The following is a 72,089-nucleotide window of genomic DNA, read 5'->3' as shown; positions in this document are numbered from 1 at the left end:
AGTTTATAGTAGATAGAGACATTATAGTTTATTGTCTTATTTGAGTTGTATGTGTGTATTTATTATACTGTTTCTCCTACGCTGACGTAGATAGTGTGGTGATTGCACTATTTTGTCGTATATGCATTATATTATTACGTCGTTGAAAAGAAAATTTTTATGCATATGACGTCACATGTTGTATGATTACGTGGCGAGGTTTGGGGAGCCACATTGGTGGTATCAGAGCATATGTTAGATGTTTGGGATGGTTAGGAGTTGGGTTTGTGATGAGGGAGTTGGATGACGATATTATCTGTGTGTGTCTGTGAATTTGACTTGTTTTTTATGATTTCTTGGTATGATTGATTGTTCTTTAGTTGCGTGTGCTTTCGTGCAAAGGTGTGATGATTATTACTCGATTGTAATTGTTAAATGTTATGATTAACAATTTGATTTCTAGTGATGACAGCTAGAGAACAGGTCCATCTGCACGAGGAAATGGAAGAGGTTGACAGTGGGTTGGGGCAGATGAATCTATTGCCACCTCCTCCTATGATACAGGCACCTGCAGATCAGCCTTTATTGCCTGGTGAATTGATTTTGGCACAGTTCAGCAGTTATCTTCCGCCGAGATTTGATAGCTCTAAGACTGGCGAGCGAGCAGAGGAGTGGATTGAGAGGATAGAGCAGATATTTGTGACTGCACCGTGTGCTAGATCTGCTTGGTTAAGATTGGCTACATTTCAGCTTTCGCTGAATGTATTATTATGGTGGCAGACGACTGAGGCCGGATTGAGAGCTCAGGGCCGTAGTGTTGATTGGGGTGTGTTCGGTCTCGTTTTCTTGATAAATATTTTCTATAGCAGCCAGGCAAAATAAAGAGAAAGAATTTGAAGATTTGAGACAGGGTAGTATGTCTGTTGCTGAGAATGAGACTCAATATTCTGCATTGCTGAAATATGTGCCACATGTTGCTACGAATGTTCATGCGAAGATGAGGCACTTCTTGAAAGGGTTGAAGTTAGAGTTATTTGATCGTGTGCAATCGAACAACCCAGTATCATTTGAGGATGCAGTGATGAGAGCTGAGATGGCTGAGTTGGTGATGCAGGCGTATGGGGCTCAGGGACGATTATCAGAGCCGACTAGGGAGTCATTGCGACCAATGGACAGTCTTTTAAATATCAGAAGGGTTCATCTTCTTCTTCAGCATCATCAAGGAAGCGCCGATTTGATTCACGACGTGTTGAGAGTCGTGGGGGCTGTTCTCAGTCTATTCAGGGACAGAGAGGGGAGTCTAGAGCAGTGAGATGTTTTCGTTGTGGGGGACCTCATCTGATTAGACAGTGTACACAGACCGAGATCACCTGTTTTGAGTGTGGCGGTGTTGGCCACATAGCGAGACAATGTCCTAGCCGTGAGGGACAGCGAGAGCCCAAGAGTGATAGAGGTAGATCCTCAGAGAGAGGAGGACGACAGCCTCAGCAGTTTACACCACGACCTTCTGGAGGACAGCCACGTAAGCAGGGAGCTGGTCCGCCTCAGGCACAGGTGTTTGCTTTGACACGAGAGCAGGCAGAGGAGGCACGAGAGGAGATGATAGCGGGGAACCTCAGTATATTCGAAGATTGGTTTGAGGTCAGGATATCATCAGATACGAGTTAGAGAGGAGGATATTCAGAAGACAACATTCAGGACCAGATATGGGCATTATGAGTTTTTAGTTATGCCGTTTGGGTTGACGAATGCTCCAGCTGTGTTTATGAGTTTGATTAATAGGGTATTTCAGCCTTATCTCGATCAGTTTGTTATTGTGTTTATTAATGATATATTGATATATTCCAGGAGTGAGGCTGAGCATGTTGGGCATATACGTTCAGTATTACAGGTACTGCGAGATAGACAGTTGTATGCCAAACTCAGTAAATGTGAGTTTTTGTTGGATCGAGTAGTCTTCTTGGGTCATGTTATATCGAGAGATGGGATTTCTAATGATCTAACGAAGGTCGAAGCCGTGTTACAGTGGTCTGCACCTACATCTGTACCAGAGATTCGTAGTTTATTGGGTTTAGCAGGTACAGTTGACTCAGAAAGGTGTGCGATTTCAGTGGTCTGAAGCATGTGAGAGGAGTTTTTAGGAGTTGAAGCACCGACTGATGACCGCACCGGTGTTATCAATCCCAACAGAAAATGAAAGGTTTGTTGTTTATATTGATGCATCACTACATGGTTTGGGATGTGTTTTGATGCAGGATCGACAGGTTGTGGCATACGCCTCGAGACATCTGAAACCACACAAAACTAGGTACCCTGTGCATGATTTGGAGTTGGCAGCCATTATCTTTGCTTTGAAGATATGGCGACACTATTTATATGGTACCTCGTTTACGATTTATACAGATCATAAGAGTTTGAGATTTTTGTTTACTCAGACAGAGTTGAATATGAGGCAGAGACGGTGGTTAGACTTGTTGAAAGATTATGATTGTGAAATTGAGTATCATCCTGGTCTAGCCAATCTTACAGCTGATGCATTGAGTCGTAAAGTTAGTTGTACTGCAGAGGATGTGAGTCGTTTATCAGCTATGATGATGACTTGTTGTTTCTTGGTATATGATTTTGATATCTCGACGACTCCTATCCAGGTATCGACCTTATTAGCTGAACCTGATATATATGGTTGTATTCGTGAGGCACAAATGACAGATGAGAGAGTTCAGCGATGGAAAGAGTTGGTTTCTCAGAAACAAGATACTCGGTTTAGATTTGCTGATGATGGCAGTTTGAGGATGAATGATAGATGGGAAGTTCCTGATACTTCGGAGTTGCGCCAGGGCCTGTTGCGGCGTGCACATTGTTGTCGATATTCTATCCACCAGGTGGCAAGAAGATGAATAAGGATCTACGCTCTCAGTTTTTGTGGAAGGGAATGAAACGTGATGTGATTGATTTTGTACGTCGATGTCTCAATTGTCAACAGATCAAAGCTGAGAGGAAAAGGCCAGGAGGTGAATTGAGGAGTTTAGAAGTACCGACTTGGAAATGGGAGCACATATCGATGGATTTTGTGACACATTTGCCAAGAAGCACTGGGACTATTGATGCTATTTGGGTGATTGTTGATCGATTGATGAAATTTGCACATTTTATACCCTATAACATGAATAGTACATATTTGACGATGGCACAGTTGTATATACGAGAGATCGTACGGTTGCATGGGATTCAAGTGTTTATTATATCTGATAGAGATCCTCGATTTACTTCTCATTTTTGGGAAGGAGTGCAGACTGCGATGGGGACAGAGTTGAGATTGAGTACAGCTTATCATCCTCAGACAGATGGTCAGACTGAGCGTACTATTCAGACGCTGGAGGATATGTTGCGTGCTTATGTTATGGATTTTAAATATGTTTGGCATTTATCTATTCCATTGGTGGAGTTTGCGTATAAAAATAGTTATCAGAGTAATATTCAGATGGCTCCGTTTGAAGCATTGTATGAGAGACGTTGTAGATCTCCTTTATAGTGGGATGATGTTGATCGAGCTGTAGTCACAGGTCATGAGATGATTCTTGAGATGGAACAGAAAGTAAAGTTGGTACAGCAGCGATTGAAAGCAGCTCAAGATAGACAGGCCGCCTATGCAAATAAAAGACGAAGACCCTTGGAGTTTCAGAAGAGCGATCGAGTATTTTTGAAAGTGTCTTTTTTTTGTGGTACAGTACGATTTGGTATGAAAGGAAAGTTGGCACCGAGATATGTTGGCCCGTATGAGATATTGTAGCGGATAGGCACTTTGGATTATCGATTGGCTCTACCTCCATCTTTATCAAGTAATCATGATGTGTTTCATGTGTCGATGTTGCGGAAGTACGAGCCAGATCCTTCACATGTGTTGGTTATTTCTGAGGTTCAGTTAGATCCTGATGTGTCTTATGTTGAGAGACCAGTTTGTATTTTGTATCGATTTGAATGGAAGCTTCGTAGTAAGCTTATACCGATGGTGAAGGTTCAGTGAGAACATAAAGGTGTCGAAGAGGCCACTTGGGTGACAGAGCGGCATATGAGGGAGCTCTACCCCTACTTATTCTAATGGTATGACATATCTTTATTTATGCATGTTATTACTGTCGTTGATTAATTTCGGAGTCGAAATTCATTTAAGGGGGTAGAAATGTAATGCCTGAAGTGAATATTACAACTATAAAATAGTATCGATGACATTTTTGTAAAGAAGTTGAAAAATATTCAATTTATTTTGATGGCATTTTCGTAAATAAGTTGAAAAATAATGAATTAATTTTAAGGGCAAAATGGTAATTAGTGACATATGTTGCTCATATGAATTTCAAATGATTTGAGATTTAGATATAACGTAGAAAACTCAAAGATATAGAAGCTCCATGTTTTGAGTTTTGAAAAATTTGATCGTTTGAGTGGTCCAAAAGGATATATCGGTGTTAAATTGTTAAATATTATATATTATATTATATTATTTTATTATAATCTAATATAATATTAAAAGATAACAATGAAAAGGAACCATAACTCAGAATTCATTCGAAGGAAATTTTAGAACAGAGAGAAGAAAATGAGAATAGAGTTTTGAGATTTTCATTTCGATCTTGTGACTTATCGGTTTATCCAATCGACGAACCGACTTCAGTTCTGGGATCGCTGACACGACGTCTTCGATTTGAGGTATAAATTTTTTAGTTTTGGTGATGTTTGAAATTCGTCGATTTTTTGTATAAATCTGATAAATTGTTAAATCAAACAAAAATTGAAGATTGTTGAATAGTGTATGATTTTAACGAAGAAGATATGATTATAGTGATGTAATTTTGAATTTTTCCCAATTTATTATAATTAGGGATTTTTAATCGTTGGATTGAGCTTAGAGAGTTGTTTGTCAGTTGTTATTAATTCTGATTATATATTCGAAGTCTACGAAGTATAGGCTACACGTTGATATAACGTTTTCGTAATTTGACGGATGTTATAAAATAGCCTATTATTTGAGGTTAATTAATTAGGGTGTATTTGATGGTAGTATTGTGAATTAAATACTCTAGAATATTAAACTGATGAACGATAATATTTAATAATCGAGTTTATATGTTGTGAATGAATTATTGTTGGGCTATTTGATGTTGTATATTGAAGATGTTATGATTGTATTGATACAGTGATAACGATCTGATAATTGTTGTTGAATTATTTAGATACAACACAAGCCTCGGGATCAAAGAAATAGCCAGATTTTATATATAATCGATTATCAGGTACGTGTTGACGTACGAGCATATGTTGTTATTGTTTAGTATTGATGAATACTATTGCGTTGAACGATGATAAATCACTGGTATTGGGTGATTTAATATTATATCTGTTGTTGTTAATTATCGTTGATATTGTTGGCTGTCGTTGTTGAGAGACGTCACGTGGATGTTGTTCGTTCGAAGATATTGCTGTCGCCGGTGTTGGGGTGCGACGTATCGTCGATGTTATTCGTTCAACGATATTGCTGTCGCCGGAGTAGGGGTGCGACGTATCGTTGATGTTTTTCTTTCGACGATATTGCTGTTGCCGATGTTGGGGTGCGACGTATCGTCGATGTTGTTGTTGCAGTAGTATGGGAGTGATGACGTTGATATCGTTGGTGGTTTGATTGTCCAGAGACAGCAAAGGGAGTATTTCTATTATCACTCCAGTTATATTTTATATTGTTGATAATATAACTGTTATGTATTACGATGATGATTGTTGTGTATGCTCACCCTTTGGGGGCTGTTTCTGTTGGACAGGTTACAGGACTCTGCTGTGTGACAGGATAGTGGTGAAGGATTAGGTGTGTCTAGTCAAACAGTCCTTTAGTTTATAGTAGATAGAGACAGTGTAGTTTATTGTCTTATTTGAGTTGTATGTGTGTATTCATAATACTGTTTCTGCTACACTGACGTAGATAGTGTGGTGATTGCACTATTTTGTCGTATATGTATTATATTATTACGTCGTTGAAAAGAAAATTTTTATGCATATGACGTCACATGTTGTATGATTACGTGGCGAGGTTTGGGGCGCCACAATTAGTTCATAACAAAATCTAAATAAAAATAGAACATGTTCGAAGATTTAGATATCGCAACACAAGAAATTAAAAAAGCGAAAGATTAGATGACAAATCAGAAGTGGCGTCTCTGTCCCCACATTCGTCCTTCTTCGTTTTCATGATCGATCTTTGCACTTCAGATTGTCTCCAAGTGTGAGAGCCCAAAAGCCCAAACAAAAAAAAAACAAAGAAAGAAACAGAAATTTCTCTCTCCCCGTAGCCACCGAAGCTCCTTTATTTCTTCTTCCATTTTGAAATTTTTTTCATCGATTGTGGCCGTTTCGATCATCCAAAAATTAAAGTAAGCATAGTTTCGGAATCTTCTCGACAAGGGCTGTCCCGTGATACCACTTTTTGCTAGGAAAACTCGACAAGAGGAAATCTTGATTTAGGGTGTTTGAAACTTGAATTCAAAGCTTTGAACAATTTTCGAAAGAGGTAATAATTCAGACTTTAGGGTTTCGAATTTTGGGTATTTTAATTCATTTGTTTTCCAACAATTGATATATATTGTATTATTGATTGTAGGTGCTATATCGGAGCTAATTGGAGGTATTAACAAAATTTCAGAATTTATTTTGGACTAATTTTGAAAATTTAGAATTTATAATTGGGTTTTCGAATTTTAGTGTTCAATAATTAGATGTTTAGATACTATAGAATTGTCATATATTAATTTTAGAAATTGTAAAGCCTAAATTATGAATTTATGGATTTTTAGAATTTTAGGCTAAATTGTCAAATATTAGACAAATAAATAGAACTTGATATGAAATGTATTATTTGCCACAAGATTGGATTCTGCGAGAAATCCTTAAGTTATTTCGGTGGTAAATTAGTTAACAGTTGAGGTACGTATGAACCGTTTTCTTATGACGTCTATAGTGATGTGGAATGACGTTAAGTATTTTGTAATGAGTTGTGGCGTGCTTTATGTGCTTATGTGAATAACGTGATTGTATTCATGCATTTATTTGAGTTGATACTAAGTGCATAGCATTTCGAGCATTGACTCTGTTGATTGCTATCATTATTGATCTGTTATGAGGTTGCGTCATCTATAGAGCAAGTGATAGGACTAGATCACTCCTGACATATTATCGATGGAACGAGCGATAGGATTAGCACACTCCTGATGACTGCTCGAGGACTGACCGGGTCGCTACCGGACCCTCGATGCTACGTGCATGGATGAGCGGCGGCATGATATTACGTTGCTGCATTCTTGGCACGGGTGGCCACTGTTCCTGTTTCTGATGCGGTTAATTTGGACTCGGTTTTGGTATCCGTTATTTCGTTGTTACCGACACGCATTGCATTGCATTTCATTGCATTTTACTTGATTTTATTTCACGTCAGTTATAATTGTCATAATTTATTGGTTCGTCGTACTGGGGCCTGACCCTCTTTTCTGTTTATGTTGTGGTTGTTTTGATGCCATAGCAGATTATCCAGGAGGATTTGACGCGTATGGTGGAGCGTCAGGTAGCGGTGCCCAGTAGTTGGATTTTTGGTGATAGTTCCCAGCTATATAAGTACATATATGTATGTATTATCTTATCGAGTTATATATTTGACAGGGGATGCCCTTTGTAGTTGTAGTGATATTTTTACGATGTTTTGGATTGTTGTTGTGTGATTGAGCCTTGCCGGCTCTGCATGTGTTAGTCCTGGTCAGTGCGGCTGTAGGTTTGTGAAATTGATGTTATGACTTTATTTCGAGTATATAAATGATGTTTGTGTCGTTTGGAAATTTTTGGGATGCCCTACTTACGGGAAGGTCATGCCGAAATTTTTGTTGACCCAAAAGGAAATTTTTAATCGCTTTCGCTGTTTACATTATTGAGTCCTGTTTGTTTGGTCATTAAACGTTAATCAGGAGCACAGGCCCCCACACCAAGTGTGTGCACTTGTTCACTCCTTGCGTTTTTCTTCAAAACGGCCGTCGTTTTTTTCTGCAACCCTATTTTCCTTTTATTGTTGTGTACGGGCCATAAACGAAAACCCAATTGTTTGATTCTCGCCTCAACTAGCACCGCGGAGCTGCACCGTCTCTCTCGAAGTAGCGCTGCGGCGCTGCCCAAGGCGCTTGTCTCTCGTGTATGTAGGCGCTGCGGCACCTCTCGTCAGCGCCAAGGCGCCGATACCTCGGCATGATAGCGTTGCGGCGCTAGTTCACAGCTCCTCGATGCTTGATCTTCGAAATTATGGCGCTGCGGCACTGTTCCTTGGTGCTGCGGCGCCATCTTCTCAATAAATCAACATTCCAAAAATGCCCCTATTTGTCATTACTCAACCAATAGTTTTTTACCTCCTGCACGACACAAAAGCAACGAATACCAAGAGTAATTCTCTTCGAAACTAACATAATTTAAATGGATTAACCTATAAATTAAGTGCAATTCTTGCACTTATCAAACCACTCAAACTTGAACTTTTGCTAGTCCCGAGAAAAATAAAAGTAAGAACTCAAACAAAACTTTAATTCTAACAACTATAAGTCATGGATATGCAAGCATTGACATTGGCCTCCGACTTATCCATTTTCATGTAATTTATAATTAATCAAGAGTCACGTGTGTGTATGATATGTCAATGTTTAGTTACCCAATCGAATGCTAAAATAAATCTACAGTACCCACTTGCCTTATAAACTCGAGAACTCTTCAGCTCTGTTCGACTCACACTTTATTAAAGTACAAATTTACTTACGCAGATCACAAAGGACATTATTGGTGATTATTTGGCTCATAAGATATTCAACACAATTACACCCGAAAATGATGTCACACAATGAGATTATGGCATTCAAATGATTAAAGTTTATACTTGATAACCGTGTTTCTCAGGTATCTATAAGTTTGACTTGAACAACTTTTCTCCACTAGTATATTGGATAGATGTGACGATGTTAATAGGTCTTGTAGGCTTGTAACGTTAGGCTACGGCTCATGGCTACAATAAAAAGTATGGAAATCAAAATTTGAGAGAAATATTTGAATTTTTGTCATTTTCACTCTCATTTCATTCACCATCACTTTTTGTTTTTTTCTCATTCATATCCTCCATTTCCCATATTTTTTCTTTTTCACCATTTTTTGATTCATTATTATTTTTTCTTCTTCTTTTCTTTCTCAACTCCTTTATACACATTTTTTTTCTAGTCAAGTAGTTTTTGAATTATTTCACGCCAATGAACTTATTTCTCTCAAAGTTAAGTAGGATAATAAGTGTATAAGCTTCATTTGGTAGTTGTTGTGGGATATATAATAGATATATGTGGGGGCTAATTTTATGTCATTGACACTTGGTTTTTAGTAGGCTCAAAATGGGATACTAGGGATATTTCATGTTCATTTGGTAGGCTCGAAGGCTCAAACTATTCCAAAGATTGCCTAAATCATTCCTATGTCACATATTATCTGCATTTCTCCTCGAAAAATGTTCAAACAAGCTCTAGATTATAGTCAATCCATTAGTCCACTCATACAAACCGATCACATGCATTGTTTAACCAAAATGATATATGAGATAGGTGCACAAAGAAAAGTCAAGCATGTCAATCAACTTGAGGCTCAATGGGCTAACAATCGACAATAAAAATTTAAAACAGGCCCAAAGATGTTGAGAAAAATTGCCTAGATCATCTCTGTACTTGCAAAATTATCAGTCAATGTCATGTGAGAATTACTAAAAATCAGAATTCCATTGTCAATTTAGTCTCACAGGTATGTAAATTGTCTCTAAGAAACGATATTATTAACAAACATGACAGTGCAAAAAAATTGTGACTCTCAAGCTATCATGAACACATGTATTCAGATCCACAACTTCATTCTGATCATCGGTCACAATGACTTATCTACGACTCTTTTCCAACGACTCTATAATGCAGTAATCAAAATGACACTTTTTTTAAAAAAAAACCAAAAGAAAAACGACTAGACTAGACTAAACTGTGCATGGAGTAACTAAACATGCAGTGCAGTCCTCAAAACGAATTAACAACTCAAACTTAAATAAGCGAAGATAAATAAATAAGCAAAGCAAAAAAGCAAAATTAACGACAACCCCCCAAACTTAAGTACATGCATTGTCTCCAATGTACAGTAATAAACTAAGAAATGCATGGGATCACGTACCTCGTACTACGAGCATCGGGACTCGCTATCCTCGCCTGAGTCATCTTTCTCGTCCTCATCATACTCAACATCATCCTTTATGGGTCGGTGTGAAAATGCTGTTAGGGATATAAATGGCTCGTCGGAAGCGTTCGCAAGGAAGCGCTGCGCAAGCACACGAGTAAAATCGTACATGTAATCCATGTGCTCGCGTGTGATTTGCCACTGTCTCCTCATCATGCTCTCTAAGTCATCGAGACTCTCATGTGCGGTCTGTCCTCTCCCTGCACGTGCCTGTGGGGTAGGCTGTGGCTACGCACCACTCCCTGAAGGCTCGTCCGGACAACTCTCAATCTGCCTCCATCTTTTATTCCTCGGGAGCTTCCCAACCAGTAAGATATCACCTTTTTTGTGCAACATTGGCTCACTATCATTCCATGTAACCCCCGCTAGGTGACAGAGATCCGTGATGGTCAAAGAATGGGGCATGCTAACTGTGAAGGTGCCCCATGCAGCCTGCAAAATCGAAGTCATGATCACCCGTCCTGCATCCACTGTCTTGCTGGTGACGATATAGTAAACCAATGCTGCTTTCATTTTCGTCACATATGAAACATGCCCAGAAGGCATCAACCGCAAGGCTACAAAATGATACAAAATATATGCCTCCTTGATCATGGGTGTCGCTGGAAACGTGACCGGGGCTCGCTGATTATTGAGCTTCCAAACCGTTCCCGGCTCACAAATTGCGGTAATGATAGCCTCATAAGGATAAGCCTCTCTCATAAACATCGTGTACTCTACGGTGTCATAGTTAGACATTGAATACAACGAGTTGATAGTCTTACAGTCGAAAGCAACCATCAGCCCCCTGATTTTCACATGATAGTCCTCATGCTTAACTTTTAAATTAGCATAGAATTCCCGAACAAGGGACATCACAACACCTGTAGGCGGCTTCACAACCTCATTCCACTGCAAATACTGAGCAAGAACTAATGTCTTACAACCCGAGATGCTCTGATCCATCCCCTTTCCCGCTGCAAGTTTTTCTCTTGTAGTTTTGTAAAATTTTCAGCGACAACAACATCCCAAAATCGTCGTCTATCAAAACTAGCAGCTGACGACTCACCATCCCCAGATTTCACCTTCTTACTTTTCTTCTTCGACGGCACGCTTCAACTCAAATAATAAACCTCGCTTGATAGCACTTATCCTTGCAACAACGCCTCGCAACAACGATATTCCAACAATATATCCACCACAATATCAACACAATATACCGATCACCACTTCCCTATAACATGCAATGCTCTATCCTACAATCCTTAATAACAAACTCACTTAAGAAATTTATCGAACAGGTTATATGCATAAACCCAAAACTCCATTCCTTCAAATTCCAAGCATTAAAATGGAGAATCACTACACCAAAGATGATTACCTTGCGATAGGAGACCCAAAATATGCCGTAAATTGCCTGGTATATAAAGTCTTTGGAGAACTCTTGTTGAAACCCACAAGTCAAAGGATACATAGGAAGTGAGATGTGAAGATAGATTCGGCTTAGGGGTGATTTGTGATGATGTTTGTAGTGTTTTGAAGGAGAAATTATGTGTAGGAGGGCGATTTTCGTTGGTTTAGGAGGAGAGGCGCACGACTGCTGTTATGGTTGAGGCGAAATGAATCTCTAGAGGCATCTTTTATATATATACATATATATATTTATATATATATATCACAAACTAGCTCCTCGGCGCTTGATAAGTAGCGCTGCGGCGCTATTTCTTCTGTAGGCTAGCGCCGCAGCGCTTGTTGATTAGCGCCACAGAGCTTACTCATCGGGTGCTTGGCGCTGCGTCGTTTAAAGTATAGCACCTAGGCACTTATCTTGCGCAAATCTGGCACTGCGGCGCCCACTGCATGGCGCATAGGCGCTGAATCTGCTGAAATTTTATCCCTTTAAGCTCCTTTACACGCCCGTTTCAACTTGTACCGACATGATAACTCACGTATCAATGTCTAATCTTCACATGTAAAATTTAATAAAATAAAAACGCAAAAGTAAATATACTACTGAAAATAAAATAATATAAAAATAAAGAAAACAAAAGCAGTAAAAGATACTGATTGGGTTACCTCCCAACAAGCGCTTGGTTTAACGTCGTCAACCAGACTGTCACCAGTTCTGTTCAAGGTGGGTCCTGTGATCTCTTGGATGCCTTAATCTCCACCCTCTGACTTTCGACCTCCATGGTCAACTTTCCTCATTTCACGTCAATTACGGCTCCAGCAGTAGCCATGAATGGTCGTCCTAGAATGACATGAACATTATGATTGTTCTCCATGTAGAGCACAACGAAATCTGATGAAATCATCAGTTTATCGATCTGAATTTCAACATCTTCCACACAACCCAATGGTGCCTTGACCGATTTATCTACCAGCTATAAGATTATTTTTTTGGGCTTCATCCTGATCAGTCCAAGTTTCTCGTAAAGAGAACTTGGCATTACATTCACGCTCGTTCCTGAATAAAAAATAGCTTTTTCCATCATTTGACCATTTATTGCACACGGTACAACGAATTCCCCGAGGTATAAGTTTTATTTGTATCTTCTCATCGCTTCCTTCGGTAATTATTACTTCCTCCTGATCTGCATACTGAATGTTGTTGTGTAGGTTCTTGAGACCTTCAAGACCTTTTTTATTTTGAAACTCAGCATTCAATTTATAAATCTTTGGGGGTACGAAAGTAAAAAAATATCAAAGCAATGATCTAAATCGTAACTCTGACCTTTCTTACCTCGGATTCCTTTGCTTGGTGGTGGCTTATCTTCCCGGATAGGTGTGGGATCAACATTTTCCACTTTTCTGTCTACAATACCAATTTCTTCATGCTATATGAAAACGACGTTCACTTCTCTCAGATTTGGTCTGCAGTCTTTGGTACTATGCCTGATGGTGGAGACGTGAGTTGTTTCGTTATCTGCCCCACTTGCGACTCAAGGATTTCCAAGGAAGCACCAATATTCGCCATGTAGGTCTCTAGGTTATCAATCCTATTCTCAGTCCTAGCCATCCTCTTACCAGATTCAGCAACAAATGTCCCAACTAGATCCTCAAATGATGGCTTTCGTTCCCCATTTGATGTATTGAACCCCGGTGGAGGATTCAACACATTTTTATTTTTTGCATAAGAGAAATTCTCTTGATTTCTCAAATCAGGGTGGTAAGTATTAGGGGAAATGTTACCTCGATATCCTCTATAGCCTCCAAAATTCTTGTTGTTGATGTATTGAACTTACTCAGGAAAATGTGATTCTTCAACAACAACTGTTGGTTCCTCAGTGTTTGATGTACTCAATTTATTCATGGCTGCTATTTGCGTAGTCAATGCTGATACTTGCATAGTGAGTGATGTAATAGGATCCACAGCATGAACTCCAGCAATCTTCTTTACTCCTGACATCTCAGATGGCCACTGGTAGCTATTAATAGTCATCTACTCAAGTAAGTAATAGGCTTGAGCAGGAGATTAGGCAAAGATCGTGCCACCAACCGCTGCATGCACTATTGTCCGTATCTGGTCATTCAACCCGTTATAGAATAATTCAATTTGCACTCAGTCTTCAAAACCATGATTCGGGAACCTCCTCAGCAACTTCTTGTATCATTCGCATGCCTCATACAACTGCTCAAAATCGGTCTTCCTGAAAGTGCTGATCTCGAACTTCAACTGTGCAGACTTTGCAGGGGGAAAATATTTACCAAGAAACTTCGTTGCTAATTCCTACCATATTGTGTTACTCCCTAGCGACAGTGATTGGAGCCATTCTCTTGCTTGGTCCCTAGGAGAAAACGGAAACAAACGCAGTCTAATAATATCATCAGGAACATTATTAATCTTTACCGTGTCAATAATCTCCAGGAAAGTCCTCAGTTGCACGTGAGGGTCTGATGTGGCGGTTCCAAAAAACTGGTTCTGATGAACCATATTTATGAGAGCAGGCTTTAGCTCGAAATAATTGACGTTCATAGTCCCCGAGCAATGCTAGAATAATGTGTGTTGATCACTGGTTGGGGTTGGAAGTGGTCTCTGATAGGTATAGCCTCTGGATGGTTATGTCTGTCATTATCTTTGTTTTCGGCCATAGCTTGGATCTCTTCTTTTCTCGCTTTTCTTAGACTTAGCGCAGTTCTTTCGATCTCCGGATCAAAGATAAGCAAGTCAGGGCTTTGCGATCTTTGCATGCACTGTCAAACAGAGAAAAAGAACAAATCAGTAATTATTATAATAACACAAAAATAACTCTAAAGTAAAATCTAGACTAATTTGTAACAATACTAATATAAATTTAAATTTTGACACTCCCCCGCAATGGCCCCAAAAAACTTGTCGAGTATTTTCCGCTCGCAAGCGCACGATTGTCATGTTTAATTATATGAAAGTAAAGTATCGTTCCCACGAGGAGTGTATAACTAAAAATATATCAGTGCTTGTAACATAAATAGTCATGACTTTATCTAGAAATATCAATAAACAGTTTGTTTTGCTTAAAAAAAATTAATCGCAAATAAATATTAATCTAATCACCGAAATCGAGAAAATATCAATGAGAAAAAATATCTAAAGGAGTGATTTCACTAAGTTTCCACGATAATTATTTCCGATTGAATTTATATTCATGAATTCCAATTATTTAATTGCCAAGAACACTTATTTGTTTTATTATCCCTTTCCCAAGTTACGAATAAATTGTACCATTCAAACTTCGATACAAACATTCCTAATAAGAATTTAGGTTTAAATGATAAATGCAAACGACATTCTTACCTAGTCCTCGCTAAAGTTGTACGCCTTCAGAACGATACAAACGTTCAACGATGTATATCTAACGATCTATAATCCTAGTCCCTCTCCTGAGTTGTAGAATCAATCAGGCAACAAACAATTTATGGCTAGTAAATTTCAGTTTAATAAAAACAAAGAAACACAATTAAACCAAAATAGAATTCAATCATATAAAGAAACGAGTCAAATTATCGTATCCACAAAGCTACATCATCCTCTAGAGTGGAAAATTAGTTCATAACGAAATCTAAACAAAAAAATAACATGTTCGAAGATTTTGACATCGTAACACAAGAAATTAAAGAAGCGAAAGATTAGATGACAAATCAGAAGTAGCGTCGATGTCCCCAGATTCATCGTTCTTCGTCTTCGTGATTGATCTTCGCACTTTAGATTGTCTCCAAGTGCGCGCTCTCGTTCTCTCCTTGCGTTTTTCTTCAAAATGGCCATCGCTTTCTTCTGCAACCCTATTTTCCTTTTATTGTTGTGTACGGGCCCTAAACAAAAGCCCAATTGTTTGATTCTCGCCACTATTAGCTCCATGGCGCTATGCAAGTCTCTCGAAGGATTGGCCTGCGGCGTTGTTCTAGGCGCTTGTCTCTCATGTGTGTAGGCGCTGCGGCCCATCTTGTCAGCGCCTAGGCGCTGATAGCTCAACATGATAGCGTTGCGACGCTAGTTCACAGTGCCTAGGCGCATGATCTTCGCAATTCTTGCGCTGCGGCGTCATCTTCTCAATAAATCAACATCCCAAAAATGCCCCTGTTTGTCATCACTCAACCAATAGCTGTTTACCTCCTGCACAACACAAAAACAACGAATACCAAGTGTAATTCTATTCGAAACTAACATAATTTAAATTGATTAACATATAAATTAAGTGCAATTCTTGCACTTATAATCGAGTCTTTAACCAACCTAACCAGACCCTAGCTAACCCCCTTAGAACCATGACCGAGCTCATAACATACTGCTGGATAGAACCTAACATCCCTAGGTGCCAACCCCCCTCAAGCAGTCACTTCCTAAGGTTTGTGCGACTCCCATGGCGCGGCTCATGCCTAGCCTTTTCTCCAGCCCTCTTGTGATCAGCCTAGGACTTTGGCTAGCCTCTCTTAGGATCCTCAAACACATCCCTACAGCAGCAAAGTGCCACGCCCCTCTAAGAAGCCATGGCCAAAACCCTAGTCCCCATAAAATTGAATTTTCTTTCTTATTTCTTCCCTATCCTTTCCAGCCTTCAAGCATGCTCCTAAGGGTCTTTAATCAAGTGTAAAAAATTCCTTCAATTTCCCATACCATGGCAGTCCCTTTGTGCATCATTAGGAAGAGTTTCAAATCATGAAAACACATGTTTTGGTTGCATAAAACCTCAAAAGCAAAAATAAAAAATGGTAACACATTTTTCATGCAACCACGCATCAAACATATAATATGGTTTGATAGATCAGAAAAAAAAAGATTAAGATGTGTCTTTGTGTTTATTACACACGAAAACGAGTTAAGATTCTAAGAACGTCGACGTAGAAGGAGACTGGCTGATTTTTTTTCTTCAAACCGTGGCTTCCTCTAACAAATTACGTGTGGTGTGTGCTTGAATGCTGAAGGAAAAGTCCTAGAAGGTTTAGAGAGGGGTGGGACATGTGATTATGGGGTTTGGGTAGGGTTTCCGGCTTTTATTTTTAATATATAATAGCATGGCAAGGTTTAGGCCCATTAACCTAGTATATTAGGCCCATTAGGCCAAATAGTTAATATTTAAAATATTTTGTTTGGAAAAAGTTGTGAATATATTGGCCGAGTTCTCGAAAAGTTCATATTTTTGACGAAAATCGAAAACCGTTTAAAAATACGTCTCGGCGTGTAAAAACAAATAAAAACACTTCATTTTTAAAAATTCCATTTAAATTACACCACCAATTATACAATAAAAAAAATATTTAATAAAATATTTTGTCTCCTATGGTCCCCAGTCTCTGTTCTTCGATCGCGTTTCATGTAGAAAGTTTCATTTTTAACATGTAATCATGCATATCATAATTAATTAATGACATTTAAAACTATTTAATTAGTCATTCACTATTTTCCTTATATTTCATGCAGTTAGGTTACGTTATCGTATTTTTGGACCTTACAATTTCTCGCTCCCTTAAATGATATTTTGTCCTCGAAATTAGAACTTATCAAATAAATCTTGGTAGCGACTCCTTATGTCCCTCTCAGTTTCCCAAGTAGCATCTCCATCCAAGTGATTTAGTCACTTGACTTTGACCATTGGTATAACTTTGTTTCAGAGTCTTCTACATAGGATTTGTATAGGTCTTTCCTCGTATGACATATTTGGAGTCAACTGCAGAGGCTCATATTTTAGTACATGTGAAGAGTTCGACATGTACTTTCACAACATCGAGATGGGGAACACATTATGTACTCCGGATAGCATCGGTGGCAACGCCACTCTGTAGGCTAGTGTTCCAACCCTCTTCAAAATCTCAAATGGTCCTATGAATCTCGGACTGGGCTTGATTTTCTTGCCAAATCTCATAACACCCTTAATAGGTGCAATTTTCACAAATACGTGGTCGCCTACGACAAACTTTAGTTCTATTCGTCGTTTGTCAGCGTAGCACTTTTGTCGGCTTTGTGCAGTCTTCATCCTATCCCGGATTTTGACTACTAGCTTTGCTGTTTGCTTGATCAAGTCCGGACCAAATTCCCCTTTCACCTATCTCGTCCCAATGTATAGGTGATCTACACTTCCTTACATATAGTGCCTCGTAAGGAGCCATTCCTATAGAAGATTGGTAGCTATTGTTATAGGTGAACTCCACTATAGGTAACTTCGGTTCCCAACTACCTTGGAAATCAATCACACAGGCTCGGAGTAGATCCTCTCAAATTTGAGTCACCCTTTATGTCTGACCATCAATTTGAGGATGGAATGTTGTACTGAATAACAACTTTGTGTCCATAGCTGCATGTGATCCTCGGATCTCTATCAGAATCAATAGATACTGGAATCCCATACAGTCGAACTATCTCTTGAATATACATTTCGGAATACTGTTTCATGGTGAAGGTCGTCTTAATAGGTAGAAAATGCGCTGATTTCGTAAGATGATCAACTATCACTCATATAACATTAAACCCCTTGATAGTCTTCGGCAATCCCACAACAAAATCCATGATAAAATTTTTCCATTTCCACTATGGAATAGGAAGTTGCTTAAGTTTCCATGCTGGTCTTTGATACTCTTCTTTAACTTGTTTACATGTTAAAAATTCTCGCAGGATGTCTCGCTTCATGCCCAACCACCAATACAATAACTGAAGATCCTTGTACATCTTTGTGCTTCCAGGATGAATGGAGTACGGCGTGTCGTGAGCTTCCATAATAATAACCTATCGCAGTGAATCACCCCTAGGAACCCATAGTTTATCTCGGTAACGAACTATACCATCCACCTCAGAGTACATATTCCAGCCCTTAGCTTCATCTCTCAATCTCCAGTTTTGCAATTGCTCATCAGTAGACTATCTATCACTCACGAATTCTATCCCTCAAAGTCGACTGTACTGTCATAGAGGCAAGATTCCCCTAGCATATACTGCAAGCTCTAATAGCTGTATCTCGGACTGTAATGGTCTTTGAAGTGAAAATTGAGTAATAACTGCAGTATTCCTACTCAGTGTGTCCGAGACTACATTGGCTTTACTCGGGTGGTAGCTAATATTGCAGTCATAATCCTTAACCAACTCTAGCCATCTACGTTGCCTCATGTTCAATTATTTCTATGTGAAGAATATTTGAAACTATTATGATCCGTGTGAATCTTGCACTTCTCCCCATACAAATAATGTAATGCCCGGTTATTCGTACAAATGATAGTAATGTGTTTATGTCGTTTATTATGTAATTATTTAGCTCATTAGATTTCACGTGATGATTGAGGTATCAATATTGAGATTGAACATGATTTTTATATTTTCTGTGTTGTATTGAGAATCAATATGTGTCTAAATAATGATTGTAAGATGTGTAGATAAAGTAGAGTAATGAAAGTTGGTATGAGACCGCAGGAAATGAGATGAAAATATGGTAGTTCTTGCGGGTTTTAGCATAATTATTTGAATATTGATCCAAATTGAGTGAGGCCATAACCATTAAAAAGCTAAGATATAATGTTACAACTTTCATGTTTTGGGATTTGTTCAAATCATTGTGGAAGATAAGCCAAAAGCGCCCCAAAATGTGTCGTATATACCGTCATTCCTTCACTGACACATGTCGGGGGAACGGGCATAACTTTTTACTCAGACGTATAAATGACCTCAAACTAAATGGAGATTCAAGCAAAGACATAGGGCTACAACTTTCAAGTTTACCACTTTTTCAGATTATGAATAGAAGATACATTTCTGGAGCGATCTTTGATGAAGTAGTGCGCAGAACAGGTGGCGCTCAAGCGGTAGAAAATGACCGCCCAAGCACCGGTGCATTACAAGACCAGCGTTTGTACAGAAAATTCCGCGCCCGGGCGGTAGAAAATGACCGCCCAAACACCACCTTAAATATAAGAAGATAAGGTTTGACTTTTCTAAGCACTTCCATCAGTTTTTCAACCCTTTTCATAGCAAAGCTCGAGTGGAAACCAAGAAGTTTTCTTCCAAAAGCCCCTTTCTTCATTTCCTCCATAATTTTGAGGTTAGAACTTAGTTCTCCATCCCAAGAATTTCCTAAGGGTGTAAGTTTTCTTCTGTTTTAGTTGTTCTACATGTAAAGGGGTAACTTTCACCTAGTATAAGCAATAGTGACTGAATTATTGATATATTTGACAGTATAGGAGCGAGAAACATCGGCTCAAACAAGTATTCGTACGCTTGGATGGTAAGTCGGCATGTTCTTGAAGTAATACATGAGTAATATTATGATTTCAAATACTTCCCATTGATTATTTCTATATGCACATTGTTAGTATCTTATTGATGAAAATATAGCACCATATTCCATTGTTATGTAGTAAATATGTAAGAAACTCATGAATATTGATGATGGGTGCGATGTTATGAACATGAACATGAACATGAAAAGAAAAGGATTGATTTTTACATGATATAGAGCTTGCTGACATCATGGGTGGTTTTAAGTCAACCAAACCTATTGGCCAATATAAGTTCATGGGGCGTGAAGTTGCCGAATGTTGCTCCCTGACGTCCAATACAGTAGTTGCTATATAATAAAACAAGCACGGTAGTACAGGTCAACTATTGAGGCTCAAGTACAAAAATGAACATGAATATATGCTATGATATGACATGGTTTAAAGATTCATTGTTGATCACGACTTGATATGTATATTCCTTCTACGCATATTGATACGTATAAGTGCCAACTTATTGAGTTTTATAAACTCACGTAGCTCATGTATTACAGGATCAGGTAGTGAAGAAACATAGGTTGCCGGTTCGCCAATGGATGCTTGTGACGTGCCTCACCTCAACAAGAACCGGTACTTATTATTGTATAGCTTCCGCATATGTATTGTGCTAAAATATGTTAGGGTTTGAACAAGTTTTATGAGGTTTATGATGATACAAAGTATGCTTGTATATAAGAATATGTATTTGTATAACCATATGATGCTTGGTTGTGTATGAAAATACAGTTGATGTTGTTGTATATATGGCATTGCTTGAGTTTTTGGTATAAACAAAATGTAGGGACACCATGTCAAAAATTTTATAAACCGTCAAATTGATACCCCTTGTTTGATTTGCTTCATACTATAGTTATATCATTCAAACCCTATTTTGATTATGGTAATTATGTTAAGTATAGAGAAAGGGTGTGACATTTTAGAGTGGTATCAGAGCCCACGGTTTTTCGACCGGGAAGACACTACACTTTTTCCATACATGGGGAACTCGGAAAGTAAGTACCTTTGTATTCCATAGTTTATGCTAAGTTATGTGTTTTTACAGGACCTATATGTAGGTTAAGACAAAAGACGATGCCACTTAAACGTAAAGTACATGAAGGAGAGTCATCTAAGGGCAAGGCCGCAGCAGTCGAAGGTGAGGGCAGTGTACCACGACCTATAGATGATTTTGTTCAACTGCTCCAACAATAAGCGAAAGTCCATGGGGAGCAGATACAACAATCACTTGAAATGCAACAGACTACTCATGAGCAGGCACACGCACAAGCCATGATACCCAGACAAGGGCCTGTTCAAACAGATGTATATGATCGCTTTCGACGTCTGAATCCTCCTAAATTCATGGGAAGCACTAATCTGGCAGTAGTAGAAGAATGGATTAAATCATTGAAGTCCATCTTCTCCTACCTTCATATGGATGATGCTGACAAAGTAACTTGTGCCATCTTTTTGTTAACAAAACATTCAAGGATATCTTGGGAGAGTGCAAGGGTGGCATTACCTGCGATACTATTGACATGGGAAACTTTCAAAACCGTGTTTTTCAACAAATACTTTAGTAAAGATGTACGAGCTAAGAAAGCCAACGATTTTCTTAACCTGAAGCAAGGAACTTTGTCAATGACTGAATACCTACAACAATTCGAGGCTAGAGTCCAATATGTACCATATATTGCACATGATGACACAAGTAAGGGTGAACATTTCATGCGGGGTCTTCGCTCTGAAATTTAAAGAGATGTACGAATGTCGAAAGTTGTTACATATGAAGAGATAGTGGAAAGAGCACTTATCGCAGAACATGATGAACATGACATTGACAGAGACAGGCAACAACGAAGGCAGAAGTACTTTAAGAAGAGCCAAGGAACAGGACAAGGCTAAAAGACCGATAGCAGGAGTACTAGACCAGAGGAACAACGTGACAAGGGTCCCCCTCCACGTAAAGAACAGGACAGACCACCTTGTCCTAAATGTGGCAAACTCCATGGTGGGGAATGCATGCGAGGTTCCAATGTTTGTTATCGTTGCAAAAAGCCAGGAATTGTCCAGGAAGTACTGAGAAAGTATAGGGAAGCCTTTTCTCCATGACTAAAGAGGAAGTGGATGCGGATACATCGATGATCACTCGTACGTTCTTGATTTCTGGTATCATGGATATTGTTTTACTAGATTCAGGTGCCATGCATTCCTTTATTTCGGAATCGTTTGTAAGGAGACTGGGCATTACAGCAAGTACAACAGAGTCACAACTCGCGATAGCCTTACCTTCCGGGCAAAAATTAGAGACAGATCAAATTGTGCGAGGGTGTCCAATATATGTCCAAGGCTATCAGATGTATTCTGATTTGATAGTTATGAGGATGACGGATTTCGATGTGATATTGGGAATGGATTGGCTCTCGAAGTATAGAGTTACTATTGAATGTGGCATAAAGATGATCAAGTTTGCACCAGTAGGAGCTAAACCATTCACAGTAGCAAGTGCAGGTATATCCTCACCTCTTTGGATAATCTCTTTTATGAAGGCTTGTAAATTATTACAGAAGGGGTGTCAAGGATATTTAGCATCTATCTTAACAATTGACCCACCTGTTCATGAATTAAGAGATACAGATGTTTGTGAATTCCCAGAGGTATTTCCAGAAGATGTAACAGACTTACCCCCAGATAGAGAGATCGAATTTGTAATTGATGTTGTGGCAGGAACTCATCCGATCTCAAAAGCTTCTTATCGATTAGATCCTACAGAAATGAAAGAATTGAAAGAACAGTTACAGAAGTTACATGATAAAGGGTTTATTAGACCTAGTTTTTCACCGTGGGGTGCACCTGTTTTATTTGTGAAGAAGAAAGACGGTACCTTTTGTCTATGTATTGATTATAGGGAGTTGAATAAAGTGACAATCAAAAACAGATATCCACTCCCCAGAATTGATGATTTGTTTGATCAATTACAAGGAGCTGCCATCTTTTCGAAGATTGAGTTACGATCAGGCTATCATCAACTAAAAGTGAAATCAGATGATATCTCAAAGACTGCTTTCTGAACCAGATACGAGCATTATGAATTTCTTGTAATGCCATTTGGACTAACAAATGCACCAGCAGCTTTTATGGATTTAATGAACAGAATTTTCAAGCCATTTCTAGACAAGTTCATGATTGTGTTCATAGATGATATTCTCATCTACTCACGAACTGTAAAGGAGCATCGAGAACATTTGAAATTAGTTTTGCAAACTTTGAAAGATCAACATTTGTATTCCAAATGGAAGAAATGCGAATTTTGGATTGAACAAGTAGCATTCTTGGGTCATATCATTTCAAAAGAAGGCATATCAGTGGATCCAAGCAAGATTGAAGCTATTAATAATTGGCTAGGACCAACTACTGTTACTGAGGTATGTAGTTTTTTTGGTTTAGCTGGTTATCACCGTCGGTTTATAGCAAGATTTTCCAAGATAGCATTGCCTTTGACTGCTTTGACACGAAAGAATGTGAAATTTGTGTTGAACGAAGAATGTGATCATAGTTTCCAAGAGTTAAAGGCAAAATTGACATCAACACCAGTCCTTGCTATTCGAGAAGGACCAGAATGTTTTGTGGTATACAGTGATGCTTCGAAACAAGGTTTAGGAGCAATTTTAATGCAGCATGGGAAGGTGATTGCTTATGCCTCAAGACAATTGAAAGAATATGAAAAGAACTATCCCACACATGACTTATAACTGGCAGCAGTGGTATTTGCGTTGAAATATGGCGCCATTACCTGTATGGTGAGCGGTGTGCAATTTACACAGACCACGAGAGTTTGAAATATTTATTCACGCAAAAAGAACTGAATATGAGACAACGACGTTGGTTGGAATTGGTGAAGGATTATGATTGTGTTGTTAATTATCATCCAGGTAAAGCAAATGTTGTTGCAGATGCGTTTAGTCAAAAATCCAGTTCTATTGCTGCAATGCAAGTACAAGAACAAATCTTATGGGATTTACAGAATTTGAAGATTGACATTATGCCAAAGGGAGCTGCAATCCAGTTATCATCCCTCATAATTCGACCAACACTTGCAGACAGGATTAAGGTCGAACAAAGTACAAATAATGAAATACAGCAATTGAGACAACGAGATGAGGATAAAGGACATTCGAGCTTTGAATTGAATGGGGAAGGAATATGGTCATATCGAGGTAGATTGTGCGTACCGAAATAAGAAACAATCAGGACCGACATTCTTATTGATGCTCATGCTACTCCTTACTCAATCCATCCAGGAGGCACCAAAATGTACAAAGATTTGAAACCATTATTTTGGTGGTCAGGTATGAGAAAAGACATTGCTCAATTTGTTGCACAATGTCTAACGTGTCAACAGTTCAAAACTGAACATCAAAGACCAGCAGGACGCCTGAAACCATTGCCTATTCCTGAGTGGAAATGGGAACACATCACGATGGATTTCATTCTTGATTTGCCAAGAACACAAAGAGGGTTTAATGCTATATGGGTTATTGTGGATCGACTTACGAAATCAGCTCACATTCTTCCAGTGAAGACCACATACTCGATGAATCAAAATGCTGAAGAATACATCAAAGAGATAGTGAGACTTCATGGCATCCAGTGTCCATTGTATCTGATAGAGATCCCAAATTTACGTCTGCATTTTGGAAGAGTTTACATCATGCTATGGGAACTCGATTGTCATTTAGTACGTCGTTTCATCCTCAAACTGATGGACAATCAGAACGAGTGAATCAGATATTGTAAGATATGTTGAGGGCCTGTACTATTGATTTTCCATGCAGTTGGGACATTAACTACCGCTGGCTGAGTTTACATATAACAACAGCTATTAGTCAAGCATTGGAATGGCACAATATACTGCATTATATGGTAGGAAATGTCGATCTCTAGTACATTGGAATGAAATAGGAGAATGAAAGTTATTAGGCCCTGAATTGGTACAACAGACAACTGAATTTGTAACCAAGATCAGAGAAATAATGCACACTGCCCAGAGCCGACAGAAAAGTTATGCTGATGTGGGACGTCTTCAATTGGAATTTCAGGTCGGTGACCATGTATTTGTAAAAATATCACCATTGAAGGGCATTTACGTTTCGGAAAGAAGGGAAAATTAAGTCCAAGATATATCGGTCCATTTGAAATATTAGAAAAAATAGGAGACAGAGCCTACCAAGTTGCATTACCACCGATTTTATCAAACGTTCATAATGTTTTTCACGTTTCCTTGCTACAAAAGTATTTGGCTAATCCTTCTCACATTCTTCATTACGAACCATTAGAGCTTGCATCAAATTTCTCGTATGAAGAACGATCGGTCCAAATCCTTGACAGAAAATCAAAAGTTTTACGAGGCAAGGAAATACCCTTGGTGAAACTATTATGGCGCAATCATGATATTGAAGAAGCAACTTGGGAACGAGAAGACGAGATTCAACAGAGATATCCTGAACTATATGGTACGTCAAATTTCAAGGACAAAATTATTCGATGGAGGGAAGAATTGTAATGCCCGGTTATTCATACAAATGATAGTAATGCTTTTATGTCGTTTATTATGTAGTTATTTAGCTCATTAGATTTCACGTGATGATTGAGGTATCAATATTGAGATTGAACATGATTTTTATATTGTCTATGGTGTATTGAGAATCAATATGTGTCTAAATAATGATAGTAAGATGTGTAGATAAAGTAGTGTAATGAGAGTTGGTATGAGACTGCAGGAAATGAGATGAAATTATGGTAGTTCTTACGGGTTTTAGCATAATGATTTGAATATTGATCCAAATTGTGTGAGGCCATAACCATTAGAAATTTAAGATATAAAGTTACAACTTTCATGTTTTGGGTTTTGTTCAAATCATTGTGGAAGATAAGCCAAAAGCGCCCCGAAGTGTGTCGTATATACTGTCATTCCTTCACTTACACATTTTGGGAGAATAGGCATAACTTTTTACTCAGACGTTTAAATGGCCTGACACTAATTGGAGATTCACTCCTAGACATAGGGCTACAACTTTCATGTTTACCACTGTTTCAGATTATGAACGGAAGATACGTTTCTAAAACAATCTTTGATAAAGTAGTGCGCAGAGGCAGAACAATTGGCGCTCGAGCGGTAGAAAATGACCGCCCGAGTGACGGTGCATTACAAGACCAGCGTTTTTACAGAACATTCAATGCTCGCGCGGTAGAAAATGACCGCCCGAGCACCGCCTTATATATAAGAAGATAAGTTTCGACTTTTCTAAGAACTTACATCAGTTTTTCAACCGTTTTCACAGCAAAGCTCGAGAGGAAACCAAGAAGTTTTCTTCAAAAAACCCCTTTCTTCATTTCTTTCATAATTTTGAGGTTAGAACTTAGTTCTCCATCCCAAGAACTTTCTAAGGGTGCAAGTTGTCTTCTCTTTTAGTTGTTCTACATGTAAAGGGTAAACTTTCACCTAGTATAAGTAATAGTGACTGAATTATTGATATATTTGACAGTATAGGAGCGAGAAAGATTGGCTCAAACAAGTATTCGTAAGCTTGGACTGTAAGTTGGCATGTTCTTGAAGTAATACGTGAGTAATATTATGATTTCAAATACTTACCATTGATTATTGCTATATGTACATTGTTAGTATCTTATTGATGAAAATATAGCACCATATTCCATTGTTATTTATTAAATATGTAAGAAACTCATGAATATTGATGATGGGTGCTATGTTATTAAAATGAACATGAACATGAAAAGAAAAAGATTAATTTTTACATGATATAGAGCTTGTTGACATCATGAGTGGTTTTAAGTCCACCAAACCTATTGGCCAATATATGTTCATGGGGCGTGGGGTTGCCAAAGGTTGCTCCATGACGTCCAACACAGTAGAAGCTATATAATAAATCAAGCACGGTAGTACAGGTCAACTAATGAGCCTCAAGTACAAAAATGAACATGAATATATGCTATGATAAGACATGGTTTAAAGATTCACTGTTGATCACGACTTGATATGTATGTTCATTCTACGCATATTGATACGTATAAGTGCCAACTTATTGAGTTTTATAAACTCACGTAGCTCATGTATTACAGGATCAGGTAGTGAAGAAACATAGGATGCCGGTTCGCCAATGGATGCTTGTGACGAGCCTCACCTCGACAAGAACCGGGACTTATTATTGTATAGCTTCCGCATATGTATTGTACTAAAATATGTCAGGGTTTGAACAAGTTTTACGAGGTTTATGATGATACAAAGTATGATTGTATATAAGAATATGTATTTGAACCGTCAAATTGATGCTGTAACGCCCCAGATTCGACGACTGTCCTCACTGCACCAAGACGAGTCTTTCCACCGTGCTTATGTCCTCACTCACACGCACCCTGGGAAACTTTCCAGGAGGTCACCCATCCCAAAATTTTCCCAAGTCAAGCACGCTTAACTTTGGAGTTCTTTTGTGATGAGCTACCGAAAAGAAGATGCACCTTCATTATATGAGTAGTACAAATCAAATCTTTTTAAGCCCTCTTCAACTGTACAGTCCATTACATTGAACAGTCTCGGAATCCCTTTCATTCCCGTGTGGGATCGGTTCATTCATGTTCTCTCTACCTAGAAGCCTGCCAGGAGCCGCTCATTGTCCGTGCAACTGATGGCACCGGCGATCACCCCCCGCCCTCTTCGGCCCCGGGCCTTACATGCCCACCAGCTTCCGCTTGGTTCGTCCCCGAACCACACCGTACTAAGAGAGGCCGGCTCTGATACCAACTGTAATGCCCCAGATTCAACGACTGTCCTCACTGTACCAAGACGAGTCTTTCCAGCATGCTTATGTCCTCACTCACACGCCCCCTGGGAAACTTCCCAAGAGGTATGTGAGGCCCGGGGCCGAAGAGGGCGGGGGGTGATCGCCGGTGCCATCAGTAGCACGGACAATGAGCAGCTCCTGGCAGGCTTCTAGGTGGAGGGAACATGAATGAACCGATCCCACACGGGAATGAGAGGGATTCCGAGACTGTTCAATGTAATGGACTGTATAGTTGAAGAGGGCTTAAAAATATTTGATTTGCACTACTCATTTCATGAAGGTGCATCTTCTTTTCGGTAGCTCATCACATAAGAACTCCAAAGTTAAGCGTGCTTCACTTGGGAAAATTTTGGCATGAGGGTGCGTGTGAGTGAGGACATAAATACGCTGGAAAGACTCGTCTTGGTACAGTGAGGACAGTCGTCGAATTTGGGGCGTTACAGTTGGTATCAGATCCGACCTCTCTAAGTACGGTGTGGTTCGGGGACGAACCAAGCAGAAGCTGGTGGGCATGTGAGGCCCGGGGCCGAAGAGGGCGGGGGCTGATTGCCGGTGCCATCAGCTGCACGGACAATGAGAGGCTCCTGGCAGGCTTCTAGGTGGAGGGAACATGAATGAACCAATCCCACACGGGAATGAGAGGGATTTCGAGACTGTTCAATGTGATGGACTGTACAGTTGAAGAAGGCTTAAAAAGATTTGATTTGTACTACTCATATCACGAATGTGCGTCTTCTTTTCGGTAGCTCATCACATAAGAACTCCAAAGTTAAGCGTGCTTGACTTAGGGCAATTTTGGGATAGGTGACCTTCTAGGATGTTTCCCAGGGTGCGTGTGAGTGTGGACATAAGCACGCTGGAAAGACTCGTCTTGGTGCAGTGAGGACATTCGTCGAATCTGGGGCGCTACAGATGCCCCTAGTTTGATTTGCTTCATACTATAGTTATATCATTCAACCCTATTTTGATTATGGTAATTATGTTAAGTATAGAGAAAGGGTAGGACAAATAATGTCTCCAAATCTTTAATGCGAATATCACTGCGGCTAGCTCAAGATCATGTGTGGGGTAATTTTCCTCATGTACTTTCAACTGTCTTGAAGCATATGCTATCACTCGGTCGTCATGCATCAGAACTGCGCCTTACTTATGTTTTGAAGCGTCCTTATAAAGAACGTTCTCTCCTTGCCTCAATGGCATCGATAATATTGGCGCTGAAATCAAAGCTTGCTTCAACTTGTCAAAACTTTCTTGGCATTTGGATCCACATATAAACTTTGCATTCTTCTTTGTCAAGGTAGTAAAGGGTACTGCAATAGAAGAGAATCCTTGTATGAACTTTCGGTAATGGCCAGCTAGTCCCAAGAAACTAAGGATCTCGGTTACGATCTTAGGTACGGGCCATTCTTTCACTGCCTTGACTTTACTCGGATCAACCTCAACTTCATCTCTAGAAATAACATGGCCTAAGAACGCCACTCTATCAAGACAAAACTCGCACTTGTTGAACTTAGCATATAATTTCCGATCTTGCAGTATTTTCAGTGATGTCCTCAAATGCTGACTACGCTCGTCTATAATCCTCGAATAGATCAAAATATCATCGATGAAGACTATAAAATATGATCCAGATACGGCTGAAATACACGATTAATGAGATCCATGAAGATCACAGGCGCATTGGTCAGCCCAAATGGCATGACCATAAACTCATAATCCCCATATCGTGTCCTAAACACTGTCTTATGGACATCCGACTCCTTAACCTTTAACTGATGGTATCCAGAATGAAGATCTATTTTTGAGAATATCGATGCTCATTGTAATTGATCAAATAAGTCTTCGATTTCTTTAAGGGATACTTATTCTTAATGGTGACCCTATTATGCTCTCTATAATCGATGGAAAGTCGCATACTACCGTCCATTTTCTTCACAAATAATACAGGTGCGCTCCAGAAAAACAACTATGGTGAATAAAACACTTGTCCAATAATTCTTAAATTTGATTCTTTAGCTCTTTCATCTCAGCGGGTGCTGGACGATAGGGTGCCTTAGAAATTGGCACAGTGCCCCGCTTCAACTCAGTAGAAAATTCCACCACACAGTCCGGTGGAATGCTAGAAACGTCCTCAAAAAAGACGCTAGGAAAGTCTTTGACGACCTCAACCACTTCTAGCTTCTGAATGTCGGGAATGGGTGATGACGTAACACACACTAGAAAAGTTTGGCAGCCTCGCTTCATAAGTTTCCTTGCACACATGCAAGAGATAATGTGCGTCATTTGCTTGTTCCTCGCTGCCTAAAAGACAAAATATTTCCCACTGGACGGTCGAATAGACACTGACCTCTGCCGAAATTCTATCGAAACTCCATTCAATGATATCCAATCCATGCCAAGTATGATGTCAAATTCAAGCATTGGAAGTACCATAATATCTGCTCGAACCTCATGTTTTTGCAAATGCAGCTCTCGATTCTTCACAATGCTCGAAGTAACTATTTGATCACCGGAAGGAATATAAACTTTGAAGCCCAATCCAATATCCTCGGGTATAATATTTAGTCGCTTGACGAATGTCTCGGATATGAATGAGTGTGTTGTTCCCGAATCCAGCAATGCGTAGGTAGCTACTCATAGAATGAATATCCTTACTGCGACGAATACACAATCAAATCTATTCGTGTTGAAACTTAAGGAATTTCTATCATTATTTTTCCCATGATTCTCAAAAATTAAATGCTTGGACCCAAATAATTCTCAAAAAATTGCACTTTAACCCATTAAATTATTGAAATTAGCATTTTCTTCCCTAAAAGTTTCAAATTTTTGCCAATTAGGCCCCAAAATTTTCGAAAATTCGTATCATGCCCCATAAATTTTGAAGTTGATCAATTTGAGCCCTAGACTTTAAAAAATCATTGTTTTAACCCTCAAGAATGCAGAAATTATGAAACAACCTCTAATTAGCTAGGATTTACAAAACAACCCCTGAACTTTTTGAAATTTTCAATTTAGTCTCGAATTTCGAAAATTCCATTTTCATCCTAGAATTTTTTATTTATCTTAATTTCAGTCCTCTGACTCTTTAAAATTCTGATTAGCGCTGAAAATTTTGAATTTGCATTTTATCCCCTATACTTTTGGTTTTTTACAATTTGGTCCCTTGGTTTTCGATTCTTCTCAATTTTAAGCCATAAAATTCTTATTCAATTTGAGTAACCCCTTCGCATTAATAAGGCTCATATTTCATGCCAAATTTTCTATAATTCTTAATGACATTCCTTAAATCCAACTAAGGTAGAGCATACAACCTATTTTACACTAGGTTCTTCGTGATCCCCATTTGATTCAACTACCCATTTAACATTTCATGTAATAAAAACAATATAAAAATGCTAAATTGTTAGGTTACCAGTGATCAAAGTCGTGTCTGGCTCATCCCCAGACTCCTCCACATGCATCACATAAGCTCTGCCAACGGTTGGTGCTTTCTTCTTTGGGCAGTCGACAGCTTTGTGTCCTTCCTCCTTGCATATAAAGCAATGGTATGTTCCCCACATACACTTTCCATAGTGTGGGCGATTGCATTCCTTACACAGTTCATTCTCCTCGGCTTTCTGTGCTCGAGATTGTGGTGACTTTTGCTGTCCCGACTTTTTTCACTGTCCTTGAGCTTTCGGAGGTCCCACAAATGGCTTCTTATTCGGCTGAGAACTCCGATTGTGTTGCAGCCTCTTGTCCTGCATCTCAAAATTAATGTCCTTCAAGGCTTGCTCAGCTTTGAATTCACAGGTAGTGGTAGCCGCCTAATCCGCCGGTCGCTTCAACATCACATCACGACGTATAGTAGGTCGTAAGCCATTCAGAAAGTGTCTAAGCTTCTCAGAAGCATCCCAAGCAATAAGAGGTACAAAGTGACAACCCTATCAAACTTCCTAACAAACCCGGCCACAGTCATGTCTCCCTGACGGAGAGTCATAAATTCCCTCTTCAAGCGTACTTGGACGTCGGCAGTGAAGTATTTCTCATAGAATATTTCCTTGAATCGTACCTAGGTAAGTGTAGCCAAATCAATCTCATGTTCCGCCTCTTCCCACCAAAGGGAAGCATCATCTCTAAGCATATACGTGGCACACCTAACACAATCTACATCCCCCATATTCATATAGTGGAAGTGAACCTCAAGAGATCGACTCCAACCTTCAGCAGCAAATGAGTCGGTAGTGCCAGAAATTTCGTTTGGACTGAGCCTCCAAAACTGATCATACATATCAAGTTGTGGTCTCAGGGCCTGTTGAGCATGTTGCTCGAAGAAACGTGGCATACCCTCTATAACACGAGTAGCATCATCCCCATTAGGAGGTGGGGGTGCATTCCCTTAACGATGCTCCTCATTATTTTCATATTGCCTATCGGTACTTGGTGGGCGTCTAGGAGAAATTATATCTGAACGTTTTCTAAATTCTAAACGTAACCAACATGCATCTAAATCTAAGATTTCTAACCATGCAACCTATAAATTTCATTTATCGTTCGACTTAAACATGAATACCATGAAATTTCAATAAGCATATAACTTAAACATATGAATAATGTGATCATGCAGGTGCTAACCATAAAATCATATAAAACATTTAAACTTACAAATTTGAGGTTTGACAACTGAGCTTTCCGGACTGACGGTGACACAATACTTTCCAGGAATGTTGATCTGATATCAATTGAAACGTCCACTACTAGTTTTTCTTTAAAATATACTAGAAATTTTTTTTCCCCAAAGCCTCAACCGAACACTATACATATATGTATAAATTTTTAAAATAATTTTGCACTATTTAAAATAAACCAACCAACTATTATTTGAAAATCCAAAAGAAATTAATGCAAAGCATTAAGAAACGTGAACCAAGCTAAACTAACATTATTTCAAAAATAAACTTAACTCGAGCATCCTCTCAAAACCTCTAAAAAGCATCATAAGTCATAAAATCTTTAAAGTAAACATAAATCATAAACTTAATTTATTTGCGGAAAACTAGCGACGGTTCGCAGGTTGTGTGCACCTTCAGTCCAGCTAGTTCGACCATCAAGACCTCCATTATTATCAAGCTCACATGCGATCACACCTAGTGAGTCTATTGACTCAGCAAACCATAACCACGATAACAACTAATACATATACAATCACATGCAATACTTAAAATACCTTTAATAAAATAGTTTTTCATGAATATGCATAAACATAACATTTTCCTTTCAACATATCATATCATATCATATCATATTTTCTTTCATCATATATGTATATGTGTCCCTTTCAATGAATTCAGATCCTTAATTGTGACTTTCGTATCAGCTGTTAGTCGATGGATCCATTTACGTAAAACCATGGCACCAGGCGACGGGGACATCAGCGACACTCTCACCCGTCAACTGAGCCTTGGCCTTACATATCATCATATCATTGTGTCATCGTATTAATTACAATCAATTCACCTCCTTCAACCTTTCGCATTTTCATCATTTATAAAAATTCAAGCATATATAAATCGTTTTATTTTAAACCAAGAATGCATACAACTTTTAGCGTTAACGTTTCATCATAAAATTACATAAACATATAAAATAAATGATTTAATATGTATTACAACATTCATGGTACTGCCAGGACGTCAAATATTTTTCATGTGTAAAATGACCGTTTTGCCCCCGAAACCCTAACTTTCCGTATTTGTCCTTAGACCTTAAAACGACGACCCAAATAGTTCCAAACTTATCATAACACCTCAAATATACCCATAAATATTTCTTAGACGTAAACTTAAACTTCTCGACTAATTTCCGGATTTGTTTTTTTAACTTAGACGTACATCTCGGTTTTGACTCGTATTTACTCGAAATTTAAAAAAACTTTGACCAAAGCTTTTTAACACCTACTTATACCATATACAATCAAAATCAAGCCAACTAAAACCCATGATCAAGCCTAGGAAGCTACTGAATTTTTTTGGACTTATATTTCAAAACCCTAGCTTGAAAAACTTGCACCCTTCGGCCCCAGCCCTAAACCAACCTAACCAGACCCTAGCTAACTCCCTTAGGACCATGATCGATCTCATAACATACTTCTAGACAGAACCTAACATCCCTAGGTGCCAACCCCCCTTCAAGAAGTCACTTCCTAAGGTTTGTGCGACTCCCATGGCGCGGCCAGTGCCTATGAAACGTCTGCCTTCTTTATTGCTTTAAAAGTAATAGAAATTTTTTTTTTCCGACCACTCACTTAAACTCAATGAAAATATTTTATTAAAATATTTTACCTTTTAAAAATAAAACATCAACCAACTAGAATTTTAAAAATGAAGTGAAATAGTAATAAAACGAAGTCGTCAAATGTTTTACCAAGCCTAAAAAGCAATAGTTTGAAAAGTAAAGCCCATACTAAACCTCTCAAAAATCTCTCAAAACATAAATAAATAGTCATAAAAATATTTATTCATAAATCATGAGTCAAAAGTCATAATGTGGAATAATAGAAGCGTTGGTCCTCGGGTTGTGTGCGCCTTCAGTCCAGTCAGATCATCCGTCAAGACCTCCCTCAAACTCACCTGCATCCATCACACCTAGTGAGTCTAAAGACTCAACACACCATAATCTTTATAGCAAATAATATATATAAAACCACATGCAACAGTGAAAATACTTTTACGTAAAATAACTTTTCATGACATGCAAACATAACTTTAACTTTTTTCTTTTTCTCAACATGACATGACATAAACCTTTAACATGATCATGAACATTTTTCCTTTTCCATTTCCTTTTTCTATGTTGAATTCAGATAGATAATTGTGATTTTCCTGACATGACATGACATGATCGATGGATCCATCTACATATAACCACAGTACTGGGCGGCGGGGACATCAGCGACGCTCTCACCGATCAACTAAGCCTTGGCCTAACATGATCGAATAGAAATACGATCGTCAGGGCTCCCTCTGGGGCCTTCTCCCATAAATGGGCTCCCTCTGGGGCCTTCTCCCCTCACGATATTCCAATTCTTCCTCAAACCTCATAACCTCATATTCGCAATAATGGAAACACGATCGTCGGGCTCCCACTGGGACCAACACCCTCACGACATCGCCATTATTAACGAATTAGTCACAATCACTTCACCTCCTTCAACATTTTTCATTCACATCATTTTATAAAAATCATGAATACCATAACATTTTTTTCATTTTTGAAACCAAGCATGCAACATGTATTTTAAATGTCTTCATTAAATCATAAAAATCAAATAGACATTTAAAAATCATAATTTAATCATGAACATTTCATAAACATTTAAAATCTGTCATAATATCATGAAAATAGCATTTAGGGCACTGCCATGACGCTTACAAATTTTCAGGTGTAAAAAGACCGTTTTACCCCTGGACTCGACATTTTTTTATTTTGACTTTTTTCTTGATTTCATGACTCTAACATGTCCCAAATAATTATTTAAGCCTAAATTAATTTTCCCATAATTTTATTTAGCTTAAATATTAGACTTTTTTATTTATCATTAATTAATTGTTTTGACGGTGTTTTAATCACGAAAAATCCCAAACTTTAATATAAAATTCCTAAATTCTAAATTTAGTCTTTTAATATCATTTTAGCCCTTATGGACCATGACTCGACCCCCGTGAGCCGTTTTCCAATTTTTCTTTATTTAAAAACCCTAATTGACACCTAAACTTCGACCCCGAGCCAACTTTCGATTTTCACGAGTTACCCCCAAACCGTGTCAAACCAAAACCTGACCAACATCCTAAATTAGCCTACTGGACCCTTACTTCATCAAGGAACCTAGCCAAGGGCCAAAAACAAAGGTCCCCAATACAACCCTATGCTGGCCGAGAGTTTCCATGTGCTTGGACTCTATGTTTTGGTGTCTAGACCCTAAGCCGACGCTCCAGACCCTGAACCATCCTCTAGGACACCTACCTAGGACCCTAAGGACTCACCCCAGCCCAGCCCCTGAGCCCTGGACCGAACCCTCACGCCTGCACAAGCTGCGCAAGTCTGCGCATGCATGTGTCCTAGTGTAGAGGCTTCTAAATTCGTACTTTAAAATTTGCGGAAAAATTTAAAATTTTCTCTTTAACTAATTAAAATGCCTCATTCCTAAATAAACTAATAAATAAAGTTTGATATTCAAAATAGCAGCGGAAGTAAATGTTTGTTTGCAAAATAATAATTAAAAATAATCCAATCAACGGGAAAATGTTTGAGCCGAAAAATAGTAAGTGCTGAAAATGAGGTCCTCGGATTCCACTACTGCCGACCCTCGATGGCTTACTGGTCTNTGTTTTGGTGTCTAGACCCTAAGCCGACGCTCCAGACCCTGAACCATCCTCTAGGACACCTACCTAGGACCCTAAGGACTCACCCCAGCCCAGCCCCTGAGCCCTGGACCGAACCCTCACGCCTGCACAAGCTGCGCAAGTCTGCGCATGCATGTGTCCTAGTGTAGAGGCTTCTAAATTCGTACTTTAAAATTTGCGGAAAAATTTAAAATTTTCTCTTTAACTAATTAAAATGCCTCATTCCTAAATAAACTAATAAATAAAGTTTGATATTCAAAATAGCAGCGGAAGTAAATGTTTGTTTGCAAAATAATAATTAAAAATAATCCAATCAACGGGAAAATGTTTGAGCCGAAAAATAGTAAGNTGGAATAATAGAAGCGTTGGTCCTCGGGTTGTGTGCGCCTTCAGTCCAGTCAGATCATCCGTCAAGACCTCCCTCAAACTCACCTGCATCCATCACACCTAGTGAGTCTAAAGACTCAACACACCATAATCTTTATAGCAAATAATATATATAAAACCACATGCAACAGTGAAAATACTTTTACGTAAAATAACTTTTCATGACATGCAAACATAACTTTAACTTTTTTCTTTTTCTCAACATGACATGACATAAACCTTTAACATGATCATGAACATTTTTCCTTTTCCATTTCCTTTTTCTATGTTGAATTCAGATAGATAATTGTGATTTTCCTGACATGACATGACATGATCGATGGATCCATCTACATATAACCACAGTACTGGGCGGCGGGGACATCAGCGACGCTCTCACCGATCAACTAAGCCTTGGCCTAACATGATCGAATAGAAATACGATCGTCAGGGCTCCCTCTGGGGCCTTCTCCCATAAATGGGCTCCCTCTGGGGCCTTCTCCCATAAATGGGCTCCCTCTGGGGCCTTCTCCCCTCACGATATTCCAATTCTTCCTCAAACCTCATAACCTCATATTCGCAATAATGGAAACACGATCGTCGGGCTCCCACTGGGACCAACACCCTCACGACATCGCCATTATTAACGAATTAGTCACAATCACTTCACCTCCTTCAACATTTTTCATTCACATCATTTTATAAAAATCATGAATACCATAACATTTTTTTCATTTTTGAAACCAAGCATGCAACATGTATTTTAAATGTCTTCATTAAATCATAAAAATCAAATAGACATTTAAAAATCATAATTTAATCATGAACATTTCATAAACATTTAAAATCTGTCATAATATCATGAAAATAGCATTTAGGGCACTGCCATGACGCTTACAAATTTTCAGGTGTAAAAAGACCGTTTTACCCCTGGACTCGACATTTTTTTATTTTGACTTTTTTCTTGATTTCATGACTCTAACATGTTCTAAATTACAGGTAGTTGCTCGATTCCAGGATTCCATGGCTGCTTCTAGGAATGATTTAGAGTGTGTTAGGGTGTTATTAGTCCATTGGTTTACACCCATAACCTCACAAATACAGAAATGACAGCAACTTAGTTCCAAAGATACAGATTTGAGCCACGGTTACGTTCTTGTTATTGGTTGGTTAAGGAGTGTCTTCTAATCTTGGCTGTCCTAAGGAATGTAGCCATGGTTAGAACCCTTCCATACCATGTCTAGGACGTGACCAAGGTGTCCTTTCAAGTTTTGGTTCATGGTTCCCTCAAAATTTTTAAAACAACAACACAAGTACATAATTCGAATTTTCCATTTCCTGTGTTAGTGTATTTTCGGTTTTGGGGTGTGGTTTTGATTATGGTTGGCTCCTAGCCCATATCCATGGTTCATACAACACTCCATCATGTCTAGATCGAGCCATGGTTGATCAAATGACCATTGGAACGACCCAAGACAGTAAAACAAGTCATTACACCACACTACACAACAAGGGTGCTCTCGGGTGGGAGCTATGATTGCATCAGGAAATGGCTTGGGTTGTGGTTGGCTTTTAGCCTATGGCCTCGGACTGGACACTACCTTAATGAGTTAGGAAAGTCGTGTTTTTGGCCGTTCGTGATTTGGCCGATTTTAGAGGTCGTACGAGAATTTACGGTGAAAGGTGCTAAAATGACTCTCGAAAGAGCGTTTCATGTTTTGGCCTCCATTCACCAAGATTTCGACTTGTACCATTTTAGGAGCATTATTTCATCATTTTAGACGTATTTTAATCATGACTAAATGATGGTTCAGTGATGGTTCGGGTTGGCACGGAGTCATGATTAAATACTAAGTTAGTTGGGCGTAAATGTCTCAATTTTGGAGTCAATTACATAGTTTGGTCAAATAAATCATTTGCATATTTTCATGTTAGATTTTAGTCGCAGCGAGCCTGGGATTGATCCAACCCAATCAGTAAAATTTTTACAGGATATTTAATGATGTTCTTTAATTATATTACGTGCATAAAAATATAAAATGTTTATTTTTGAGATATATGCTATATGTCTTGTGGCCACCTTATGCTTATGGGTTTGGTAGTCGGTAGGCGCAACCGAGGACCTCTCCACCCGGTGACTTACGACCGGCTTTTGATTATGTATGGGTACGGACATCCAGTCCAAGGGCTGTGATTGATCTCTACCGCCAAGTATACTGTGGTTTAGTCTGATCAGGCGCTTGCGTTACGTTATGGGCCACTTGCTTAGAAACATTATCTCTACCAGAAAATTATGATATGACATGACAGAGCTCTATTGAGCAAAGCTTTTACGTATGATTTTCAGATATGCACGTAGTTATAATTATTCATGATACGATTTTCACCATGCGCTTTACGATACTATATTTTTACGTTGCATGCGATTTTATGATATATTTACTTGTTATTCACGATATATACATGTTGAGTCTTTAGACTCACTAGACTTGATTGTTGTAGGTACTGATGAGGTCGAGACGGAGAGCGTAGACCAGTGAGCGATCTTGTGGTAGCAGTAGTAAACCCGAGGACCTCATGTTTTAATTTATGCACCTTTTATTATTCAAACTCAGTTTTAAGACGTTGGATTATTTTTAAATTGTTGTTTGAAAATAATATTTGCTTCCGCTGTTATTTTAAAATTAAAATTATTTACATGTTTATTTTATAAATTGGGCAAGTTATTTATTTATTTAGAAAATTTTTAATAATTCCGCAAAATTATAAATACGAAATACGGGCCTCTACAATTAATATTACGTGCATAACTGAACTCNCAGTTACCGATCCCGGTCGTCAGTTAACGGTCAGTTTAGTTCAGGGGCCACTTGCGTAGACCATAATCTCACCAGAAAATTATTACTAGCANTGTTTGCCCCGTAGAGCCCTGTAATGAAATTGCTAGTAATAATTTTCTGGTGAGATTATGGTCTACGCAAGTGGCCCCTGAACTAAACTGACCGTTAACTGACGACCGGGATCGGTAACTGACGACCGGGGGAAATACTAATCGTCTGATCAGACTAATGCCACAGTATACTGGGTGGTACAAAACTGAACTGACGACCGGGTGAAGTAATAATCCTATGATAGTAAAGTGACCACAAGCAATATCGCATAAATCTCAAAATGAATATTTTGCACGTAATATAATTAAAGAACATCATTAAATATCCTGTAAAAATTTTACTGATTGGGTTGGATCACTCCCAGGCTCGCTGCGACTAAAATCTAACATGAAAATATGCAAATGATTTATTTGACCAAACTATGTAATTGACTCCAAAATTGAGACATTTACGCCCAACTAACTTAGTATTTAATCATGACTCCGTGCCAACCCGAACCATCACTGAACCATCATTTAGTCATGATTAAAATACGTCTAAAATGATGAAATAATGCTCCTAAAATGGTACAAGTCGAAATCTTGGTGAATGGAGGCCAAAACATGAAACGCTCTTTCGAGAGTCACTTTGGCACATTGCACCGTAAATTCTCGTACGACCTCTAAAATGATCCGAATCACAAACGGCCAAAAACATGACCTTACTAACTTGATGAGGCACTGTCCAGTCCAAGACCATAGGCTAAAATCAAACCAAGAACTCAAACAATCCTCTGAACAAAAGCACCAACTTGCTGTCAAAACATACAGCAGCAGTGCTTTCGTTTCCTTGCGTCGTTTTCGAGGCTAATTGCCATTAGGGCTTGAACCACCAACCAGAGCCTCTTCCCAAAATCCTAAGGGATGGTTTGAAGCATGGCTAAGAGCCCTAGGTCAGCCACAATTCGCACCTCACCATAATGCGCCGCACGTCCCACCCGAGACCACCAAATCTTGCTCGTGGGGTGTTGCAATTGTTCTTGCTGTCATGGACCCTTCGAGTGGCCATTTGATTGACCACGATATGATCTAGACATCAAGAGGTATTGTGTGAATCAGGGCTAAGGGCCAGAGGCCAACCAAGATCCACCCAACACCATAGAAGTCGAAACTCACTCACACAAACAGAAAAATGAAGCCGAGGGACATTTGTGGTGTTTGTTTTAAAAACCGATTGGGACGTGAACCAAGCCATGAAAGGGCATCTTGGTCACGTCCTAGACATGCCAAGGAGAGGGTCTAATCATTGCTATAGCCCCTAGGGCAGCCAAGATCTGAAAACATCTCCTTTGACAGCAAGACCAAAAATCGAATGCAAAAGAGACATGCTTGGGAAAGTTGCTGTCATTTCTGCTTTCCAGCATGCATGGGGCTTGAACTAATGGACCAACATGGTCTTAATACATCCTAGTACATGACTAGATGCAGCCTTGGGAGCCTGGACACGAGCCAACACCTGAAATAACAGAAACAAGCCCAAACCCGCGAAGCATGAAAGAAACCAGAAAATTCTGTACATGCATTTTCGAATGGTGCTGAAAAGATTTTCGGTTTTGGTGATTAATATCATGAACATGTGATGTAAAAATTTCAGTATATGGCTTGATTGAGGAGTGAATGAAAATATAAACACGCCTTGGTTTGTTTTGAACGAAAAACAAACGGAACGACGACGCGGCGCAACAGAGACGGAGTGGCTTCTCTTGTTTTCTATTTTTTTTGTCTCTTATTTCTCTCAGATTTCTCACGGTTTTTACACTGAAATTTCCTCTGATTTTCTCTCAGGTTTCGGTGAAGAGGAGGGGGAGGGAATGGCTAGATGAAAGGTGGGAATTTGCAAGATCAAAGGAAGAATAAACCTTGCTATCTATGAGTTTGTTAAAAGATATCATCAAAAGATTTTTGGGGTGGATGAGGATGCATTTGTCGATCATAATGTCTAGGTACAAGGGAGAAATAGTGCTTAATTAATTATTTGATAGTGATTTAAAAGTGTGGAGAATATTTTCCTAGAAAAAGATTAAGGAAGTGAATCAAGGAATGAGTTGCCAAATCTTTTGAGTCTATCAAGGGTGATGGCCGAAAATTTCAGTCAAAATAAGGTAGGAAAAAAAAGTGCTTAATTATTTAATTGTTGGTGATTTAAAAGTTGAGGGATTATCTACCTAGAAAAAGTTATGGTAAGATAATTAGAAGATAAATTGTCCAACTAATGAAATCTTTTAAAATTAGAGGAGGGCCGATTTTATTAAGAAAAATAGAGTAGGGAAATTGTTTAAATATTAATTATTGATGCTTAAATGTGATAGAATTATCTCCCAAGAAAATGGATAAGGAAAGATATAAAATAATCGGATTGACAACTATTCTTAAATTAAATAGAGAGGGGGCCGAAAATCTTAAGTAAAATAAGGGAAAATATTTCTTAATTATTGAATTTTAAATCTCTAGTGTTTTATCTACCCATTAAATATTTTAAGAAATTAAGAAATTAATTATTGAACCTTATTTACTACTTATCTCAACTTATTTAAATAATTCCTTAAACCTTCATTTACATTAATTTCCCTTATTATTTAACTTAAATAAATTCTAGGAATATTTTCTAAATAATAAAATTTATCTCTTTCCTTCAACTCCAGTCCGGCTTCACTTAATTAACTGAAAAACTAATAATTAAACTACCACATGAAATAAATAAATTTAAAGAAAAGTATTTAAATATTCATGCAATAAAATCATTTTAATTTAAATACTAGAATTATGCATTGTTTAGACGTAGTCTAATTTACGGGTTCTGCACCTAGCTTGGCTAGGTCTCTCCCCTAGACGTAAACAGACCCTAGGCCAGCCCTGAACCCAAGCCCAGGCCTAGCCAGCCCCTTATCCCATGAACCCGATCGCCCCAAGCCCTTGACAGCAAGGAATCGGCTTTTTCCTCGTTTCCTTGTTTCTGTTGTGAGTTTGTTGATTGGTTAGGACTCTAGTTCATATAAAAGCTTTGCTTAAACATAACATGACATCATGGCAGCCCCTTAACATGCCTAGAACAAGTTTTTGGATCAAACCTCATAAATTTAATACATGCAAGTGAAATAATTCAAAAATACAGAAAAATGGCTTTATGTTCTTCATGCATACAGTATTTAAACAATATTATGATATGATAGACGAGAAAAGGAGATGTATGGCGTGTCTTTGCGTTACATACGCTCGAATATTCGTTGACGACGAAGAACGGGATGAAACCTAGGCTAACTTCTCCTTGAGCCCCTTCGAATTTCTTCCCACAGCTAGGATATGTAGTGTCGTGTGTGTGTGGTGTCTTGGGAGAATTTTCAGAATTTAAAACTAGGTGGCCGATGGTTTATGCTAGAAGAGTAGAGTTTTTTTTGTGTGGTTTTTTAATACTTTAAATATTAGTTAATGGCCTTCAAGGTTTATTAAGCCTAATAAGCCATCTAATTGGGCCCATTAGTCTATTGAGGACATAATTAAAATGTTAACAAAGTTTTTCTTTTATTAAACATGTGAATTTATTAGCCGGGTTGCCAAAAAGTTCTTGTTTTAGTTGAAAAATCAACACCGATAAAATTTATGTCCCGGCGTATAAAATCACCTCAAAACCCTATATTTCCAAAAATAATAAAAAGCAACACTCATATTTTAAATAATTAAAAATAATTATTTAATAAAAACATTTTTTCGTTTTTCAGCCTTCGGTCCCCGTTCCTCGATCGTCGCTTGAATAATCCTTAAAAATACAGTTTTATGCAGGATGACGATAAAAATCTCATTTAGCATATAAACAAGTATGTCACATAATTAAATGGCAATTAAAATCAGTCATTTACTTATTTTTCATTATTTCCTAGATTCGCATGTAGTTGGATTACGTCGACTTAATTTTGGACCTTACAATTTCTCCCCCCTTAAATAAAATTTCGCACTCGAAATTAGAACATACCGAATATATCTGGATAGCGACTCTTCAAGTCCCTCTCGGTTTCCCAAGTAGCTTCTTCTTCCGAGTGATTCAGCCACTTGACCTTGACCATTGGAATGACTTTGTTTCGCAATCTTTTTTCTTGCCTTGCTAAGATCTGGACAGGTCTTTCCTCATATGTCATATTTGGAGTTAATTGGAGAGGTTCATAATTAAGCACATGTGACGGATTCGACATGTACTTCCGCAGCATCGAAATATGGAACACATTATGAACTCCAGAAAGTGATGGTGGCAATGCCACTCTATAAGCTAGTGTCCCAATCCTTTCCAAAATCTCAAACGGACCTATAAATCTTGGACTAAGTTTGCCTTTCTTGCCAAAATGCATAACACCCTTCATAGGTGCTATTTCAACTAATACATGGTCGCCCACTGCAAACTCTAAGTCTCTTCGTCTTTTGTCCGCATAACTCTTTTGTCGGCTTTGCGCAGTCTTCATTCTATCGTGGATTTTGACTGTAAGCTCGGTAGTCTCTTCAATCACGTCCGGACCAATTTTTCTTCTTTCCCCAACTTCATCCCAATGTATAGGAGATCTACATTTTCTTCCATAAAGTGCCTCAAAAGGAGCCATCCTGATTGATGATTGATAGCTATTATTGTAGGTGAACTCCACTAGAGGTAATTTTGGTTCCCAACTGCCTTGGAAATCAATAACACATGCTCGCAGTAGATCTTCCAAAATCTGTATAACTCTTTCTGACTGTCCATCGGTTTGAGGATGAAATGCTGTACTGAACAATAATTTGGTTCCCATCACTGCATGCAGACTCTTCCAAAAAGAAGATGTGAATCTCGGGTCTCTGTCAGAAATAATAGACACTGGAATCCCATGCAGACGAACTATCTTCCGAATATATAACTCCGCATACTGAGTCATGGTGAATGTCATCTTAATCGGTAGAAAATGCGCTGATTTCGTAAGACGATCAACTATCACCCAGATGGCATTTGATCTTTTGACGGTTTTTGGCAATCCTACTACAAAGTCCATAGTGATGTTCTCCCATTTCCATTCGGGAATAGGGAGTGGCTTCAATTTTCCCGCTGGTCTTTGATGCTCTGCTTTGACTTGCTGACAAGTCAAACACTCGGATACGTATCTCAGAATGTCCCTCTTCATGCCTGGCCACCAATATAATAACTGCAGATCTCTATACATTTTTGTGCTGCCCGGGTGAATGGAATATGGTGAGTCATGGGCTTCCTTCATAATAAGATTTCTCAAGAAATCGTCACTAGGAACTCATAGACGGTCTCGATAACGGACCAAACCGTCCAATACTGAATATAAATTCCGGCCCTTGGCTTCAACTCTAGCTCTCCACTTTTGCAACTGCTCATCTGTAGACTGCCCGTCACGAATTCTGTCTATCAAAGTCGGCTGTACTGATAATGTGGCAAGATTAGGGGCCTTGCCCCTAGCATAAACTGTAAGCTCAAACCGCTGTATCTTGGACTGCAACGGTCCTTGGAGTGATAAATGAGTGATAACTGCTGCTTTTCTACTCAGTGCGTCTGCCACTAAATTAGCTTTTCCCGGATAGTAGCTAATGTCACAATCATAATCTTTTACTAGCTCAAGCCATCTGCGCTGTCTCATATTCACCTCTTTTTGGGTGAAGAAGTATTTCAAACTCTTATGATCGGTGAATATCTTGCACTTCTCCACGTAAAGATAATGTCTCAAAATTTTTAGTGCAAAGACTACTGCTGCAAGCTCAAGGTCGTGAGTAGGGTAGTTCTTTTCATGAATTTTCAACTGTCTTGACGCATAGGCGATAACCCGGTCGTTTTGCATCCGAACTGTGCCCAAACCAAGTTTAGAAGTGTCGGTATAAAGAACATACTCTCCTTGCTCTGATGGCATAGATAACACTGGTGCTGATATCAAGACTTGCTTCAACTTGTCAAAATTATCTTGACACTCGGGTCCCCAAATAAACTTTGCATTCTTCTTAGTCAAGGATGTTGGTGGTACTGCAATGGATGAGAATCCCTTGATGAATTTGCGATAATAGCCTGCAAGTCCCAAGAAACTGCGAATCTCGGTGACACTCTTCGGTACTGGCCACTCTTTCACGGCCTCGACTTTGCTTGGATCAACTTCAACGCCACTACTGGAAACGATGTGGCCTAAAAATGCCACTCTATCAAGCCAAAACTCGCACTTACTGAATTTTTCATAAAGTTTTCTGTCTTGCAGTACTTGCAGTGCTGTCCTCAAATGGCGACTATGCTCCTCTCTGTTCTTAGAATAGATCAATATGTCATCAATGAAGACAATAATAAACTGATCCAGATACGGCTGAAATACGCGATTCATGAGATCCATGAAGATCGCTGGTGCATTAGTCAGACCGAATGGCATGACCATAAACTCGTAGTGCCCATATCTGGTACGGAATGCTGTCTTGTGAACATCAGACTCTTTGACTTTCAACTGATGGTACCCAGATCGAAGATCAATCTTAGAAAATATTGATGCTCCTTGCAACTGATCAAATAAATCTTCTATTCTTGGCAGTGGATACTTGTTCTTGATGGTGACCCTATTAAGCTCTCGATAATCGATGCAAAGACGCATACTACCATCTTTCTTCTTCACAAATAATACCGGTGCGCCCCATGGAGAATAGCTAGGGCGAATGAAACCCTTGTCTAGTAACTTTTGGATTTGATTTTTCAATTCCTTTCATTTCAGCGGGTGCTAAACGATAAGGCGCTTTAGATATAAGGACGGTGCCCGGCATAAGATCAATAGAGAATTCCACTTCACGATCAGGTGAAATACGAGAAACGTCCTCGGGAAAGACGTTAGGAAAATCTCTCACAACATCAACATCTTCTAACTTCTGACTGGTAGATGCATGTGTAGTAGTGACACATGCTAGATAAGCTTGGTGCTTCCTCGCACATAGACAAGAGATGATGTGCGGCATTTGTTTGTTTCTCGCCGCCTCAAAGACAAAAGATTTACCACGAGGTGGGCTAATAGTTACTGATCGCTGATGAAAATCAATCGAAGCTCCATTCGCTGATAACCAATCCATCCCAAGTATAATATCAAATTCGGGCATAGGAAGGACAATAAGATCTTCTCGGACAACATCTTTGAATAAACGAAGCTTCAGATTCTTGACAATCTTAGACGTGAGCATTTGATCACCGGATGGAATTGAAACTTTGAAATCCAAACCCATATCTTGAGGAGTAATTTTCAGCCTTTAATGAAGATTTCAGATATAAAAGAATGTGTAGCTCCTGAATCTAGCAAAGCATAGGTAGCTACACCCAGAATGATGATCCTTCCTGCGGTGAAAATGTCTTTTAAATCTTTTCGTGTTGAATCTTAAGGATTTACTATCATTAATTCCCAAAGTTATATGAAGAATTTGTGTTGAACTTAAACATATCTTGCAAAAATTGCACTTTATTCCCTCAACTATTGAAATTTGCATTATTGACCCAAAGTTTTCGAATTATTGCAATTAAGTCCTTAAATTTTTCGAACTTGTTCATTTTATCCCTTGAAGTTCTCGTGAATTACATTTATGGCCCTTAAGATTTCGGTAATTGCATTTTGGTCCTTCAATTATCGAAAATTGTATTTTAGACCTTAAAATTTTGAAATTTACACATTTAACCCTCAATGATTCGAATTCCTCTAAAAATCCTTTAGTTATGATCTTCTTTAATTTTGGCCCTAAACTTTTTATTTGAAAGCATTACATCCATCACATAAAATAAGGCACAAAATTCAAGTCATTTTCCAAGGTTTCTAAAATCATAACTTAAATCTAACTAAGGTAGATCATGCAACCTAATTTCTTCTAGGTTAAATCTTGTTCCCAAATAAATTTTAATAACCAATTTAACATTTCATGCAATAGTAAGCAGTATAAAAATGTTAAATGACTAGGTTACCCGTGATGAGTGTAGTGTCTGCCTCTTCCTCAGCTTCCTCGGCATTCATAACATAAGCTCGGGCCGTAGTGGCTGCTTTCCTCTTTGGGCAGTCGTTGGCTTTGTGTCCATCCTCCGTGCAGTAGAAGCATTTAAATGATCCCCATTCACACTTGCCAAGATGTGGGCGGTTGCACTGTTTTCATAGTTGCCTCTCAGTAGGCTTTGGTGCTCCAGGATTTTGTGTCTTTGGTGGTGCTGGATTCTTGACTTGACCTTGGGGCTTTTGGGGACCTTGAGGTCTAGGAGGACCAGTATTCGGCTTCTTGTTGGGTTGATTGTTATTCTGATAGTGCTGCCTCTTGCGCTGAATCTCAAAGTCAATGTCCTTCAAGGACTGCTCAGCCTGATATGCATAAGTAACTGCCATAGCATAATTCTCCGAACGCATCATCATAACTTTATCCCGAATTGTAGGTCGTAGGCAATCCATGAAATGTCTAAGATTTTCATCAGCATCCCTAGCAATAAGGGGCACAAAATGGCAACCCCTATCAAACTTCTTCACAAATTCAGCAACAGTTGCATCTCCCTAGCGAAGAGCCATAAATTCCCTCTTTATTCGGCTCCTAGCATCCGAAGTGAAATATTTCTCATAGAACTTCGTCTTGAACTGTGCCCAAGTGGGTGTAGTAAGGTCAACACCATGCTCGGCTCCTTCCCACCATCAAGAAGTGTCGTCCCTAAGAAGATAAGTAGTACACCTCACCCGGTCCGCATTTCCCATATCAAGATAGCGAAAATGTACCTCAAGTGAACGAATCCAACCTTCTGCAGCAAAAGGATCGGTAGTGCCAGAAAATTCCTTCGGCCCCAGCCTCCGGAACTGCTCATAAACATCCTGCTGTGGCCTAGTCGCCTGCTACTGCTGCATCTGCTGTAATTGCAGCTGTAACTGTTGCTGTTGTAACTGCTGTTGCTGTAATTGTTGCTCGAAGAGACGAGCCATCCCCTCTAATGCACGAGTAGCGGGATCCCCGGGTGGTGGTGGTGGTGGTGCATTTCCTTGTTGATTCACACTGTTCTCTGCTTGGTTTCCATTAACGGGGGCACGTCTAGGAGGCATTTTTTTTATCTGAATGTTTTCCAAATTCTAACGTAACCAACATGCATTTAAATCTAAGTTCTCTAATCATGTGACATACCCTAACTTAATTAGCATTTTAAGAATGAAAAGCAATAATACTCAAAAAGCTAATAAACATGTAACGTAAACACCTTATTCATGACATAATGCAGGTAACGTCATATAATCATATAAAACATGTATACTTACAATTTGAGGCTTGACGACTGATCTTTCCGGCGCTGATGGTGGCACGACCCTTTACAGGAACTTTGCTTTGATACCAACTGAAACGTCTGCCTTCTTTATTTCTTTAAAAGTACTAGAAATTTTTTTTTTCCGACCACTCACTTAAACTCCATGAAAATAATTTAATAAAATATTTTACCCTTTTAAAATAAAACATCAACGAACTAGCATTTTAAAAATCAAGTGAAATAGTCATAAAACGAAGTCGTCAAATGTTTTACCAAACCTAAAAAGCAATAGTTTGAAAAGTAAAGCCTATACTAAACCTCTCAAAAATCTCTCAAAACATAAATAAATAGTCTTAAAAATCTTTAATCATAAATCATGAGTCAAAAGTCATAATGCGGAATAATAGAAGCGCTGGTCCTCGGGTTGTGTGCGCCTTCAGTCTTGTCAGATCATCCGTCAAGACCTCCCTCAAACTCACCAGCATCCATCACACCTAGTGAGTCTAAAGACTCAACACACCATAATCTTTATAGCAAATAATATATATAAAACCACATGCAACAATGACAATACTTTTACGTAAAATAACTTTTCATGACATGCAAACATAACTTTAACTTTTTCCTTTTTTTCAACATGACATGACATAAAACCTTTAACATGATCACGAACATTTTTCCTTTTCCATTTCCTTTTTCTTTGTTGAATTCAGATCGTTAATTGTGACTTTCCTGACATGACATGACATGATCGATGGATCCATTTACATATAACCACAGTACTGGGCGGCGGGGACTTCAGCGACGCTCTCACTGGTCAACTGAGCCTTGGCCTGACATGATCGAATAGAAATACGATCATCGGGGCTCCCTCTGGGGCCTTCTCCCCTCACGATATTCCAATTCTTCCTCAAACCTCATAACCTCATATTCGCAATAATGGAAACACGATCGTCGGGCTCCCACTGGGACCATCACCCTCACGACATCGCCATTAGTAACGAATTAGTCACAATCACTTCACCTCCTTCAACATTTTTCATTCACATAACTTTATAAAAATCATGAATACCATAACATTTTTTTCATTTTTGAAACCAAGCATTCAACATTTATTTTAAATGTCTTCTTTAAATCATAAAAATCAAATAGACATTTAAAAATCATAATTTAATCATGAACATTTCATAAACATTTAAAATCTGTCATAATATCATGAGAGTAGCATTTAGGGCACTGCCATGACGCTTACAAATTTTCAGGTGTAAAAAGACCGTTTTACCCATGGACTCGACATTTTACGATTTTGACTTTTTTCTTTATTTCATGACTCTAACATTTCCCAAATAATTATTTAAGCCTGAAATAATTTTCTCATAATTTTATTTAGCTTAAATATTAGACTTTTTCATTTATCATTAATTAATTGTTTTGACGGTGTTTTAATCACGAAAAATCCCAAACTTTAATATAAAATTCCTAAATTCTAAATTTAGTCTTTTTATATTATTTTAGCCCTTATGGACCATGACTCGACCCCCGTTAGCCGTTTTCCAATTTTTATTTATTTAAAAACCCTAATTGACATCTAAACTTCGACCCCGAGCCAACTTTCGATTTTCACGAGTTACGCCCAAACCGTGTCAAACCAAAACCTGACCAACATCCTAAATTAGCCTACTGGACCCTTACTTCATCAAGGAACCCAGCCAAAAGCCTAAAATGAAGGTCCCCAATACAACCCTATGCTGGCCGAGAGTTTCCATGTGCTTGGACTCTATGTTTTGGTGTCTAGACCCTAAGCCGACGCTCCAAACCCTAAACCATCCTCTAGGACACCTACCTAGGACCCTAAGGACTCACCCCAGCCCAGCCCTTGAGCCCTGGACCGAACCCTCACCCCTGCACAAGCTGCGCAAGTCTGCGCATGAATGTGTCCTTCCTCGGGTAGGAGTCCTTGCTTGCAAGGACTCCTCCCAGCCCTCTTAATCCGAGTCCTAGCTTGGCTAGGTCTCTCCCCTAGACATAAATAGACCCTAGGCCAGCCCTGAACCCAAGCCCAGGCCTAGCCAGCCCCTTATCCCATGAACCCGATCGCCCCAAGCCCTTGACAACAAGGAATCGGCTTTTTCCTCGTTTCCTTGTTTTTGTTGTGAGTTTGTTGATTGGTTAGGACTCTAGTTCATATAAAAGCTTTGCTTAAACATAACATGACATCATGGCAGCCCCTTAACATGCCTAGAACAAGTTTTTGGATCAAACCTCATAAATTTAATACATGCAAGTGAAATAATTCAAAAATACATAAAAGTGGCTTTATGTTCTTCATGCATACAGTATTTAAACAATATTATAATATGATGGACGAGAAAAGGAGATGTATGGCGTGCTTTTGCGTTAAATACGCTCGAATATCCGTTGACGACGAAGAACGGGACGAAACCTAGGCTAAATTCTCCTTGAGCCCCTTTGAATTTCTTCCCACAGCTAGGATATGTAGTGCCGTGTGTGTGTGCTGTCTTGGGAGAATTTTCAGAATTTAAAACTAGGTGGCCGATGGTTTATGCTAGAAGAGTAGGGTTTTTTTTGTGTGGTTTTTTAATACTTTAAATATTAGTTAATGGCCTTCAAGGTTTATTAGGCCTAATAAGCAATCTATTTGGGCCCATTAGTCTAATGAGGACATAATTAAATTATTAACAAAGTTTTGATTTTATTAAACATGTGAATTTACTAGCCAGGTTGCCAAAAAGTTCGTATTTTAGTTGAAAAACCAACACCAATAAAATTTATGTCACGGCGTATAAAATAACCTCAAAACCCTATATTTCCAAAAATAATAAAAAGCAACACTCATATTTTAAATAATTAAAAACAATTATTTAATAAAAACATTTTTCGTTTTTCAGCCTTCGGTCCCCGTTCCTCGATCGTCATTTGAATAATCCTTAAAAATACAGTTTTATGCATGATGACAATAAAAATCTCATTTAGCATATAAACAAGTATGTCACATAATTAAATGGCAATTAAAATCAGTCATTACTTATTTTTCATTATTTCCTAGATTCGCATGCAGTTGGATTACGTCGACTTAATTTTGGACCTTACAGCCTAGCCTTCGCTCTAGCTCTCTCGTGATCAACCTAGGACCTTGGCTAGCCTCTCTTAGGATCCTCGAACACGTCCCTACAGCAGCAAAGTGCCACGCCCCTCTAAGAAGCAATGGCCAAAACCCTAGTCCCCATGAAATTGAATTTTCGTTCTTATTACTTCCATATCTTGTTCAGCCTTCAAGCATGTTTCTAAGGGTCTTTAATCATGTGGAAAAACATCCCTTCAATTTTCCCTACCATGGAAGCCCCTTTATGCATCATTAGGAAGATTTTCAAATCATGAAAACACAAGTTTTGGTTGTATAAAACTTCAAAAACGAAAATAAACAAAGGGTAATATATTTTTCATGCAACCATGCATCAAACATATAATATGGCATGATATATGAGAAAAAAAAAGATTAAGACGTGCCTTTGCATTTATTAAGCAAGAAAACGAGTTGAGATGCGAAGAACGTCGACGTAGAAAGTGACTTGATGATATTTTTCTTCAAACCGTGGCTTCCTCTCACATATTTTGTGTGGTGTGTGTGCTTGAATACTGAAGGAAGAGTCCTAGTAGGTTTAGAGAGGGGTGGGGCGTGTGGGTATGGGGTTGGGGCAGGGTTTTAGGCTTTTATTTTTAATATAAAATAACATGGCAAGGTTTAGGCCCCTTAACCTAGTATATTAGGCCTATTAGGTCCAATAGTTAATATTTAAAATATTTTGTTCAGAAAATATTGTTAAAATATTAGCCGACGAAAATCGAATACCGTTTGAATATAAGACTCGACGCGTAAAAACACCTCAAAACACTTCATTTTCAAAAATTCCATTTAAATTACACCACACATTAAACAATTAAAAATTATTATTTAATAAAATATTTTATCTCTTATGGTCCACGGTATTCGTTCCTCGATCGCGTCTCGAATAACCTTTTAAAACTCAGTTTTATGCTTTCATATAGAAAGGTACATTTTAAACATGTATTCATGCATATCATAATTAATTCATGCCATTTAAAACCATTTAATTAGTCATTTTCCATTTTCCATATATTTGCATGAAGTTAGATTATCTTATCGTATTTTTGGACCTTACAAAATTAATATCAATAACACCTGGTATTTATAGGAAAGAAATCAATGATGACTTTGCTTTCAGTGCCCAACTTCAATTCATGGTGAGATGGTTGCCCATGCTAAGTTCACTAACACTGCAAAGCCTGACAACCCATACTTACTTCAGCCTAGTCACATCACCCCTACGTGCCCCGAAAGACCTCTCAATGATGACCAAAACATGGCACCCTGTACCTGTGAGCTCAAGGATGAAAACTGTGTCGAGTTGCTTGGATGGAGATCCGCGACGGGGAACACTGCCTACTAGTTATACTGAAACGTCTACTGCTAAACTACTGAAATTATTTTTTTTCAAACTAAGGTCGAAAATCCACACATACTCTTATACATATATTTAAGTCAACCATGAATTTTATAAAGTCATCCAACTACTGAATAAATTGCTGCAGTTAATCAAATCTTAAAAATGTCATCAATCTCCTAGTCTACTGTTTTTTAAAGAAAAAATCAAACATGTTTCCAAAAATCTGTCAAGTCAACAGTGTATTAAAATTCATAAACATTTAAAAATATTGTCTAAACTCATGTCTCAAAAATCGTAATGTGCATAAGAAACGCAAGGTCCTCGTAATGTGCAGAAGAATTGCACCCCTAGCTCAGCCTACTCAATCATCAGCGCCTCCATTCTCCTCATCCACACGATCACATGTATCAATCACACCTAGTTAGTTTAAAAACTCAACACACCTGAACCATTATAACAAGTACATATACATATGATGCAACAGTGAAAAATACTATAAACAAAGTAATTTTCATGATCTTCAAAATGATGAACACAAAAATATTCATATAAAATCATTTAATATCATATCATCATATACGTATTCATTTCCTTTATTGAAATCAGATCATTAGTTGTCACTTTTGTATCAGCTCTAGGTCGATGGATCCATCTACGTATAACTGCGATACCCGACAGGGGGGGACATCAGTGACAATTTCACTCGTCAACTGAGCCTTGGCCTTACATGTTCGTGTTCGTGTTCGTGTTCATGTTCGTCTTCGTATTGGTCACAAACAACTCACCTCCTTCCAAAACATGTCATCGTATTCATCACTTGTAAAATTCATGCATATACATACATTTTCTTAAAACCAAGTATGCAACGTGTTTTCCATCATTAACATAAAAATTCATGTTCATAATCAACATAGACATTTTAAATATGCATTATCAGTTGTCAGGACACGGCCAAGACTTCTAAGTTAACTTAGGTGCAAAATTACCATTTTCCGACCAAACTTATCAGACGCCTTAAAAACATATTTTAATCATTTCTTAGACGTAAACTCGAGCTCACGCTTTAACATCTATAATTCATTTTAAAACTTAGACTGGAGTCCCGGTTTTAACCTGAATATACCCGAAACTTAACCATCGTTCAGAGATTCCTAACTAAACCCCGTATGATCCAATTTAAACAATCAATAACCTCGGACACATCGACATATCAACAACCAAAACAAGATATGCTCACTAAAATCATTAACCCTCATGTACTGGACTAGCGCCTAGGCGCAGGTTTTATAGCGGTGCGGCGCTACAAGCGACGAAGCTCAAGCGCTGCGATGCCAAATGGGTGGCGCCGTGCGAGAATATTCCCAAATCAACTTCGAAGCAAAACTCAACCCTAAGCCCGATCCGTACGGACCAGGCTCGAACCAACTTCTTCAAGGTCACCACTGGACCTTCCTAGACTGAACTATTTGTGACCAACCAGCCCATGCACAGCCATGTCCTTGCTCCCTCTAGATCTAGCCCTAAATCTACCCAAACGAGACCAACTCGTCGGCCACCCCTTGCTGCACTAGACCAGAAGAGTTTTAACCCATCTAGGGCCCTGACATGAGTCTCCTTAACCCTCTGTACACAGCCCATAAGCCGCATGCACAGTCTTTTGATCACCAAAGCCATACGCGCCATAAAACCGCAAACAACCCAAATCATGAAGAATTCGTTCGGCCCCTTTGTGCTGTCACACCAGACCTGTTTGAACCACTCTTAGGCCACATATATACTCATGGATTGAGCCCCTTCAAGACTGGAACCTGGCAGCCCCTTCGAACCGTGAATAAACCGTGAGCCACATGCATGTTTTTCAAAATAATTTTATGTAAAAACCACGTATAATCCATTCATATCAGTAGAGATTCTACCTCGAACCAAACATGAACCAAGCCCTAGACTCAACCCCTAGACATATATGAAGCCTCTGTTCCAGCCCCTAACATGCACCGTAGCCCCTTGAATCCCCACAAAACCGTGCATCCTAGTCGCTTCTCTCCATAAGCTCGCAAGCTAATGTTCTCGATTCCAGCAGCTATCTCAACCCAATCGGACCCTATCCAACCATTATCAGACGTACCTTGGGACCCTAATGCCCTGCCTAGACCCTGGTTATGCACCCTGGTCCAGCCTAACCACCAACCCGGAGCAAACCTGCGGCCATCACCTTATGCGCGTTGCTGCACTTGTTCCATCTTCCGTCGCACCAATGGCCTATCGGCCCATACCGGACCACCTAAAGACATATAATCACATATTAAAACATAACCATAAATGTCAACAAGCCATAGGTACAGCCCAACGAAGGCGGCGATCAAAACTCGAAGAAAACTTTTAAGTTCATGCAATATGTATATCGAAACGAGTTTTAATCAAGTTCTAGCATATTTATAATTAAACCAATGAGTTTTCATGCATATTTTATATAAAAATACAGTATTTAACATGATCTATGCATAAAGAAAATGTTTAGACATGTCTTTGCTTTAAAACACACAAAATATCGACAAACGAACGCGTGGGGAAATGGAGGCCGAACGGAGACGGATTGCTGCGTTTAATGGCTTGAAAAGTGACTAATTTAACTACGTATTGTAGTATGGTGGTTGGCTTAAGCTTGCTTATTGAAGGAAATTGACAAAAATCCAAATCCTAGGCGTTGAAAGTCACGGCCAAGTCTGTGTTTTTTATGTGTGTTAATGTGTGTTTTTAGTGTTTGTGTGTGTGTCGTGTGATGTGTTTTGAATAAATTTATAGTCAGGACTCTTTTATAGATTGCTTAGAATGTTTATTAGGTGTTTATTTTAATTAAAACACCAATAAAATTACTAAATAAGTCCTTACAATTTAAATTACTAATTAAGCTCTCCAACTTTTGAAATTAAAGATCCTACAACTTTTAAATTCTACCCTTAATGAAATACCACCTAGTTTAATTAATTAAGTCTTTAAAATAATTATTAAAATATTTTATTTCGAGTGGACGTATTCAAATCCCTTATTTACGAATTTTCTAATTAAAATGCTTAACATGTTTTTATTTCACTTGATAAATTAAATTTTGCCCTAAAATGCTAAAATTTTAAAATATTTTAAAATACTTAATTTCTCGGCTTAAGTAAAATATAACTTAAATTTTTAACATATTAATCATCTCCGGTCCTTTTCGAGTTCGGCATCAGATATTTGTCTGATTAATAAAACTTGAGAAAACACTTTAAATTGAATAAATAAATAAATAAATATTTAAAATAATTTAACACATAGCATGCATTACTTAGACTATTAATTAAATAATTAAATTATTTCAATCATGGATGGTTTACGTGTACTAATTTTTGGGTACTACATTTGGATACACAACCTGTCGAAGTATGTAATGCAATTCCTGTAATTTTGGGTCGTCTACTTTTAGTAACTTCTTATACTTTGATAAATTGCTGGAACGGAATAATGAAGTTAACATTTAGAAACATGACTTTGGAGCTTAATGTTTTTAATCTTTGTAAGCAACCACATTAAAAAAAGATGAAAGTGAAAATGAAAATCTTATTGAAAGTATTGTGGAAGAAAACATTAAAGAAGGGAGTACTCCTGGAAAATTGATTATTTGTTCAATTGTTACTCTTAAACAAATTATTGAAATTAATTTTGATGATTTTGTTAGAATCATAATTTCAGAGTTTGAAAAATTGAGCGTGAAAAGATTGAAGAACTGATAAAGACAACTGAACTGAAGATATGTAACTAATAGTTGCCCGAACTGAAGATTAATGCGCAAATTATTAAATGCAACTGAAATTTTTAAAGCTAATTGAAGCCTTGTAGTCGACTGGACGATCAGTTACACAACAATCAGTTAATTCTATCGGCTATAAAGAGTCAACTGATAAATCAACTTGACACGTCATCAATTAAGGAACATAGCTATCAAGCGACAATTTGTACAAGAGCAGACTGCAACTTATAGTGGGAACACCGCATATCAAAAAAGCTACAGTGTATGATTGTCCGAAGAATGTTGACGTGTCTAACGGATATAATTATTTGAACCCATTTATTATTACTTTTGAAAGCAAAGCCTATAAATAGCCAAGAAGATCAGCTGAGAAAAAATCCAACCATTGCGCGCACATTCATTCTTGAGTTAAAAGCTTTCAAAAATCAGTTACAAGAAGCTCACGCTTATCACTTTTATTCATAACTTTAAGACTATACTTAGAACTTAAGTACACACATTCATTGTTGTAATATTCGATCTTTTAGAGATCAGTAGTGCTTAGAAATTACATCAGTTGAGTATTGATAAAAGTCTTTTAGTAAATATCATATCCTCGAGATAGAATGTATGACGTAGGAGCTTTTGAAGTCTCCGAACATCCACAAATCTCGCGTTCTTTATTCTCAGTTTTATTCTATCTATCATTCAGTTTATTTCAGCACTTTCATTAGTTAACTGTTTAACATTGACAACCAGATTCGCGAATTTAGTTTATCACTAAACTGATTCACCCATCGAAAGGTTGTGAAAATTTTCAAGTGTTTATTTAACCCCCCCTAACACTTTATCACACCCAACCGATCCTAACAACTGGTATCAGAGCAGTTGAATCTTGATTCTGAATATTTACATCTTTATATCTGAATACCATGTCTTCCTTCAATAAGATTCCAATATTCTCTATAGAATATTTTCATGACTGGAAGTTAAGAAAGCAGGCTCACTTAGATGCACAAGACGATGATATGTGGTACGTAATAACTGACGGACCAATGAGAATAGTGAAAGCAAATATTGTTGTTGCCATAACTGATGGTGCACCACATCGCATCGACAAACCACGTGAAGAGTGGACAACAGAAGATAAAAGAAAAGCTAATTTGGATAATGTTGCCAAATATATTTTGTACAAAACACTGGATAAAATTAATTTCAGTAAAATAAAGATTTGCAAAATAGCGAAAGAGATTTGGGAGAAACCGATCCTGCTGTGCGAAGAAAATGAGCAGACAAAAGAAAATAAACTCTCACTTGCTGTTCAGAAGTTTGAAAATAATAAAATGAAAATTGGAGAGTCCATGAACGAGTGCGATGAATGAGTCAGCAGCATTATAAATGAACTGAATGCACTTGAAAAAGTGTATTCAAACAAAGAAGTTGCGTTGAAGGTGATTCGAGGTCTTCCCAAGGAGTAGGATGTCAAGACCATGGCTATGAGAGAGTCATAGGACCTGAATAAGGTTGAGTTACATGATTTGTTTGTTGATATCAAAGCTTATGAGTTTGAATTGCAGACAAAAGAAGGAGAGCCATCTACTCCACAAATTACAACTGCTCTTAGTGCTATCAAACTGGAACCAACTGGTTCAGGTTAAAAAAGTGAAGAACAACTGATAAATGACATCATGTCATTATTTGTCAAGAAATTTGGAAATTCATCAAGAAAATCAAGATTCTTTTCAAAGNAAAAAAAAAAAAAAAAAAAAAAAAAAAAAAAAAAAAAACAAAGGAAGAACCAAACGCTTGCCACAATTGTGTGAAATCAGGACACTTCATTGGTAAATACCCAAAGCCAAAGAAGGACAGTTGGAATTCAACTGAAAAAAGGGAAGAAATCAGTTGAATACAAAAGAAGAGATAGGAATGATAAAAGATCATTCAAGAAGAAACATGAAGTCCTGCTAGCTGAACAAAGCAAATCAAAATTTGTAGAGACTGACAGTGAAGAGTTAGAGCCTGAGAGCTCGAGCAGCTCCAGTGATGATGAAGAAGAAGTTATGTGCTTAATGGAAAATGATGCAGAACTGGAGTCAACAAGTGAACATGTATTTGGCTTTAGTTCTACTGACTTCACACGAGAACAACTTGTAACTTCCCGTACTTTTTACTACTTAAAATTTGCGGAAGAATTAAAAATTTTCTTGCATAAATAATGAACTTTCAAAATTTGGTAAAATAAACAGTACGTCTCAACATAATGTCTGCCAAACGTATTTGCTTGAAGCACAAAAAAAATCATAACATAAAAACCAAAGTATTTTCAACATTTCAAAAACTTCAAAACATGGCGGTCCTCGGGTTTAGCTGTGGGGCCCCGGGTCCGATATCTAATACTAATAATTATAATTTTCACACACCAAATGATTGAGTAAAATACATAATTTGTGATTCACAAATCCACATAAACATCGTCAAAAAAATTTAATTGTCTCAAATGTTTGAAATACAATTTTCAACATGCCAACATGAAGTAGTGAACCAAAGAAATCCAAACATCATCACATAGCTCATAAGACCCGAGAATCCCACTCTAACTCGTATCTTCTCGCCTAGAGCTGGTCTCTGGCATCCCAAGCCTCGCCTCACCTACCGTCAAGCACATGAAAACAAGAAGTACCGGACATGCCGGTGAGTATAAACCCAGTATGATACAATCAATCACAAATGAGAGTTAAATTTTCAAATATTTCATATAAATTCATAAAGATGCAATATAATGCAATGCATGATCAGAAGCTGTGGGCTATCAATAAATCTCAAGATCAAGTGAATCATCTGGTCATAGGGTACCCAAGGGAATAGAATCACCCAGCAACATCCACCGACTCATCCGCTCGGGGTGGGGTGCTGTGTTCTACAATCCCAGGACCATGGTGCGCCTATAGAGAGTGTTCAGGCCATAGCGCCGACCTCCGCATACACTATGCCAACTCAACTATAGCCCCATACGTCCAACAAATCAATATATCAAGGCGACCTCCGCCATATCAAATCTGAATCAACAAGTGGCTCAATATGCAATGTCATGATGCAAATCAATATCATCATCTCGATATCATAATCAACTCATCTCAATACAACAATCATCATCAAATCACCAATAGTTCATCAAGCCATAAAGTTTTCAATTTAAAATAAAAATGATACTTTTACCTCGTATGTTATCTACCGTAACATACCTTTCAAATATTACCAAAAGAAGATCGAAATGTGTAGGTGAGAAGTCTTGAACCATTGAATTTTACTATAACTCAAGGACTTTGATCATCTATCAAAACAGAATAATTTCTGTTCAAAATTCATAATTAGTTCAATACTGCTTTGAATCAAGATCCGTAAATTTCTTAACCTTAATATGCCATAAAAACATTCATTGAATCATTTCATCAAACACATAGCATGCGTGCTAAAGAAATTAGCTCCTATACTTTGCCATTGGCTTCAATTCCATTTTAAATTCAAACCAACACAATTTCAACATCTCCAACATCTCAAATATCAACACAAATATCAATTCTAAACTTCATCCCATTTCCAAAACTTGAATAAAAATATAACATACTTACACCATCTTGAAGATCTTGGAGAGAAGATCACTAATCTAACTTCATTTCATAATTTCCTTGAACAAATCTCCCATAGATTGAAGAAGAAATTAGAAGAAGAAAGGAAAAATGAAGAACCCTAGCTCTAAACCGATGGAGTAGAAAAAGAGAAGAGAAAATGATTCAAAAATCATTCCCCAGTCAAATATATACCATCCAAACCTCAAAACACGTTTTTTGTACAAGCGCTGGGCGCCATGGCGCATGATTTGGCGCAGCCGCGCACCCCTTGCTGTCCAAACACCAAAATTTCAGCAACCGACGCGCTAGGGCGCCGGATCCATCTCAATGGCGCGCGGAATTCTGCCCAAAACATATTTTTAACTTCAGAATTTGCGAAAGTGGTAAACTACAAAGTTGTAGCCCTATGTCTTGGCTTGCATCTACAATTAGCCTCATGTTATTTGAAGGTCTGAGTAAAAAGTTATGCTCAATCTCCCAACATGTGTCATTGTAGGAACGACGATGCACACGACACACTTCGGGGCGCTTTTGGCTCGTTTTCCCTAATGATTTGACCAAAACTCAAAATAAAAAAGTTATAGCCTTATGTCTTATCTTTCTAATAAAAGTGGCCTCACATCAATTGGATCAATATACAAAACATTATGCTAAAAGCCACAACTACTGCCACATTTTTCATACCGTTTCTGCACTTCCCTTACCTATTTAGCTCAAATTCAACCTTTGATTCTACCCATCCATTATCTATCTCATTCTATAACATTCATTACCATTCATACCATAACGTAAAGCCATAAACCATCACAACTACTGCCACAATTTTATTTTTTTCAAAATTCGGGCATTACAATTCCTCCCCTCTAAAAATAGATTTCGTCCTCGAAATCAATCATCTCTTTCAAGTCTAAGATCTAATGATCAATACTGAAAATAAAACCGAGAATAGAAGCGTACTTCTTTTGAATAACTCTGGATATTTATGTCTCATTTTATCTTCTAATTCCCAAGTTGCCTCTTCGACACCATGTCTGTTCCACTGTATTTTAATCAACGATATCAATTTATTTCTGAGTTGCTTATCTTTTCTATCTAGAATTTTAATCGGTCTCTCAATGTAGCTCAAATTCTGATCTAACTCAACTTCATCGGGTGGAAGTACATGAGAAGGATCTGGATGATATTTCCTCAACATGGACACATGAAAAACATCATGAACACCTGATAACGCAGGAGGAAGAGCTAATCTATAAGCCAAATCACCAACACGTTCCAAAACCTCATACGGACCTATGAATCTCGGTGATAATTTACCCTTCTTTCCAAATCTAACTGTACCACAGAAAGAAGATATTTTCAGAAAAACTCTGTCACCTTTCTCAAAAATCAACGGTCGTCTCCTGATGTTCGCATACTTAGCCTGCCTATCCTGAGCAGCTCTCATACGACTCTGAATCAATTTCACCTCTCTGTCATATCTCTTATCATATCAGGTCCTACAATTGGTGCTTCAGATAAATTGTCCCAATACAGAGGAGATCTACATTTCCTGTCATATAGTGCTTCAAATGGTGAGATTCCAATGCTCACTTGATAACTGTTGTTATAAGAAAACTCGGCAAGTGGTAACGAATCCTGCCAACCAATGCCAAAATCCATAACTACAGCTCTCAGCATATCCTCTAATGTCTGAATAGTACGTTCTGACTGTCCATCTGTCTGAGGATGATATGATGTACTCAAATGCAAACGAGTACCAAGAGCTTCTTGTAAAATCTGCCAAAAATGAGAGAAAAATCTGGGATCACGATCTGATACAACGGACTTAGGCACACCATGCAATCTCAAAACTTCTCTGATATACAATCTGGCCATCTGATCATGCCTAGATGTCATCTTATACAGAATGAAACATGAAGACTTGGTTAATCTGTCAACGATAACCCAAATTGCATCGCAACCCCTCGACGACCTCGGCAATTTCGTGACAAAGTCCATGGTGATATGGTCCCACTTCCATTCTGGAACCTTAAGGCTATGCAAAAGACTTCTGCTTTCACCTCCTGGTCGCTTCCTTTCTGCTTTCACTTGTTGACAATTCAAACAACGAGATACAAATTCTGCTATGTCATATTTCATTCTTTTCCACCAAAATTGTTTCTTCAAGTCATTGTACATCTTTTTACTTCCAGGGTGTACACTGAATTTACTGCAATGAGCATCACGCAAAATCTGCATCCTCAACTCTGAAATATTAGGAACTACAATACGATCATTCACAAACAAAATACCCTCATTATTGACCTGAAATTCTGATTGATGTCCTGATCTGACGAGTTCAACTGATTTCTGAATGCTTTGATCCAACCTTTGGGCCTCTTTAATTTTTACAAACAACTCGGGCTCTGCCTGAATCATAAATACTCTTACATGTTGAGTATCTACCACAAAATCCAAACCAGAGAAACAACATTCTTCTACTAAATCAGATACACTGCTAGTGATCAAAGACATATTACATACTTTTCTGCTCAAAGCATCGGCTGCTGCATTAGACTTTCCTGGATAATATTTTATTTCGCAATCATAGTCTTTCAACAAGTCTAACCAACGTCTCTGTCTCATGTTCAACTCCGCTTGTAAAAAGAGGTATTTCAAACTCTTATGATCAGTGAATATCTCAAATTTCTCACCATACAAGTAGTGACGCCAAATCTTTAAAGCAAAAACCACTGCTGCTAGTTCCAAGTCATGCACTGGGTATCTAGACTCATGTGGCTTCAACTGTCGTGAAGCATAGGCAACAACACGGCCATGCTGCATTAATACACAACCCAGTCCTTGATGTGAAGCATCAGTGTGCACTGTAAATCCTCCTACACTTGATGGAATAGTCAGAACTGGAGCACTAGTCAATCTCTGCTTAAGTTCAACAAAACTAGCCTCACATGTCTGTGACCAAATAAATGGTGCATTCTTTTGTGTCAGCTCGGTAATTGGCCTCGCAATCTGTGAGAATCCTTTAATAAATCTGCGATAATAGCCTGCCAAACCTATAAAACTACGTACCTCAGGAACTGATGTCGGTCTAGACGAATTGTTGACTGCCTCAACTTTACTCGGATCAACTGATATACCAGCCCTTGAAATCACATGTCCAAGGAAAACCACTCTATCCAACCAAAACTCACATTTGGATAATTTAGCATACAACTTTTCAGTTCTCAATATCTGCAAAACAGCTCTCAAGTGCTCGGCATGCTCAAATTCAGATTTTGAATAAATAAGAATATCATCAATGAATATCACAACAAATTGATCTATATACCTTTGAAACACACGGTTCATCAAATCCATTAATACCCCCGGTGCATTGGTCAACCCAAAAGGCATAACCAAAAATTCAAAATGCCCATACCTGGTACGAAAAGCAGACTTAGGCACATTTGCCTCTCTAACTCTTAACTGATGATATTCAGATCTTAAATCAATCTTAGAATATACAGAAGAACCTTGAAACTGGTCAAAGAGATCATCAATCCTTGGCAAAGGATACTTATTCTTTACTGTGGCTTTATTCAACTGTCTATAATCGACACAAAGCCTCATAGACCCATCTTTCTTCTTCACTAATAAAACCAGAGCACCCCAAGGTGAAACACTTGGTCTTATATATCCTTTAGCCAATAGATCCTCAAGTTGTTCCTTTAGTTCCTTCAGTTCAATTGGCGCCATCCTATAAGGAGCTCTAGAAATAGGTTGTGTACCTGGCATCAACTCAATGTTGAACTCAATCTCTAGGATTGGAGGAAATCCTGGAATTTCATCTGGAAATACATCTGAAAATTCACTAACAATTGGAATATCTGCCAATTTAGGTACTGACCTTGAAATATCAATTGCATAACCAAGAAACATTCTGCTCCTTTCTGCAACAAACGAGTCATGGACAAAACGGATATCAAAGAAATCTTAGCTCGCGAACCCTTACCATAGAATGTCCAGTGATTTGTCATATCAGGCCTAAACTTGACAATCTTCTGAAAACAATCTACAATAGCCATGTATCTTGTCAACATGTCAATACCAAGTATGCAGTCAAAATCAGACATCTCCAACACAATACAATCAAGCTCAATGACATTATCCTCATAACGAAATTCACAACCACTTATCATTTCTGCTGACCTCATCACTTTGCCCAGGGGAGTAGAAATAGATAATGTAGATGATAATGGCATAGAATGCAGTGAATGCGATGAGACAAAGTGCTTAGCTATGAAAGTATGTGATGCACCAATATCCATCAAAACATAAGCAGGATAACCTGAGAGAAAACAATTACCTGCAATGACATTATCTGGAGCATTATGTGCCTCATCCTCCGTGAGTGCAAAAACTCGACCATGTTGTCTAGATGGATGTCCTACCCTGTGGCTACCACTCTGTTTGTTCTGATCTGATCGGTTTGACTGCTGATAGGAATGAACTGTAGGGTTCTGATGATTCTGGTGAGGTGTCTGTCTCGATGATCCCCCACTCTGAGACATATCACTGCCACTGTTAGGACACACTCGAGCATAGTGTCCCACCTTGTTACACAAGTGGCAAGCTCCCGAGATTCCTCTACACTGATCGGTATAATGTCTACCACCACACTGACCACAAGTCGGACTTGAATAACAAGTGCTCTGAACTGAACCAGACTGTCTCGATCCACCTCTTAAATTGCTTGCCTCTAGCCCGAAACTGCTCTCTTATGTTGCCACTGTTACCGCCATTATTACCCTGTCTGAACTGCTGTCTATACTGTAGCTGTTGGGGTCGTTGCATATGAGAACCTCTCTGCCTAATGATTTCGGTTTCAGCTCTTTTGGCTTGATCAAGAGCCTCAGCAAAAGTGTTAGGCCTTCCGGTATTAACCAAGGTAAAGATATCAGGGTTAAGACCATTTATGAAGTGATCGGCCTTAGCTTCTTCATCAGATGCTACATGATGATCAAATCTCAGTAAATTCTAGAACTTAGCAACATAGTCCTCAATATTCAAATTTCCCTGCTTTAAATTTGCAAACTCGGCTCCCCTATCTTTCCTGTAAAAGGTAGGAAAGAAACGCTGATAAAATTCAGATTTAAAAATATTCCAGGTAACAATCGTATCTCGACCCTCTAAAGCTTTCTTGGTCATGATCCACCAACTCTTAGCAACATCCAATAACTGATGAACAACTAACTTGATTATACGATCATCTGGAAACTCAAGAGATTCAAATAATTGATCCATATTCTCCAACCAGTTCTCACACTCTAATGCATTCTTGGTACCCTTCAACATCGGCGGGTGCAAAGACTGAAATCTGGCTAACAGTATCTCCATCGGAGTCGGAGTTATATCCATCTGAGTATGAGTAGCACTGCCCTGATCTTGTGCCACTGGTACGTTCTGTCTATGTCTACCACGACCTCTACCTCGAGTAGCCATGTCTGATATACAATAGATCAAACACATATAAAATCACAAAATCACAATCATCTCAATCTTGTATCAATCATCTCTGGCTCTCGAGACTCAACAATCTCAAAAATCTCGAATAAAACTCAACAATATAATATCTCAATTTAAATCATGTATTTCACATCATAGCACAATGAAAATGCTAACAAATATATCACATGATCAATCAATTCTAACTGACTCGATCTACCCTGTTCCCAAATATCTTACGCTCTGATACCACCTAATGTGGGGCCCCGGGTCCGATATCTAATACTAATAATTATAATTGTAACAAACCAAATGATCGAGTAAAATACATAATTTGTGGTTCACAAATCCACATAAACATCGTCAAAATAATTTAATTGTCTCAAATGTTTGAAATATAATTTTCAACATGCCAAAATAAAGAAATCCCAACATCATAAAATAGCTCCTAAGACCCGAGAATCCCACTCTAACTCGTATCTCCTCGCCTTGAGCTGGACTCTGGCATCCCAAGCCTCGCCTCACCTACCGTCAAGCACATGAAAACAAGAGGTACCGGACATGCCGGTGAGTATAAACCCAGTATGATACAATCAATAACATATGAGAATTAAAGTGACAAATATTTCATATTAAATTCATAAAGATGCAATATAATGCAATGCATGATCAGAAGCTGTGGGCTATCAATAAATCTCAAGATCAAGTGAATCATCTGGTCATAGGGTACCCAAGGAAAGAGAATCCCCCAGCAACATCCACCGACTCATCCGCTCGAGGTGGGGTGCTGTGTTCTACAATCCCAGGACTATGGTGCGCATATAGAGAGTGTTCAGGCCATAGCAGCGACCTCCGCATACACTATGCCAACTCAACTATAGCCCCATACGTCCAACAAATCANTAATTTCTGTTCAAAATTCATAATTAGTTCAATACTGCTTTGAATCAAGATCCGTAAATTTCTTAACCTTAATATGCCATAAAAACATTCATTGAATCATTTCATCAAACACATAGCATGCGTGCTAAAGAAATTAGCTCCTATACTTTGCCATTGGCTTCAATTCCATTTTAAATTCAAACCAACACAATTTCAACATCTCCAACATCTCAAATATCAACACAAATATCAATTCTAAACTTCATCCCATTTCCAAACTTGAATAAAAATATAACATACTTACACCATCTTGAAGATCTTGGAGAGAGGATCACAAATCTAACTTCATTTCATAATTTCCTTGAACAAATCTCCCATAGATTGAAGAAGAAATTAGAAGATGAAAGGAAAAATGAAGAACCCTAGCTCTAAACCGATGGAGTAGAAAAAGAGAAGAGAAAATGATACAAAAATCATTCCCCAATCAAATATATACCATCCAAACCTCAAAACACGTTTTTTGTACAAGTGCTGGGCGCCATGGCGCATGATTTGGCGCAGCCGTGCGCCCCTTGCTATCCAAAAACCAAAATTTCAGCAACCAACGCGCTAGGGCGCCGGATCCATCTCAATGGCGCGCGGAATTCTGCCTAAAACATATTTTTAACTTCAGAATTTGCGAAAGTGGTAAACTACAAAGTTGTAGCCCTATGTCTTGGCTTGCATCTACAATTAGCCTCATGTCATTTGAAGGTCTGAGTAAAAGGTTATGCTCAATCTCCCAACATGTGTCATTGTAGGAACGACGATACGCACGACACATTTCGGGGCGCTTTTGGCTCGACTTCCCTAATGATTTGACCAAAACTCAAAATAAAAAAGTTATAGCCTTGTGTCTTATCTTTCTAATAAAAGTGGCCTCACATCAATTGGACCAATATACAAAACATTATGCTAAAAAGCACAACTACTGCCACATTTTTCATACCGTTTCTGCACTTCCATTACCTATTTAACTCAAATTCAACCTTTGATTCTACCCATCCATTATCTATCCCATTCTATAACATTCATTACCATTCATACCATAACGTAAAGTCATAAACCATCACAAATACTGCCACAATTTTATTTTTTTCAAAATTCGGGCATTACATTAGCCTTCAGCTCAGTCCAAGCCAGCTCCTTGGTCCCCACCCCTAGCCTCCTCAACATACTCCTCACCTGCATAAATCAAATCTAGTGAGTCTAAAGACTCAACACGTATAAACTGGAAGTAACGAGTGATACGTAGTAAAACCACACACAACTTCAAAATAGAGCATACATATTGGAAACAAAAATATGAACATGATAACATAAACGTACTTGAGCGTGATCATAATAGCATAACATAGACGTGCCATAATCATAAAAACTTTTCTTAAACTTGCTTGCATACTTGAACATACTTGAACATACATACTTCATCATTTTGCGTAGAGGCATGTTTCAAAGAAAGTGACCAATACATAATAAATGACTTATCAGACAAACCACAGTACTGGGCTGACGGGGACGTATCCACTGCCACATACATGAGATCCCCGTTCATGCTTTAACGGGTGGATTGGTCCCCGTTCATGCTTTAACGCTTCCCAATCCTGATCTAAACCCGTTCATGCTTTAACGGGGTGGAGAGGTCCTCGGCCACGTTCACCGACTTCCAAATCCATTCATAATTTGGTCACAAGACATTTAACATACCTAAAAAACTTGAAATATTTTCTTTTGCATTTCAACATACTTACTTGGCGTTGAGGGATTCGTTGGATTTCGTTTTGGGCCACTGCTGCAACATACTAACGTGAATTTCAACACTTAACTTGCATAACTTAGACGTTGGTACTCGAGCTCACCACCGAAGTGCATAAATAGCTTATGACATTCTAGATCACTCGAGACTTGACCTCGTTTAATCGTACTAACCATGACATAAATCTCCGAAACAAACTCTAAGATGACGTGTGAACATTTCTCAAACATAAAAGACATGAACTCATTATTTGAACTTGAAAAGAAGGGGAAACCAAATATTCGGACAGAAGGAGTGGCGCTCGGGCGGTAAGAAATTACCGCTCGGGCGCCGAGTTTAAAAATTTTAAATTCTCTACAGTGAGGGTGGCGCTCGAGCGGTAAAATGTTATCGCTCGGGCGCTGAGTTTTCGGAAGCTCTACCCTCGGACAGAATGAGTGGCGCTCGAGCGGTATGAAATTACAGCTCGGGCGTCGAGTTTTCTGGACTCCGCGACTTAGAAACTTATTCTCCCCAAATTCGATTACACAAACAGTGAACAACACCTCGAGGCCCATCCTAGGACACTAAGAAACTGACTCGACTCTATAAAATGTCACAAACGTTCCCAAAGAGACGACGCACCACACGCAACGCAATAAAACCCATACTCAAACTTTTACACCAAAATAGTTTTCACGACTACTCTTTCTCCCAAGTGCCTAACGACGCGAAGCAAAACGTCATTGACCATCCCAAGGAAGCCTGCAACCGTAAAACTTCAAGAACACATCACTATCCTATATTTTCAGAAAATGCAGTTTGAGCAGTCCCACAAAAAACGCCATAACTCACTCAATTTGAATCCAAAAATTTCTAATTTTATATCAAATCGAAGGTATCAAAAACTTCTACGATTTTTATGTGGAAAGTTTTCTCAAAATCTTGACCGAAAATTCGTAGTATTTAAAAAGACAGTAAAAACGTGATTTTAGATCCAAAAACGGTTTCAAAAGCGATCTAAACATAATTGTTCAAACTTCTACACATCACACATGTATTTTTATGCTTAATAAATGACACTACGCATAATATGACGAGATCGATGCATAAAGGAAAGAATATACGTGCCTTTTGATATTAAAATTTACCGAACCGACGATACCGAAGCGGGAAAGAAGCGAGGGTTGATCCGGTGCGATTAGTGGCTCGATCTTCTTGAAAAAACTCACAAAATTTTGCTGAAAATGTAAGGGAAAAAGGGGACGGCTGCTGCACTTCTCAAGAACCCTAAATTTTCTCTCCAAAATGTGTAAATGAAATGTGTTTGTGTGTGTTGTGTGTTTAACGTGTATATGTGTGTGTTAATGGTGTGTGCGCGTGTGTTTAGTAATTTAGGATAAATAATTTAGCTCAATTACATAATTAACAAGGTAAATAAAAGGGTAACTAAATGACACTTAAAATGCTGATAAATGCTAACTCACTATTAATTTTAATAAAATCTTCTAATTTAAAATAAAATGCCCAAGTGCCATATCTTTAAAAGTTTAAAATCATAAAATCTCCTAATAATTAAATTAGGCTTTTAGAATGCTAAAAATTAAATAATCTTTTAATATGCCCCAATCGAACTTAAAAATAAAATACCGCATTTAAAATCGCCAAAATCGTCACCGGTCTCTTTTCCTCGATCCCACATCGAATATTCGCCTGAAACATGAAACTCGAGAAAACATTTTAACGTGCATCACATAATCATAAATAATTTAAAATAATACAATTAAATAAATCATGCATGGCTAAAACTCATTTTGAAAAATTAAATAAATGTTTTAAATAATTAAATAATTGCTTGGGTTATACGTGTATTGAATTTGGGCTCTACAGTTTCTCCCCCACTTATATAAATTTTGTCCTCGAAATTAAATCTTTCCGAACAACTCTGGATAGCGAAGCCTCATGTCTGCTTCGGTCTCCCAAGTGGCCTCTTCCACTGATTGATTAAGCCACCAGACTTTAACCAGCTTGGTCACTTTGTTCCGAAGCCTGCGCTCCTGTCTGTCTAGGATTTCGACAGGTCTTTCCTCGTAAGACAGGTCTGGAGCCAACTGCAATGGCTCGTAGCTTAGAACATGTGAAAGATTCGCTAGGTACTTCCTCAGCATCGAGACGTGGAACACATTGTGTACCTCGGCCAGATTCGGCGGAAGGGCAACACGATATGCTAGTGTCCAAACTCTGTCAAGAATCTCGAACGGTCCAATAAACCTCGGACTCAGCTTGCATCTTTTCCCAAACCTCATAACACCCTTCATAGGTGCTATCTTTACAAAAACGTGATCACCCACAGCAAACTCGAGATCTCTCCTTCTCTTATCAGCATAGCTCTTCTGACGGCTCTGGAGGTCTTCATTCTGTCTCGAATCTTGACCACCACATCTGAAGTCTGCTGAACTATCTCTGGCCCAAGTTCTTCTCTCTCTCCGACTTCATTCCGATGAATCGGCGATCTGCACTTCCTTCCGTACAATGCCTCGTAGGGAGCCATACCAATAGTTGCTTGGAAACTGTTGTTGTATGTAAACTCCACTAGAGGTAGCTTAGATTCCTAATTTCCATGGAAGTCAATCACACAAGCTCTTAGCAAGTCTTCCAAAATCTGTATCACACGCTCAGACTGTCTATCTGTCTGCGGGTGAAACGCTATACTGAATAGCAACTTCGTCCCCATGGCTGCATGTAGGCTCTTCTAGAAGGACGATGTAAACCTCGGGTCCCTGTCGGATACAATAGAGACTGGAATCACATGCAAACGCACTATCTCCCTGATATAAAGCTCCGCATACTGCGTCATGGAGAAAGTCGTCTTCACTGGAAAGAAGTGCGCTGAGTTCGTGAGTCGATCCACTATGACCCAAATGGCATTAAAACCCCTGAATGACTTCGGCAAACCGACAACGAAGTCCATGGTAATATTCTCCCATTTCCAATATGGGATAGGGAGTGGCTTAAGCATTCCTGCCGGTCTCTGGTGTTCCGCTTTCACCTGTTGACAAGTGAGGCATTCAGGAACAAATCTGCGGATGTCTCTCTTCATCCCTGGCCACCAATACAAGATCTGTAGGTCTTTGTACATCTTGGTACCTCCTGGGTGGAAAGAATACGGAGATGCATGTGCCTCTGACAAAATATCATCTCTGATCGAATCCATTTTAGGCACCCACATTCTCCCTCTGTATCTCACAATACCATCTGACATTGTGTAGAGCACACTGCCCTTGGCTTCATCCTTCAGCTTC

The sequence above is a fragment of the Primulina huaijiensis genome, chromosome 4 (assembly GCF_012295235.1).
Source record: "Primulina huaijiensis isolate GDHJ02 chromosome 4, ASM1229523v2, whole genome shotgun sequence".
Lineage (NCBI taxonomy): Eukaryota > Viridiplantae > Streptophyta > Magnoliopsida > Lamiales > Gesneriaceae > Primulina > Primulina huaijiensis.
This window is presented reverse-complemented; position numbering follows the sequence as displayed.